Raw genomic sequence first — 72,089 nt, forward strand, 5'->3', positions numbered from 1 at the left:
CACTTCAAGGTATTTTTCAGTCAAATCATGGGTTCCACTGTTATATGAGGATTTTTCCAGTGAAATCAAGCTTCCCTACCTTCCCTCCCTTCGTCTCTATGTGTAGTACCTAAGACTTAGAGTGGATGGCTGGCAAGGCCACCATGTTGCATAACTCCAAAAACACCAATCATGGCAGTATTAACACTTGCCTCTTGGTCAACATTTGTCCATGTTAATGTCCACCAATATTGAGCAAATGAATGAGTTTTTCCTGTCAATATTTAGCAATAGAAGTCTACCCCCCTCCCACTGAGGTCTTTTGAAGGTAGGGATTGCATAATCATCTCCACACAAATCGGCCTGTGTATTCCCCTCTGACCAAAAGTCTTCTTCAGGTCAAAGTTAGATAACTCTCTTTACTTACTTCTGTGCAATTCTAAGGGCATGTGAAGAGGTGTGTGCTGGTTATCTACTGTGGTAGAGCAAACCACCCAAAATTTAATGGCTTACAACAACAATCATTTACTATGTTTATGACCTGTGGGTCAGATCTTCAAGGGCTGGGCTGGTTGTTTCTTCTGCCTCCCCTGGGGTCACTCAGTGGTATTTGGCTGGTGGCTAGACTGGTTTGGAAGTCCAAGACAGTTTCACTCACATGCCTGTTGTCTTGGTGGGGAGGGATGGCAGGCTGGGCTTAGCTGGGCCCCTCTTCCTATCCAAGCAGTCTAAAGACTTCTCTAGGTAAGCTCTCCAGCAGGGTGGTCAGACTTCTTCCTTGCAGCTAGCTTTCCCCTGAGGGAACATTCTAAGAGTCAAGTGAAAGTTACAAAACTTCTTGTCACCTAGCCTTGCAAGTCATAGAAGCTCACTTCTCTTGCATCACATTGGTCAGCCAGGCCACTAGACCAGCCCACATTAAGGGGAAGGGTATTAGTCTCTGCCTCTCAATGGGAAGTGGCAAAGAATTCGTGGCCATTTTCAATCTGGGTGGGAGAGGGAAATAGCAAGATTTTTCCAAGACACTGGGGGTCATAAACTCAATGAAGTTAACTCAAATTCTCATTGCCTTGACATAGCACATCATGTCATGCTAAACCGTCATTCCTACTCAACTGGTGTCATACTTCCCCAGGGTATGACGAAATCCCACCTGGGAAACAAGGCACAAGTCCTCACTGCTCTTGGAGCCCCAAATTAATTGTGGATTGTATCACCACCTCTTCAGGGCTCAGCTTTGGAGTAGGCTGCAGGGCAGGGAACTTCTTTTAGGAACCAACACCCGCAATTATTCCATTTCCGTCTTCCCTAGCTCTTTTGTTCCACCCAAGCCCAGAGGAGCTTCATCTTTACCTAGCAACCAGGACAAACAGGGCTGGATTGAACAAATTTTCTTGCTTGCCTAGTATTTATGCCAGGGCTTTAGAATTCAAACCCCAAAGGCTGTTAATAAACTTCTTTTTTTTTCCTCTCTGGTCTACTGAAGGCTCCCTTCTCTGAGTCATGGAGACCAAGATATACATCAAAGAGGCAAATAGAACTACAGGTAAAAGAGGTTGCAGGAGAAAAAATCACCTAAGTAATTGCTTCAAAATAATTTTTCTGACACTTATAAATGGGGCTTCTGGCTCCTACAGCAGTCATTCGTGAGTTTGTTCAATTCCTTCTCTCAGAGACTGTGAACTAATTAAATCTAGGAGCACTGGTAAAAGTGAATCACTGGACCTGCAGAGTTACAAACACAACTCTTCACTTCATTGAATTCTAGCAAGGGCACTCTCTGGGGCTCTACTTCATAATAATAGTAATTAAAAGCTACCTTTTATTTAATTGGTACCTAACACTATACTAAGTGCTTTATGCATATTACTTTATCTAAATACAATAAAATCCCTATGAGATAGGTCATGTTATTTCCATTTTACAGATGAAGAAACTGAGGCACAGAGAGATTAAGCAATTTGCAAAAGGTCACACAGTGACAAAGGTAATGTAACCTAGGTAAGCTGGCTTTAGAGTTCACGCTTTTAACCACCAGGCTATTGACTCTTTAATGTTTGTTTTAAAACTGCAACAAAATATAATTCTATAGTTGCAACTACTTTCTGACAAAACTTTATTGTTATTATATTAAATTTTGGTTATAGTCATGTATGTTGAGTGAGGTTCTATTTTAAATATGCATTTGCCAAAAGTCTCTTGCAGCATACCAACTAGGAATTTTAATGAATCAGTTATACAGATATGAAGGTTAAACATAGCTAAAAAAAAAGTTTAATAATAGTATATATAGAAAATATAATAGAGTATCAGTTTTACTTGTTTGACTACAAACCTCAAAAAAAATTGTTTTAAATAAATCAAAGCAGGTGAATATTTTTTGAAAAAAAAACCTATGGATTGACTATTATTACTTTGCTTTTTATTGACATAAAAAGAGCTCTTTAAAATGACTGTGCTAAGAAATCTCTTTCTTTACATCCTTCTTGCATCTGGTGACAGTGAAGGTTAACTTGCTAATCCCCAGTTGCAGACTATAAAAACAAAGTATTAGACTTCAAGAGAGTAGAGCCATAATAATAAAGTAACAGTGAATCACGCACCCCAATCACAGCTGCTCCAATAAATAAAATATGGTGCCCCAGAAAACCCAGAGAAAAGCCTCAGTTGGAATCAACCTTCACAAAAACAATGTTAGCCTTAAAGCACTGTGCCTTGACTCCAAATAGTCTTATAAAGGCAGAAAAGAGATCTTGAAATGCAGTCATTTAATTTTTCAATTGAGAAAAGCCTTCTCTTTTAAATGCAATTTAAACAATCCTTTTTTATAATGCAAAGAAAATCATATATAGGCAAAACCTATATAGATACCAAGAGCTAGAAGAAAGCAAGCTGGAATAAGAAGAAATAAGGCCAAATGGACTCCCCAAAACTTGAACATAACTTCAGCAGTGGTACTGGTTTTTGGTTCTGTTTTCATTTTTCCAAGAACTCTCTTTATCACCAACACCATCTGACACCTCTCAATCCCAGGTTGTCCTTCCTGGATACCCAGATTTTTAAACTGTGTTAAACTGATTAATTCCACACTCACTACTCAGGACAGTAACCTTGAAGATGGCAATCTGTGTTCCAATCAGTCTTGGGACTGACCACCTATTTTTTGACACAAGGAGGGGAAAAATATACAATATATAGACACACAAAGATATGCATACATACATTTGTACATTATTCCTAAACACATCATTACACCTAAACACTTGAACTTGCAGTCAAAGTTTCTCTGATCAATCACAAAGAAAATATGTTTCCACAATCAGAATTAAAGATTTAAAACAAGACAGTCACTGATCTGTGTTATTAAATGAGATAATATAAATGGATATACTTAATATATAGTTGATATTTTGTAAATGTTAGTTCCCTTTCCCTTTCAGTTGTGCAGACACTATAAACATTAAAGAACTGGGAGTATGTGAAGGGGGATTGTGAAAAATCTTTCATGCAACACCAAGGATGTACCTTTCATGAGGTCATGAAATTTATTTTGTTCATTGATGGATCCTTAGCGCCTAGACCAGTGCCTGGCCATAATAGAATTCAATAAATATATGTTGACCGTATGAATAAATGATTGTGTGATAAGAAGGAGGGAAGGGAAGAAAAAAAGAAGGAAAGAAGGAAGTCAGTCAGTGGAGCTAATAAACTGTGGCTTGTGCTGTAATGTTCTTTCACAAGACCGGTGATTCTGACCCAAAAGCTAAGAAATCACTTATTCCCTTAAAATATCTAAAAATACAACAGGAAAGTGGTTAAGTTCATGGGCTGGGGAGTCAGACTGGAGCTCAGTTCAAATCCCATTCTATCACTTGGACTTGTGTGATCTTGTTCAAGTTTCTCAACCTCTCTAAGCCTCAGTTTTCTCATCTGTAAAATAGTTACCGTAAGTAATGAAGAGCATTTAGTATCTGTTATGGACTGAATTGTGTCCCCCTAAAAGTCTTATGTTGAAGCCTTATTTCTCAATGTGACTGCATTTGCAGTTACAGCCTTTAAAGAAATAATTAAGGTTAAATGAGGTTATAAGTGTGGGGCTCTAATCCAATAGGACTGGTGTCCTTATAAGAAGAGGAAGAGACACCAGGTGGGCACACATACAGAAGAAAGGCCATGTGAGGTCACAGTGAAAAGCCAGTCATCTACAAGCCAGGAAGAGAAGTCCCAAGAAAAATCAACCCTGCCAGCACCTTGAAATTAGATTTACAGCCTCCAGAACTGTGAGAAAATTAATTTCTATTGTTTGAGACATCTAGTGGTATTTTGTTATGGCAGCTTGAGCTGACTAATACAGTATCTCAAAGGACTGTTTTGAGCATTGGACTAGAAAATAAATATAACAAGATTAGTACCTAACACACAAGTAATGCCTAATATGTTAGCTAACATTATTGGGAAACAACTCTCCATAAGCTCCCATGTTTCTGCACCTCTCCTTAGCGGAAACTCTGAAAGCTTTGGATTAGAACTATCTTTTCAAAGATGTTTGTATAACAAACAGCCTTAGAAGATAGAGAGGGATAGTGTTTTCCTATGGAGCAGAGGGAAGGTTTGTTTATTGCCCAGTGTAATAAAGACAATGTATCCTTCCAAGGCAAAGGTTGGTCAGGTTTGCTGTAGCCTATTATAAAAGATTCAGGTTCCCTAAGCTCAGAGTCAGCTGTGATGCAAACCCACTGTGTGTGCAACATCCACCTTGGCTGCTCCATTTTGCCTCCATAGAACTTGGGAGAAAGGATAACTGACACAAACATAAAGCTCACATCTCTTGCAGTGCCACTAATAATAAAGTCCTTTGTCTCTGACCCAGGAGTCTCCTGTCTTCTGACAGCATTTCTGAAACTATGTCAGGCTAACATCTTAGCTTATAAGTAGGTAAAACTCAGATCTTTCACAGTTCTTGACAATTATAAGTATTATTACCCTTATTCCTGGTCGTTAGGAAAGAAGAGCATGAAAAGAATAATGTAAAAATATAAGCTTGGAAAGGGTAGCTACTTTTGAATTAGGTGCTTACTAGTAAGGCAATTACTAAGGAGAAAATGTATGTCTTCCTAAAACTAATCCTTCCAACTATGATCTCATACTTTCTATTCTACCCCTTATCTCTTATCTCTTATCCATCCAAAACTTCATCCTACAACCATCTTATATCTCTCTCCCATTCACAGTCAAGCCTCTTTTAAGATTCATATTCAAATCTGTCTTCCTTTCTTCACTGTATCCTTGTTCTTCAATCTACTTCAATATGGCTTGCCTCACCATCTCTACTGAAACAGTTTGGGAAGGGTTACCATGACCTTCTCTTTGTCAGTAAATGCAATGGCATTTGTCATTCTGCTCTTATTTGACGCTTCTGCAGCATTTAACATTGCTATTCGATCCCTCCTTCTTTAAAGCTCTATCTCTTTGGTGTCTGTGACATCACACTTTTCTGGGTATCTCTCCATTCTCAGTCTCTTTGCCTGCTCAGTCTCCTCTAGTCAGACTTGAAAAGGTTCTTTTCTTCAAGGCTCGGTCCCAAGTCCCCTTCTCTTCTGAGTCTACTGTCTTTCCCTAAGTGATTTCATTTGTGCTTACAGATTCAATCATCAACAGTCAATCACAAATTTACTCTCCAAACTAGAGCTCTTCTGTGAGGTCCAAACTCCTGGATCTAATTCAAATTCCTTCTTGACTTTCTTAAAAGCACCTCAAATTAAATATGTACAAATCCAAGTTTTTGATTGCCTCTCCTACTTCTCACACTAACACCTGACTTTCCTAAAGAAACAGATAGATAGACAGGTAGATATATACACACACATACATACGTAGATGACATAGACATAGATAAATAGATATACAGATATAGATAAATGGTACTACCATTCATTTAGTTCTGCAAACAAGAAACCCAGGAGATATCCTTCACTCTGTCTTCTCTCTTTCACCCCTCATACCATACCAGACCAAGTCCTATCTATTTTGCCTCCTAAACATTGCATACATCTGCTCACTTATCTCTCTGCCATCATATCTCACCCACTACCATCATATCTCACCTAGAAACTCTTGTGATAACCTCCTAATTAGTCTTTTCATATTGACTTTTGGCCTCAAGTTCATTCTCTGCACAGAGACTAGATTTATGTTTACAAATTGTCAATCTGATTATGTGCCATAATCCCCACGTAATCCCTTAAATCCTTTAGTGGTAATCCATTGCTCTTACAAATTCTTATCATAGCTGATAAGGCCATATGTGCACTGGCTCCGTTTTCCATTTCAGCCCCATTTCACATCACTCTTGCCCTAGCTTTCTGCATTATAGTCACATTGTCTACTTTCATTTCCTCAAACACCCACTCCCCTCAATGCCATGCTGTCTTCCACCTCAGGGTCACCTCCTGGAATGCATCTCTCCCCTTCACCACCACTTTACTACTCTACTCTACTCCCTTCATCCTTTAATTCTTAATTCAAGCATCTCTTCCTCAGGGAAAATTATCCTGACTTCCCTTCCCTAATATTCATGTACCCTTATGGCACCCTACACTTTCCCTTTACCATTCACAATACGGTTCATAACTATAAACACATGCAGACATGTACACCTATATTTTTTTACTTATTCCATCATATCTGTCTCTTCTTATAAATTGTCACCTCCACAAAAGCAAGATCATGTATGCTTTACACACCATGATTGATGTATGTAAGTTATTTTGTAGAGACTAACAGAAGTTATACAAAGCCCTAGGAATAGAAGCTAGTTCTATCTAAATCCGTCTATCCAGGATACAACAGAGTATATGGATAACTGGCAAGTATTTCTTGTAACAAATATAGAAATAATTGCATGTTATTTGAATGAATCAATAAATGCTAATGCAGGAGACTGTTACTTTGGTGGCCCCCAATACACCATGCTTCCCAGTACTACACCCTCATGTTATCCTCTCCCCTTGAACCTGGGATGGTCTTATGGCTTGCTCTAACCAAAAGAATGCTGCAAAAGTGATGCTGTGCCAGTTCTGGGCCTAAGCATCAAGAAGGCCTGGAAACTTTTACTCCTGCATTCTTGGGTACCCTGATGTACATAAGAAGTTCCACGACTAGAGAGGTCACATGGAAGGACCATGTGAAAAGGGAGAGGCCCTGAAACTGCATGGCAGGAGTCATGCAGTCATCCCACCATCCCTATGAACCTAGCCTAGTCCACTGCTGGCCCATCAGCTGAATACAACCACATGAGTGACCACCAGCAGACCAGGAAAATAACTGCCTGCTGAGCACAGTCCAGGTTTAAGAATCATGAGAAATAGTGAAAATGGTTATTTTTTAAGCTATTAAGTTCTAGGGTAGTTTGAAAGCAGTTATAATGGAACAGCTAAGAACTAAGAATAACTAGGTATCGATTTAAAAGAATTTCCATATAAGTTCACTGATGCATCTGAATTTTTTAATATCAATATTTTATTTTTTCTGCTTAAAATAAGAAGCAAACTATCCTAAACTGAGAATTTTGAGACACTGGAAGATTATCATTTAGTAGTAGAAGTGTATGTGATTCACCACTCATAAACAATAACACATTCTGCCAGTTTGGATATATTCACTTGAGAACTTCAATCCTCTTTTTATACCAATATTTATCTAGTATTATTTTTTAAAGTTTATGACGTGTTATTTGCACTCAGAAATAAAAACCACAAAATCAAATCATTCCTCTCACAAGGTTAACAAATCTACTTTTCTTATAAAGTATTATTTTTGTCAGTCACAACCTTTTCTCCTGAGATTAGGCCATCAAAGTTGTTTGATTACAAAGTTCTTAAAGATTGATAAAGTTATTTTACAGTGAAAGATGAAAAGAAAACATTTAGATCTTGAACTGAAGTTCTCAGAATATTTCAGAGAAGTTAAGGAGATACAAGTATCATTGTCCTTAATTTATAAACAATCTTCTGAGTTCTGAAGGATACCATTATTTACCAAAGGCCAATGGGAAAATCCATTCTATCAGACAGATCTCCTTCAACAAAAGTTATAATAACTAAAACGCTCACATCCCAGATTATGACCCACTTACTATCATCAAACGTAAATTCCTGTACAATCAACTTCTTTGAATGATCACGTGGGTTTAGCTTCTCGAACTCTAGTTTTAAAGTGGTTGATCAAGTGACAGAAATCAACACAATAACAGCAGTTATTCAGCAAAGTTTCTTTAGAGAAATATGGAATCCAGCCCAATCATTTTGGAAAGAAATGGTCTTACATAACTCTTCTTCAATCTAAAGGCAGTTTAGCCTCCTCCCAGAAGGAGCTATTTCTGCTGAAGAGACATTTTCACTCTTTTACATTAATTGTTTGGATAGCGCTGACCGCATAACACCCCAGCTCTTCAAAGAGAAGAACACATCAGAAGAGTCAGGACAACAAGCGCCGTGGGAGGCTGTGCTGACTACAATTTAGATTTTATGCTTATTCTTGATTTTGTTTTTAATTAATGATAAATTAACAAAGGCAAAAATGTAACAAAAACAAACAGTTATGTTAAAGTAAAATACTAAAATGTTAACCTAGAAACACTTAAAACTTCTTGAGGGCTTTACTCATTTCCAAAGGAGTTTTTAATTATTTTGAAATAGCGAGGTTTTTTAATATATTTTTCAATAAAGTTACCAGAAGAGAAGTTCTGAAGAAAAAACAACCCTTATTCCTGAACACTGCAGTCTTGGTAAAAACGGGATAACATTATGTCTTTTGCAATGGGAAAATTTATTTTAATGTTACATTTCTCATTCCTGAACTACCCATATCCTGAGTGAGTGAATCATTCTAGATCCTAGAAGAGGCACTCTGACCACTGATATAACTCACTCTTGTTTTGGCACAAAAAACAGTGTGGAGCATTCATTTCAATTCTGGTTGATGTAAGAACAAGTGTAGCTGGGAACTTCTTTCAATATTACAAAAATATTCCTTGATCTTTGGCTATAATGACATTTGACTAAAGAGAAGAAATTCAGGTCAATAGTAGAGAAGAAAATGTTAGACTAAATGAGTAAGATAGCACAAGAAAAGGTCTCAGCCTCTATTATATTTACAAAATTTTCCTTGAGGAGTTTTCCAAAATCACTTGGCAGCCTAAAGTGAACGGAGGCTTAGAAAGCAATGGAATGGTAAACATCATCCATTAGAAGGAGGTAGGCTTTGGCACAGGCTCTGGAAGATGTCTGATGAAACCCTTGGTTCTGGCATGAACAGGGTTTAAAGTTTGTTCTATTTCCACCTATTTTCATGGAGAAAGTAGTGATGACCTGGGGGATGCTAAAAGGTAGAAGTTTGTCATAGAGAAAAGAAAAGTAGAATGTAGAAAAGGAAAGCAGATATGACTGAGAATAGATCGTAAGTGTAAGAACAAATTAAGACTATGTATTTTTTGGAAAGTGGGGACAAATTCATCCCCCCATTTTCCAATAGTGACATCATAACCCTTCCCCATCTCAGGCAGTCTTGGGGCATGGCCCTCCCCCACCACAGTGATTGGTTCAATGGGGTCATGTGACTTACATGAGTCCAGTGAGATTCAATCCTGAGACTTTTATTAAAACTATTAGAACAGAGAAGCTGTCATTCCATTGAGGATGCTGAAGTAACAGGATATAAACTTTATGGCAAAATATATAAGTTGGTGGCAAGGTTATGTGCGTGGAGTCTGCTTAAATGATGCCAGTTCAGAGAAGAACTGAGTTGTGTGATAGAGAAATGGTCCCAATGATATCTCTGAAGTCTTGGATCCGGACCTACCCCCCGAGCTTTTCAATGATCTGATACATTTAAGTTGGATTTCATCACTTGCAACCAGTATCTCCAACAAAATCCATGCCTGAAACAATACACAGTAACATGTCAAAGAGACAAAGTAACTGAAAATTGTACGGAAAAAATACACACCCCAATCAAATGAGACCATAATAATCCTATCAAACCATTCTCTGCTGTGAGACCAACTGTGACCTCTCAGAATGAGGACCCCAAATCCTTTTGTGTTGAGCCCCTACAACATTGCCCACTCTGTCCTTGGCACTATGAAGGCCAGTGTAAAATCAAGATTGCAGTTCAGCTGTGGAGATATTAATAATTGAAGCAGTTGCATAATACTTTAAGTGATTATGTGCCAAAAACAAACCAAGTTACACAGACAGCAAAGGTTGGAGACATGCTGCGGTGAGCTGACATAGTGTGGGGAGAGGGGAACTCCCTTAGTCAATCAACTGTTTAATAAATTCCCTCTAATCATTCTCTTGTTAGCTCTGTTCAAGGCTGGTTTTTCACAAACAGGATTTATAACCAACTGTTTCTAACTTTGTCATCTATAAAAAAGAACCACTTTCACATTTTAGTGATTCATGCACAAAATGGCTCAGTAGGATACATGAATTTAAATTGCTTCAATTAAAGCAGTTTTAAGCAATTGCAATATAAAGTTTAGAAACATTAAGACGTAATGAAATATGGTGGGAAATACTTTAAAATAGCAGCAGATATTAAGCAACATTTTGGTTATCATGATGGTTCTCTTAAGAACCATCAAGATGGTTCTCTCTAATTATTGTCTCTTAAGACAATAATTTAGTTGCTAACAGAGGTGAAAGCAGGTTATACTAAGCCTTTTGAGTCAATGAATAATCCTACTTTCTTGTAACTTTAAATCCTTTAAGTGTCTGGTCAATTCTTGGATTACCAAGACGATCAGCAATAATTTTCCTGGCACTGATGTCTTTCCTTAGTCTAACATGATGGTCAAAAATACTGCAGTTCCATTCCTTAGGCTCACGTGTTGGTAAACCCAAACTTGGGAAGCCACATCAAAGGTGAGCTCTTGATACACCACCAGAGATACGATGCTATCTCAGAGCCTGTGCTTTGAACCGCTGTCAGGCACTGCCTCCTTCTACAGATACGTTTCCAACAAGAAAGACTACAGATGTTTTCAACCACTTGTGTGCTAAATTGGGTAAAGCAGGTTATTTCACAAAGGTCCAGAAAGCATAATTATTACTAAGCATTTTCATAGCAGTCGGCATGGTACTAACTGTTCATGACACATGAAGAAGCCTTAGACTCAGCCCATGGAATAGAAAAGGTGAACTGGAACCTGCTCTGTGGAGCTAATATGTTTTCAAGTTTCTCTCCAAGAAATTAAAAGTGCCAGTGCAGAGAGTGAGATAGAACAAATAAAATTATTTAAAAGGTCTTCAGAGACTGAGAAGAAGAAACATGAAAATTTAATGAACACTTACAAATCAAAATAGTGAACACGTGCAAATGCAGCAGCAGCCGTCCACTAATAGAAAACATTACTGATACTTGGAGGGGAGGGGTATTAAATAATTCCAATTATTCCTTAATCCTTGGAGGAGAGGATTTCTGAAACTCAGCTAAAAAATCAGAACCCATATAAATACCTTAAAGCAAAATCTCATGAGAATAAAGTTAGTAACAAACATGTAAACTCGTCCATATCAGATGTAGCTATATAGTCTTAAAGGAGAATGGCAGAGAGAGGCCCTGGATACACACATACAGACACACACACACACACATTCCAAGAACAAGTCACACACCCGTGATCCACTTGTATCATTCATTCCAACACATATTCGCTAAATCTACTATATACTAAGTATTTTGCTAAGCAGTTGAGGATCTATAATACCCTTCTAATGTTAAAACTTTAATGTTTATTATTTTTCTTAGGTTCCAAGGGCCACTGAATAGAGAGACATAGATCTTAAACCAGTGGTTCCCAAATTTAAGATTTTATGGAACAATAAAATTTTCACTTAAAAAAAATACTTTGAGATCAGTATAGGAGTGCCAGCATTTTAATTTGCAAATTAAAGACATTACAAAATAATTGCCATCTACCATAACTAACATTTCTTTTTTTTTTTTTCAAAGGGAAATTTTAACAACATAAAATAGGAAGGTCAGCCTCTCAGAAGAAAAGGCAATTTCCCAAGGAACAAATATTGTGGTCTTCAAATACTTTTTCTGGTCCATTTACTCTCTCTTCTACTTTCTGCTAATCCAATTATATAATTATATAGTATATGCATATAATTGCTGTACTTAACAGTGTTGCTGTACTTAACGGTGTCTCATAATTCTTTGAGGTTCTGTTTATTTTTCTTCATTATTTTTTCTCTCTGTTCTTGAGATTGCATAATCTATCAATATATCTTTACTGATTCTTTCTACTGCCTAGTCAAGTCTTCTGTTGAAACCCTTTGGTAAATTTTTCATTTAGGTTATTTTACACTTCAGAATTTCTATTTTGTTCTTTTTTATAATTTCTATCTCTTTTTTAACATTCTCTATTTGATGAGATACTGTCATCATACCTTCCTTTACTTTTTAAAGCATGATTTCCTTCAATTCTTGGAACATATTTATAGTAGTTTTTTTGTGTGTGTGTGTGAGGAAGATCAGCCCTGAGCTATCATCTGTGCTAATCCTCCTCTTTTTGTTGAGGAAGACCGGCTCTGAGCTAACATCTATTGCCAATCCTCCTCCTTTTTTTTCCCCAAAGCCCCAGTAGATAGTTGTATGTCATAGTTGCACATCCTTCTAGTTGCTGTATGTGGGACACGACCTCAGTGTGCTGGAGAAGCGGTGCGTTGGTGCATACCCAGGATCCGAACCCAAACCGCCAGTAGCAGAGCGCGTGCACTTAACCGCTAAGCCAGGGGGCCGGCCCTATAGGAGTTGTTTTGACGTCTTTGTCTGCTAAGTCTGACATCTTGGTCCTCTCAAATGCAATTTCTCTTGTCTCCTTTTTTTCTCGTGTATGGGTCACACTTTCCTGTTTCTTTGCATGCCTCATAATTTTTTTGTTGAAAATTGAACATTTTAGATGATATATTTCAGCAACTCTGGACACTGATTCCTACACTCTGGGGCTTGTCATTGTTGTTTGTTTAATTGTTTAGTAATTTGGCTGGACTATTTCAGTGAAGTCTAGTTCCCCTGCAGTTTGCAACCTCTGATGTCACTCTTCAGAGGGCACAGCCTTGGGCATACTCACAATCACCCTGAGATGACAGTGATTTTAGCATGGCTCTCTTTGACTGCTTCTTTCCCTGATCTCTGTTAAGAAGTTGTGTGCCTCTGTCGGTAAGATACTTGGCTATTAGCTTCTGCAGATTGCTGGCTGACTGCTCTGTTGTTCTGAGCAATGCCCTGGGAGATAAGTTGCCCCACAGTCTAATCCAGTTAAATTTGGGCCCCTTCCAAGGGTAGTATTTGAGACTAGGTTTTGAGACTTGTCACAACTCCAGGACTCTTCTTAGCTGTCTCTTTCTCTGGTACTTTCTGTTAAACTTCTAGCTGGCCTACAATTCATCTTTTTGTTATCATGGAACTAGCAGCCTCTTCTTTATTACTAAAATCTCCATTTTTTTCAACAGCACTCTCAGGCTTGAACGTCCTCACATTCTGTTCTAAATCAGGGTAGTTCCTTTGGGGAGAGCAGTGGAGTTCTCTGCTTATAGCTGGCCTCTGCCCCAGGGAAATATCTCTGCAGCACTGCTCTGTATCTGGAGGAAAGGATAGTGGCCTGTTTCTCTCAGAGTAGCCCCTGCTTTACAAGCAGGGTGCTGACCAGGGACCGTAGCCTCTGGTCGTCTAGGCTTGCCTCCTCTGGTGTGGAACCTCTGTCCTATGAGCAAGCTGGGGTGAGGGTGATTGGAGCCCATTATCCTTGGTCTGCCATGCTTAAGGTAAAGCTTTTACCCTACAAGATAGGGATGGGAGCCCCAGACCTCTAAGTCCTCTTGCCTGGAACAGAGTTCTACAACACAGAGCTGGGGAGAAGGATTAGAAATGCTGTTGGCCTTGCCCTCCATGGGAGATACTGTAGCCCTAGATGGAAGCTTGGGGGAGAGTGAGCTCCATGTTTTTGACTGCAACCACCTGGAGTGCAAGTTCTGTTATGATGGGCTGGTGTGGCAGAGGGAGAGGGAATAGGTCATGGCTTAAACGCCATAAGCTCTGGCTGTTGTAACCTCAGTTTTGTAGATTTTCTTGAATAAATGCTTCTCCATTTTCTGTATGCCCTTGGGACAATGTCCAGAGACTTAAATGGTTACGTGAAAATAATCTTCACCAGTTATGGTTATTTCACCGAGGAGCCAGTCCACAGAGCTGCTCATGCTGCTATTTCAGAAGCTGATCACTAGTTTTTCCCCCCATTGTGCTATAGACTGGTGAAAATTTTACATAGCCTGGCATCAGTCTATAGACTGACATTCATGGACCAAAGCCTAATAAGTTCCATTATATTTTCCAAAGAAAGGCAACTCCTTAAAGAAAACTCTAAACCGGAATTCTCACATTTTAGTGTGCAGGACAATCACCAGGAGAGATTTTTTAAAGTTCAGAATCCAATCTCCAGCCCACAAATTCAGATTTATGAGTTCTGGGGTAAAGCCAGAGAAACTGCACCATTAAAGAGCACACCAGCAGTGCTTCTCAAAATTTAATGTACAAATGAATCATCTAATCCCCTGGGATAATTTTTAATGTGATTTTTATTTTGGAATAATTTTAAATAGACATAACAATTACAAAGATAGTATCAAAGATTTTCATATACCCTTCACCCAGCTTCCCCTAATATTAACATCTTACATAACCATGGTATGTTGCCAAAACTGAGAAATTAACATCAGTATAATGCTATTAACTAGTTAAGACTTAACTGGTTAAAATTAATAGACTTAACTATTAAATCCAGACTTTCCTAGGATTTCATCAGTTTTGCCACTAATATCATTTTTCTATTTCAGGATACCACATTGCACTTAGTCTAGGATCTTCTTAAAATGCAGATTCTGCTTTTTATATAATGCTATCTTCTACATTATTATGATTAATTACAGGTATACTGAAACTTCCCAAAGTTCTTTGAAACAGAGAACTTTTTTCCTCCATGAACTTCTGGTTAATTATGCAACCTCTACTTGGGGATGTAAACAGTCTCTCTTCTTTAAACTATAAGCCAGAATGACAGCCTTGATCCTTCTCCTCATCTCTTATTCTAAACTCAATGATAAGTAGTCATCACATACTCTCTGAGCATTAGCATTGCAAAAGCCTCTGGGAGGTCATCTCGTCCAGCACTCTTGGGTCACAGAAGGTGAAACTGAAGCCCAGAGAGAGACGTGACCTTGATCAAAGTCATAAAGCTATTAGTCTCCAGTCCACTGTGAGTCTGATCTCACCACATCATCTCTGACTCTCCCAATATTTTCACACTTAGAGAAAGCAGACGCCTCCTTTATATGTTGTTATTACGAACTATTTCAATGCAATAGAAAAATATAAAAAACAACATACTACTGTGCCCTTAGCCTATAAACCTTAACAGTTTATTGTACTTCTCCTTCTTTTTAAGGAATAAATTAATTCATCTCCACTCAAATATGGCGAATTTATTTTTGTCAAAGATGGAAAAGCAATTCAATGCAGGAAGTATAGTCTCTTCAATATATGGTGCTGGGGCAATCCATATGAATTTCCATAGGCCAAAAAAACAAAAAAAGAAACTTTACCTAAACCTTACCATTGATTAAAAATTAACTCAAAATAAATGGTAGACTTAAACGTAAAATATAAAACCAAAAAACTTTTAGAAGATAACAGGAGAAAATCTTCAGGACTTAGGACTTAGTGAAGTACAGAATGACATCAAAAGCATGATTCAGAAAAGAAAAATATCAATAAATTGTAATTCATCAAAATTAAAAACTTTTACTCTGTGAATGACCCTGTTAAGAGGATGAAAAGACAAGCTATAGATGACAGAAAATATCTGCGAACTAAATATTAGACAGAAGACTCCCATCTACAATTTACAAAATACGAAAAAAAACCTCTCAAAACTCACTAGTAATAAAGCAATCCAATTAGAAAATGGTCAAAAGATATAGACACTTCACTGAAGAGGATATATGGATGGCAAATAAGCACATGAAAAGATGTTCAACATTAGTATCGTCCCCCTAAAGATGCCCACATCTAATCCCCAGAACCTGTGAATATGTTACATTACATGCCAAAGGAGAATTAAGGTTGCAGATGGAATTAAGGTTGCTAGTCAGCTGACCTTAAGAAAGAGTAACTTTCCTGGATTATCTGGGTGGGCCCGATGTAATCTCAAGGGTTCTTAAAAGTGGAAACCCAGGCAGAAGAAGTCTGAATGATATGATATGAGGGGGACTCATCCCACAGTTGCTAGATTTGAAGATAGACGAAGGGAGCCACAAGCCAAGGAATATAGAAGCCGGAAAAGGCAAGGAAATGGATCCTCCCCTAGAGCCTCCAGAAAGAAATATGCCCTGCCAATACCTCAATTTCAGCCCAATGACACCTGTGTCAGATTTCTGATCTATAGAACTATAAGATAACAAGCATGTATTGCTTTAAGGCACTAAGTTTGTGATCACTTATTAGAGCAGCAATAGAAAACTAATACATTCTCCAATAGAGAAATGCAAAGTAAAAATATGATGAGATATCACTACCCACCTATTAGAGCAGCTAAAATTAAAAATAGTGGCAATGCCAAATGCTTGCAAAGATGGAGAAAAAACTGTATCTCTCAGACATTGTTGGGGGGATATACAATAAATACAGCCACTCTGGAAATAGTTTGGAAGTTTCTTAAAGAACTAAACATGCACTTACCATATGACCCAGTAACGCACTCTGGAGCACTTATCCCAGAGAAATAGAAATTTATGTCTGCAAAAAAACCGATCTGCAACTTTTCATAGTAGCTTTATTTATAATAGTCAAAAATTGAAAAGACCAAAATGTCCCTCAAGAGTTGAATGGTTAAAAAACTGTGGCACATCCATACCATAGAATACTATTAAGCAAGGAAAGGAATGAACTATTGATACACACAACAATTTAGATAGATCTCAAGGACGTTATGCTCAGTAAAAAAAAAAAAAAGCCAATTTCAAAAGGTCATATACTATATGGTTCAAGTTATATAACATTCTCAAAACAATAAAATTTTATAGAAATGGAAAACAAATTAGGTGGTTGCCAGGGGTTAGGGACTGTAGGGGAAAGGGAGTGAGTGTAACCAAAACAAACATAGCACAAGGATCTTTGAAGAGCTGGAGCTGCTCTGAACCTTGATCCAGGAAACTATGTACACACATTGGATCCATCTCACACTCCTGGTTTTGATATGGTACTATAGTTATGTAAGGTTTAATCACTGGAGGAAATTGGGTGAAGGGTAACAGGACACTTCTGTATTATCTTTGCTTCCTCCTGTGAATCTTTAATTATTATCAAATGAAGAGTTGGAAAAAAAAAAAAAAAAACCATTTCAGACGGATTTGAAGTCCCAGTGTATCCCTCTCTCCCTGATCCCATTTCTCTCCTTCCTGTCCTCCCTTCGCAGAAGTATCCTAAAATTAGTGTTTAGAATTTCCATTCTCCTTTAATTATTTTACTACCTATGAATATATTCTTTGAAAGTACAGAATATTGTTTTGCGTGTTCTAAAACTTTATATAAATATATCACATTAATCCTTCTGCAACTTGTTTTTTTGTTGTTGCTGAAATCTATCCGTGTTAATACATCTCATAGAGTTATGCATTTTATCTGCTGTAGTATAGTCCACTATATGAATATACCACTTTTTATTTGTACTTTCTTCTATTGATGGATGCACAGAATTTTTTCCAGTATTATGCCATTACAAAACAATGACAAAATAAACATCTAGTGCATGTCTCCTGGTGAATACATATAAGCATGATTCTATGATATATGGCTAGAAGTGGAATTTCTCCTTCAGGATATGTACATTTTTAACTTTACTAAATAATGTCAAACTGCTTTCTCAGTTGGCTGTACCAATTTATTCTTCCACATCATTGCCAATATTTGGTATTTTCAGAGTTTAGTTTTTACTAAACTGTTGAGTATGAGATGGAATTTTTATTTGTTTAATTTGCACTTACCTGATTACTAGTTAGGTAGCAAGTATTTACATTTTATCAGCTTTTCTTATTTCCTCTTCTGTAAATTGTTTGTTCATATTTATTACCTATTTTTTTCTTGGGTTGAATGTTTTTATATTTATTTATATGACTCTGTATAAAGTATATACTAATTGTTGTTGGTTATATGCATTATAAATATCTTTATCTAGTCTAAAATATCTTTTTTGGGGGCTGGCTCTGTGGCTTAGCAGTTAAGTGTGCGCGCTCTGCTGCTGGTAGCCCGGGTTCGGATCCTGGGCGCGCACCGACACACCGCTTGTCCGGCCATGCTGAGGCAGCATCCCACATACAGCAACTAGAAGGATGTGCAACTATGACATACAACTATCTACTGGAGCTTTGGGGAGAAAAAGGGAAAAAAAAAGGAGGAGGATTGGCAATAGATGTTAGCTCAGGGCCGGTCTTCCTCAGCAAAAAGAGGAGGATTGGCATGGATGTTAGCTCAGGGCTGAACTTCCTCACAAATAAAATAAAATAAATAAAACATCTTTTTTCATATTGCTAGTGTCTTGCTGTACAGAATTTTTTGCTTTAATATACTCAATCTATTATTATTTTTCTTTATAGTTTGCATTTTAATGTCTTGTTTAAGAAATCCTTCCCTACTCAGTGGCCATAAAGATATTCTCATACAGTTTCTTCTAAAAGAGTAAATTCTTTTCTTTTTACATTTATACCTACAGTCCACCTGGGATTTAATTTGTATATGGTGTGAGGAAGGGATCTTACTATGTTTATTCTCCCATACGAATAACTACTTCTCCATTTATTGGATCCTTTCCACACAGATTTGTAATACATCCTCAGTTGTACACGGACCTGTTTCTGAATTTGGTATATTTATTTATTGATGCTCCGATATCCCAATGTCTTAATTATTATACCTTTAAAATAACTCTTGATATGTGGTAGGGTTAGTCTCCCCAACTTCTTCTTCAAAATTGTATTGCTACACTTTAGAATCAGCTTGTTAAATTCCCCCAAACAAACAAAACCACCCTTGTCTGGGCTTTTATTAGAATTTACAAACTATATAGGACGAATTAAATCTTTATGATATTGAGTCATCCTACTTTAAGCATGGTATATCTCTCCATTTACTTACATTTTCTTTGAGTCTTAATTACAAATTTTATCATTTTATCCATAAATTACTTGAACACCTTTTGTTAGATTTATTCCTACATGTTTCTAGCTTTTGTTGATAACATTCATGGTATCTGCTTTTAAACTGAATTTTTGAATTGTTTACTGACAGTATATACAAAGGTGGTTTATTTTATATCTAGCAATCTTCCTAAACTTTTGTATTATTTCTAATAGTTTTTCTGTAAAGTCTCTTTCTTATTTTGATAATCATATTATCTCCAGTTAATGACAATTTCATTTCTCGTTTTTCTTTCCTTCTACCTTTTATTTCTTTCCTTTACTTATTGCACTGGCTAGGACACAAGTTAAAAATAAACAGAGGGAGAGTCATTCTTCTCTTATTCCAGATGTAAAGGGGTTATTTCTAACATATGACCACTAGCTATAATGTTTCTGGCATTGTTTTAACGACATTTTTTTTCTTGCTCAAACCTGCAAGGTTACCCTATTTATTTGTTTTTTCAGAGGACCAGCTTTTGATTTTGTTAATATTTTATTAATATCTGCTTTTTACTTATTATTTCTTTTATTACACTTTCTTTATGTTTGCTTTTTAAGTTCTTGAACTGGGTGCTGAGCTTATTAATTTTCAGCCTTAATTACTAATTTTGTTGCTTCCCGTAAGTTTTGTTATGTATTACTTTAATTTATATTAACATTCAGTTTTAAATATCTTTTAATTTTTCTTATGTTTTTGCTTTGACACATAAGTTGTTTAGAAGTGCATTTATTGGGGCTGGCAGAGTGGTGTAGTGGTTAATTTTGCATACTCTGCTTCGGCAGCCCAGAGTTCATGGGCTCGGATCCAGGGTGGGGACCTACACACTGCTCATCAAGCCATGCTATGGCAGTGTCCCACATACAAAATAGAGGAGGATTGGCACAGGTGTTAGCTCAGGGCCAATCCTTCTCACCAAAAAATAAAAATAAAATAAATTTGTAAAAAGGAAGTGTTTTTATTAATTTTCAAATCCACTTGGGATTTTTTGTTATCTTTTTGCTTAAATTCTTAATTTAATTGCATGACAGTTATTGTCTCTTCCCAATTCCCCCATTCTCTCCTTCTAGAATGCCTATTAAACACTCACCGAATTTTCTCATTCTCTCCAATACGTCTCTTAAATTCTCTTTCATATTTTCTACCTGTTTCTCTTCAGTGCATTCTGGTTGATGTCTTCAAATTACATTACAGTTGGCTAATTCTCTCTTGAGCTGTGTCAAATTTGTTGTTTAAGCCATTTGACAAATTCTTATTTCAATTACTATATTTTTCACTTGTAGAATTTCTACTTGGTTTTTTTGAAAACCTAATTTTTCTTATACTTGTAACTTATTTTTGTCTTAATCACTTTCAATATTCTTATTTTAAACTCTCTATGTGATAGTTTCATCATTTAAAGGTATTAGATTCTAATCCTGCTCTTTGTTGTGTTTTGTAACCCTCACTTATGGGGGATTTTTTTCTTATGTTTTATAATTTTAGGTTATGAGTTAATCTTTAAAAGGAATTTATCTATAGGAAATCTGTACGGCTTGCTTTAATGCCAAACTCCTTTCCAAGAAGTTTGCAACTGATTCTGGCAGAAATTCCAGAGTTATCAGTGGCCTGGGACCTTTGGGGTTTATTTCTCAAGTTATGATTCTTTTTCACACTACACAAGTAGTACAGAGTCAAATTCCAAACCCAAATGAGGTGCAAATCCACCAGGATATGTCTTTGGAGGAAACATTATTTTCTAAGAGACAGCTTTCTTATCTCTTCTGTGCTGATGGTAGATTTTTTTTCTAGATCCTTCCATCCAAAGGTCACAACTTTCTGCTGAAGATCTCCATTCCAACCCACAGAGACTCAAATTTTCATTTCATATCTCCACATCATTGTTAAAAGACAAGCCCTTGGTTTAGGAGGACTAATTTCATCCTCCCAAGGGCAGCCACAGCATCAGTTCACATGTTTATCCCTGAGGTTTTCAATCTCATCTTTATTTCTGACCCATGGTGATGCCCTTATCTCCTTTCAAGATCAGCTATACATGAAAGAAGTTGTTTATTTTTTCTAGTATTTCTAAGTGTTTATACAAGTCATGATATTAAGATTATCAGCCATGTTCCTAGAACTGAAAGTAAAAAAATAACTTCTTTTCTAGAAAAATCAACTTATATCTACAGTTGGCAAGGTGAATCCTTGTAACTTACCAACTGTGAAACTTTTTCAGTTCAGATGTATTTTAACCCTCTTAGTCCTAGTTTCAGGAAACCATGTGGAAAAATATATAATTAAACTCCATACAGAGCCCAGAGCTCCAATTAGATAGAATATTTACACTGTACTTCACATGGATCCAAATAAGTCCTCCCATATTCTGGACTCTGTCTGAAGCTCCTCCAATCACATTTTTCTAGAATCTCTAAGCACGGATCACTTTTCATATAAGTTTTCTCTGCTCACTATCACAAATTTCACCAGATTTTCTTCTTTCTTTCCGTTCATTCAATACAGCTTTTCTAAATATGTGTTATATTCTAAACACTGGGGATGTTGCCGAAAACAGAACTAAGCCCTGGAGTCACAGAGTTTAAATCCTAGTACAGGGGAAAGCGTAAAAATAATAAACAAACTGATAAATATATTTTAGGTTGGAATAAAAATAATAAATTAATAAATATATTTTAAGTTGAACCATATGAAATGGCCAATATTTGACTGTTCCTGACCCACTAAAAGACAATTTCATATGATTCAACTTAATAGAACATGGCATGTGGTGATAAGTGCTATAAAGAAGAAGGCAGGGTAAGTGGATAGACAGTGATGGAGAGGGTGTGGGTATGCTATTTTAGACAGCATGGCCACAAAAGCCTCTCTTAGAAAGTGCTGTCTGAATAGAGATGGGAATGAAGAGAAGATGTGAGTAATGTGGATATCTGAAGGAAGAACATTCCAATGAGGGGGATACATATACGAAAAGCTTCTGACAAGGGAGTGTGTATGGCATAATCAAGGAACAGGAAGGAAAGCAGAGGGGCCTTAGTGGAGTGAATGAGAATAAGAGTGGTGCAAGATGAGGGTGGAGAAGAGGCAAGGGGCAGGCTCAAGAACGCCATGTCAGCCACGGTAAAAACTTTCGATCTCACTCTTAGTGAGATGAGAAGCCCGTAGAAAGTTTAGACAGAGGAGAGGCAGAACCTGAGTTGTATCTTCAATTGTATGAAGGCCAGCCTCCAGGGGGCAGGATGGACGTAGGGAGCTTTGTTAGGAGGCGATTGCATTAGCCCAGAGATGAGATCGTAGTAACTTGGACTCAGGTGGTAGCAAAGGAAATAGTGAGGAGAGGATGGATACTCACAATTCTTTCATGACTCTTCTAATCTTTCTTTTTTAAAGCATGTTTGTCTCATCAATGTCTTATCTCCAAACAAGTATATTTTTAAGCTTTCACATCCTGATTTTGATCCTGGTGTCAAAATCATCCTGCCTGCCTGCTGTCTGATTTCAAAAAGAAACATCTAGATCGTTCTAAACTCAGCACCCCCAAAATCTACATTTGCTTGTACCATAGCCTGACACATCTGCATTACCACTTTTGTCTCTAATCACTCTCAAGACAATGGCACCATACCTGATCAAGGAGAAACTGGCATTCACTACGCAAGGAGCATCAGCAAAGAATGAGCATGTGGCTCCAAAGGCCACCACTGAGCTTCCGTCTCTTCCTAAAGATTGTAACTGATAAGTGGGCTGGGCATGAGTCACAGCAGCAAAGGGCCATTCATGGCCCACTGTGATGCAAGGTAGCTCCTCTGAGCAAGAAAACTCCTAGCCCTATCCTTGCAGCAGGGCCCTTTCCTCAGAAGTTTCTGTGCTTTGCAACTCCCCAATGAGGAAGTTGTCTAAGGGGGTTGCAACCCTTTAGGGAGAAGCTGACCACAGTTTAATGGGAAGTGAATGCAACTTCTGCTACTTCTGGCCCCATTTCCGCCTCATACCCACATAGGGCTAGGTGTATTCTATTAAACATTTAGGGCAAAATAATAAGTAACTGGCTGAGCAAGGTCAATACCAGGTCACCATGGCATGACAGAAACCCCGTTTTCTGTCTTTCAGTGCAATGTGTCATTCAAGAGGAAAGCATAAAAATGTTTATAAAATATAGTTAGTCCAAGAGGACAAGTCACGTCAAAATCATTTATCAACATATGTTAAAAAAAAATCCTAAAATATATCTTGCATGCAATACGCAAACAGCCTGCTAAGGAAAGGATATGACATTAAAATGTCACTAAAATTACTGCTCAGCTATAGGACTCATACCCTTGAGATTTAACAGCACGTGGCCTATATATAGGGTCACAAGTAATAGTATTAAAATGAATATTCAAAACTTATTTTCTGAAAAGGCATTTTGCAAAGATACAACTAGGTGTACGTTTTTCTGAAGGAAAAAAACCAACTTCGTTTGCATTATGAAATGGAGCAAGAAAACAGAAATCATCACGCTGGTCCCTCCTCTAATTATAAATAAAGCAGAAACTACACGCCTGAGCATTTGAGAAGATTAAGCTAGATCTGAAGTGATGATATGGAAGACCACCAAGGCCAAAAATTATAGCCTGAATTCAATCTGCTATCAAAAGCATTTATGATGCCAGATAACGTAAAAGAAAATTTGAAATAACTATCAAAAAGTTCACTGACATGACCTTTCTTTGAATTTCATTGCTCAAAATTCTCTTTTGTGAAAATTTTAAGGTTTCTTACAGTGCTTCTACATAAACTCTCTGACCCCACTAACTGAAAACCTACCTTTTGTGTAGACACCGACCCTACCATCAGACACATTGATTCTGCTGAAAACTGGAGTCGACTTTAAGAATTCTTCACAGCGTGGATATTTTTTCACTTATAAATTATCACTCATTTTTCCTAATACTATGCAAATGATACAACAACAACATTGAAGAAAAAAAATTTTTTTTTCTTCAGTTTGAAAGTTCATTGCACATACAAGCGTGGTCTTCTGATGTGCCTGTGTCGGGTCCCCAGTCCCTGAGCAGTGAGGATAAGCATCTCTAGAGGCAGGCTAGGAAGTGTCACCAGCGGGCAATAGTCTGGGTCGGGCTTGGCTCAAGGAAGCAAAGGTTTGTGCAGAAGGGACCCTGTGTCTAATCTAATGACTTTTATTATATTCAAATATTGAGATTAGATGGATATCAAGCTAAAAATGTATGGGGGTATGGAGAATATGACATTTAGACACTTTGTAAACCAAAAGATATATACTTTTCTCATTTATGGATGAAATATCTTCTTTTTCAAAAATCCCACTCCAATTTGCACAGTCAATATCCACAAGTCCACAGCTCAATTTTTTAATGTATATATGCATTTTTTGTCAAACATCAGCTATAGACTCCAGCTTATTTAGTTAGAGTCTTTCTAATGATGTTGTGAAATAGTTGAAGTTCTACTAAAAGAGGAGAGCAGTGGGGCCGGCCCAGTGGCTTAGCGGTTAAGTGCGCGCGCTCCGCTGCTGGCGGCCCGGGTTCTGACCCCGGGCACGCACCGACGCACCACTTCTCCGGCCATGCTGAGGCCACGTCCCACATACAGTAACTAGAAGGATGTGCAACTATGACATACAACTATCTACCGGGGCTTTGGGGGGAAAATAAATAAATAAAATCTTTAAAAAAAAAAAAAAAAGAGGAGAGCCTTTGAAAAGTATGGTAAACTAGAGTCATTAGGCTTTGAGGAGAGTTGAAAGACCTTTGAAAATATGGTAGTGGTAATGGCAGGGGAATGGACTGATAATGAGACATACAGAAATGAAGGCCACAGTAATCAAAGTTTTAGTTTTTAAGATTTTACTCCTATGGAAGGACTGGAGAGTTGGAGCAATATCTAAGAGAGCAGGAACCAACTGGAAGAAAAGTAGTAGATCCAATCCCTCTGACTTTCCCCTTGTCCTCCTCATGGATCCTGTCTATCAGTGAACTTTAAATAGTGCTTATACCACTCCTAGACTTTATTTTCCATCCATGCGACATTTCAGGGGAAAAGCTATAGGAAAAATAGATGTGAACTTGAGTGGGATTTTGATTCCTACCACTTGGAGCTTGACTAGAGTGTTGAATAGACTAGATAGCATTTTGGTGACTGTACACATTGGTGGATTAAGTCAATGCTTTGAAAGGCCAGTAATCACTGGACTGTGAAGAAACAACTCACCAGCAAATGGGTCATTGTGAGTTGTGGACAGCAACTACAGGACCAAGGGACACTAGCACCCCAAGCCAATTTATTGAAACTACTCAGATGGCACAGTTAACCAGAAAGTGCCCACGGTTCTGTTGATAGCAGCTGCTCTGCAGGTTTCAACCATTTAATTTTTAATCTGGGCTCCTATAGCACAGGCTCTTTGCACCTTGCCCCAGAGATTCTGAGTAAATGCATTTTATTTTTAGATGTTTTCTCTCTTGACACAGGGTTCCACAAATATGAAAGAATAAGTCATCCCCCAGGCATGCCAGGGGTTGTTGCTGTTTTTTTTCTTTTATTCTGTGGTCTCCTGCAAGCATTTATAATAGCAATAGGCCGAGAAATGTTTTCCTGCAGAACAAGACACTTCCCTCGGCCCTAAAATGGGTATGCCTTAAAAAGATTTAGTCTGCTTTGGATCATTAGGTTGGCCCTTTTTGATAAAGGGAAGGTGCTTCAGAGCTGAGAGGCCATCTCAATTTTACAGTAAAGAGCTTATCCTATAAGAAAGGAAGAAAAATCTCAGGTGGCATTTTTATTGAAAACATTATTATTACCATTCTAGCAAAAGAATTGATTGTGAGGAGAAAAGACACAACCATCATAATTAATATTATTCACTTCTGTTTACAGATGCTCAGATAATACCACACCTGACATGCCTGGAATTAGTACTGAAGTCAAGAGTATTAAATCAAAAAGGGCCAAATGTCTTGATAGTTTCCAAAATAATAATTCAAAATGGGTTTGTCAATATTTCAGAAACTATATGTCCCAGATTAACCTGTATTAATGGGACAGAGTAAAAAGGAACCTGACTCAATGATAAATTACTCACAGAACTATGTGGTGTGATAAACTGCTAATTCAACAAAGCCATCAACATATTATACCTTAAGAATCTTTATGCTTCTGAAAAAATCACCAATCAACCTCTATTCTTGGAAGAGTTTATCTTAGATATATCTCTTCTTTCTATAGCCTTCTGAAATTACTTTTTTAGCCAGGGATAATAAGCAAAAGATAACCTACCATTGTCAAAGCAAAAACTGATGTTTCTCAAAGGAGGGACATTGCTATATGGGAAACTAGATATGATCCCTTTGTTCTGGTGTAACATCCTTTGATGACTGGAGTCTAGGGTTCAACCAGAAATGTCAACATTACACTAAGAGGCAGAAAAGATTTCTTCCCATCATGCCTTCATTACACCATTAAGATGCCCAGGTCATGGTCATTCACACATATGTCAGTATCTCCAATTCCCCAGAGAATATAAACGGAAATGTATTATTCGGAGGATATTCAGTCAAAGATTCTGTCTTGTCCAGCCCCTCTCTTCAGGCAAGTGAAGCATTATTCATTCCACTTTACAGATGAAGGAAGTGATTCCCAGAGTATCTCTGCTGTCAGAACTCATCTGTCCTTCCAGCTAAACCAAAAATAATGGTAATTAATAACACTACACAGGGTTTCTATGGAGTCCTTCAGTATAATCTTGCAGCCATAATTTAATTGGGCCTTCAAAATCATCTAGGTAAACCACGTGCACAATCATGTGTAAAAGTATGTAGAATGCTTAAAGTGCAAATAGCAGGAGGGAGTTGGGGCCAGCCCAGTGGCGTAGCGGTTAAGTTCGCGCACTCCAACTTGGGGGCCCAGGGTTTGCAGGTTCAGATCCGGGGTGCAGACCTACGCACCGCTTATCAAGCCATGCTGTGGCAGGCATCCCACATATAAAGTAGAGGAAGATGGGCACGTATGTTAGCTGAGGGCCAATCTTCCTCAGCAAAAAGAGGAGGACTGGCGATGGATGTTAGCTCAGGGCTAATCTGCCTCACCAAAAAAAATGCAGGAGGTAGTTGTTGATATGTCGTCATGATGTTTAGACATAATCTGATTCAGCCAGTAATGAGATATGCAGTCTTGGAAAAGTCATTTAACCTTTTTTGCCTCAGGTTCCTAATCTGTGAAATGAGAATATTAATGGTATCTACATCGTAAGGTCATTGAAAAGATTAAATGAGAAAATATATATTAAGCAGTTAATGCAGTACCTGGTATCTAGTAAATGCTCAATTAGTACAGCTATTAATATACAATGAATATTTATTAGCAGGCATCATCCCTTTCACAGAAAATCTACTGAAAAATCGCAGCATGGTTCCAACACTTCCTAAAAGAAGAGGACTGCTACCTCAATTTATGCTTTGTTTTTCCAGCTCCAAACAGTGCCATATTCGCCCTTTCTCCTTTCTGCAAGTCTAGTAATCACCCCTTCATATCAGACCACGTCAACCAGCTGAGATAAGAAAGGGCACATGTTACCAACGGTAACTCATTGAAACAACTCAGAATGCAAAAGGAATCCCTCCTTTATATGTCATGATAACTCTTCATGACTAATTTTCTATTTGCTGAAAAACTTTCCAGTATCTCAAGATGTTGGTCTTTGGAGTCAACAAGAAGTGGGTTCAAATCCTAACTCTGTTGCTTACTAGCTGGATGAACTGAGCAACTCACTTCTTCTCTATGAGCCTCAATTTCCTCCTTTATAAGTGAACATACTTATACCATAGGACGTTGTTATAAGGATTAAACAATTTAAGTTCACAATTAATCGCTCTTTATCAACATTATTGTCATCAAGTTCTCAAGAGTAAGCTTGCTTTTGGCCATGATTTACTCCTGGGTTGAGACAGAACCCTATACAACATATTTTCCAACCTGACCACAGCAAGTGATTCCTCAAACATTGCTTCTGTACTTCTTTTTACATTTCTACAAATTGATGGTGTCATTTTGCATTATAATCCTGATATCTAACAAGCTCATCATCTGTCTAGACACATTCATTATCAAAGAAAGAGATCACAATTTTGGTATTACATTTGGAATCTTAGAATTTAATTTTAGTGGATAAAAATCAGAGCAGTTCTTCCATGGATCTTTATCAAGACTAACTTCATGGAATCTCCAGAAAGTTAAAGCCACCAGATTCTACTGTCACTCCAGTTGGCCAAAATAGTACTCTCTATTCTAAACTTTTGCCAGAACCGACTCCACATGTAGAATTCCAAAATCGCATAATCATCACACCCCAAGGATATTATTTCAAACATCACCATCAGCTAGCTCATTACTTTTATAGTTTAAATATTTTTAACATGGCTTCTTCAGAGATTTGAAAGCATCTTTAAAATAAAAGTTTTTTAAAACCACTTATTTAAAGATTAAGAGACAGACAAAAAAATCAGAATCTATTTCATATACGCTTACATTGTGATTTTATTTAAAATACGAAATCAGTAACCCTAAACACACCGTGTCCCCCAGCTACCTAGAAATGTGTTCACCATTTGAATCTCATGAATATTTCAGAATAAAAGATAATCAGACAAGTATATTTATTTGGATACATAGTACATGAAAAACTTTCTAGTCAACACATTGGAAAATATAAAGGAAATAGAATTGGTTTTCCCATTAAGGAAATAATAATTTACACACATAACCAAGGGGATTTATAAAGCAACATTTTGAACATGTGAGCTGACATGGTGTGGATGAGACAGAATGTGACGGAGGTAACTGAGGAGGTGGATGCCTGAAGAAGTAAAGCCCACAGTGGCAGAGACAGGAGTGGGTTTTCTTCTTGGGGAAGAAACATACCAGGGTGGAAACAAGAAAGTTGATTTTTAAATTAATTAACAATAATATTGAGTCTAAAATTCACACAGAAAATATGGCCAAAGAGAATTTGGATTTAATCCTACATGAAACTAGGAGGTGTTATAGAATCTTAAGAAAAAAAAATAGATAAAAACAGTATTCAGGAAAGACTCTTCTATCCTCAAATCATTTCCACCTATTCTTAACTGTTCCACATAAAACCTTTGCTATTAAAGCGAAAGAGATTTTGTTTTCTTTGCGATAGGACAATTTTTGTGTCATTAGCAATACCTGAACTATTTCTGAGTGTTTCATGCAAGACGAAAAATTAGTATTAAAAAAATACGACCAGTGTGTTTTGATGTAGTTTTGAAAGTTTCTGTCTTGTTTTAAAAGGAGTCCTTACTTTCCCGTGTGTGTCTACAGGCATTCAGCATTTAGCTCCCTAAGGAAATGACAAAAGGACTGAAATAGATGGCAGAGATCTGACATTAACTTCTGTCACATCCAGTGGTTTGGGGAGTGAAGCCATGCTAGAGAAAGCCCACTGCCAGCAGATGCTGACAGAACTCAACAGCTCCCCAAACAAAACGGACATTTCTCTGTCAATATGGGCTCCTCGCCTCCACAGCGTGTCTTAAGCAATCCCCGCGGCAGAGGGATGTGGGTTGCCAAATACAGACACAATCTGTCTCCCCTCCTAAAATGAGGTTGATTCTCATTATTCTTAAGGAGTCACCACAAGCTGTTGGCAATTTGCTCAAGCGAAGAGCAAACCATATTGAGTAGTTGCAACACTTCAGAATTCAGAGAGCCTCATATACCGACTGTGCCCACACTCCCGATTTACCAGCAATTTCTGGACCTAATAATAGCTGAATCTATAATACAAACCTGGATCTAATAGTAGCTGAAACAAAGCGAAGAATGAAGCCTGTCACCCACACCTCACTTGCCAGGCCTGGCTTTTGCAATGCTGAACTGACGGAAAGAGGGGACCGTTTGGTAACCCACTCCCTCCTAATTGCCGTGTTACACAACAGTCCACAGACCGGCCTGCTCTGCTGCCCACGCTGATGGCGGCATCGCCCTGCTTCACACGCTTTCCTTGGGCATCAGCTAAAGCAATGGTGTGTGAACACACCTGCAGGAAATAGCACGCTTTATGGAATGAAGCGTTCATTCAATTCAATAAGAAAAATAAATGGAAAGACGTGAATGGGCAATACACAAAAGAACAAAAATGATTTAAAAAATACATGAGAAAAGGTTTGACCTCACTAATAAGACCACAAAATGAAACAAAATAAGGAACCATTTTCCCATTAAAATTAGTCAATATTTTAAAAAGCAAAAAATATTCCTTGCTGGTGGGTTGCAATGAATTTGGAATGTTCATACATTGTTAGAAATAGCAAATATTGACACAAACTTTCAAAAAGTAGTTTGCCAATAGGTATATTATGTTCTGAAGATATTCAAAAGGACAAACAGGAAAATATTCATGTCCAAAATGTTTACTACAGCCCTTTTATATGGCAAAATAGATAAAACTAAAATGAGGAGAAAGTCTAATAAGAAATATGACAACAAAAGAATAAATGCTTAAGAAAGCCATGCAGGAACAATTTAAAAATTCTGTTTGTGAAAACTACATCACCTGGGACTTCCATGATTTTTTAAAATTTTATTGTGAAATATTTCTTACATACAAAATAGTACATATAGTGATTATAAACACTTTATGTAATTTCAAGTGAAAAAATCAGGACACAAAACGGTATATACAATATGATTACAACTATATATAAAAATTCCCTTTGCACAAAATATGTCTAGAGGAAAATAATCTGAAGTCTTAACAGTGGTTATTCTTCAGCAGTGAAATGATAGGTAATTTTTTTCCTATTTTTCCCTACTTTCAAAACTTCATTTAACTTTTGCTAAATATAAGCTTGTCATATTTACTATCTTTAACTTCTGATGTTAAATTGGAAAAATGTCAGAACCACCATATCCATCTGTTCACTTTTTCAGCAAATATTTATTGAGCTCTACCTATGATCACAAAACACTAGGTATCAAAGGAGAGAGAAATACATATGAGACAAGCCCTCTGGAAGCTTATAAGAAATACAACAGGGTAATGGAATAGCAAAGTAGACAAATAAACTTATCATAAATTTAATGAATTAAATTCATAAGTATACAGTGGCATTGTACAAGATGGAACATGAAGTAAATTTCATGGGGTCTTGTCCCTTCCTAATGTATTGGTAATCTGGACCAATTCCCCCAATTAACAATTCCACATTCTCAGGCAGAATCTGAACTCAAGGTGATTGGGAAATTTGTTCAGATAAAGGAAAGGAGCTAGTAAGAACTGCCTGCAAAGCTGTACTCTGCCCTTCTCTAATCTACCTGTGGCGATCTGTGAGTAATTTTATTCTCATATTATATTTATAACCATAAGAAATTCTCATAAATTCCTGATCTTAGATATCATCTTGACTACAAATTCTACCCATTTCAAAAATCCACTCTATGATAACATTTTCTGTGATAAGCAGCTCAAAAATTTTCAAGGCCATGCCTTCCATTTATGGACAGTTTGATGCAATTCAACACATCTATTAAATATCTTCTGGATGTCAAGCAGCTAGACTAGACCCTCTTTACACAAGATGAATAAGAAAAGGCCCCTGCCCTCAAAGAGCTCACACAAAAGGGAAGCCATGGAATGATAGACTATTACCTATAATTGATCTATAGAGCCCTGGGTGCTCTCCTGGTGGTTTTACTACATTTCTGGGATGGGCACTAAGGAGAAAGTGGGTGGCACTAAAGTAGCATTTAAAGAAAAAAAAAGGAACCATAGTTGGATAACTTGAGGAAACTTCTCTTGAAGATTTGATGATTTACAATGTACTTTTTTTTTAAGGCTCCAGGCTTTCAGTAAAGAAATCTGTTTAGGTTCATTTAATTTATGTCCCTACCATCATGTCCACCACCTATTTTAAAATGGGACTGTTTTTCATGCTATATCTGTTAACATCTCGTGGAAAACTCACCGGGAAAAGCTGCTGTAATCTGGCCACACATTTAACAGTGATACACTGAGACTCAGAGACACTTAGTAAATCATCCGCCTAAAGTCATACCAGTAGCTGCGGCAGAAATAGGGTTGGAGCCCAGGACTCTAAGTCATTCCAGTGCTAATCTTATGTCCTATAGATCACAGACACCAAAAGTCACATTTTTTTTATATCACATATTTTGGATATTAGCTAACAGAACCAGCAGGATTTTAGCACAGAGCAGGGAAATACTAGCAATGCATAGAGTTGGCAAAAAAATGTGAAAGTCTAACATGAACATAAGTCAACAACACAACATGAATTTAAAATAGAAAAGCCTGTACTCTCAATCCTGAGGAGTGAAGACTTAGACTAGTCACAAGGAAGGGTTTGGACTAGCTGTTCTCTAGGGTAGTCATGTTCTCTAACTGTCTGTCAATCTGTTCAAATGCCATAGACAATAACTTTACATGGATGCAACTCTGTCTCTATCAAGTTGATCATCCCAGTGGAGGGATGAACAACAAAAATAGACAATAACAGAATCCTTCTCTGAAAACCATCTAACTTCACAATGAGTTCCTCAGGGAGCTGGTGTCCTCTACACTGGAAGTTTCATTAAACTATAGGCTAGATTATCATCTACTGGGAAAGATACAAGAACAGTCCTGCCTAAAAAGGAAAAAAAGATAGACTTGATAAAACTTCAAAGTCATTGCCAACCTTTTGAGACAGCCTGTGAGTCAGAGGCTGGCCATTCTGTCTGTATGCTATCCAGAGACTGCCTCACATTCTACATCTTTCCCTCACCTTTTGACCATTTTATTGTCTATCGGCATCTCTGTCTACCCTATGGGGAGACATGAAAATGAAAGAAGACTAGAAGCAAATTATTATATTGAATTCCTTCCTAGAGAGATTTATTTATTTTTTTTACTGTGGGATACAATACTAGAAGGTAAAAATTATGACTAAAATATGATTTGGATTATATGTGCATTTTTGTATCCCATCTCTAAATCAAATATAAACAACCCTGATTGCTGGGATGTTAATCATTGACCAAGCTACATTAGAGAGGAGTTGCTCTAGTTAATGTCCCAAACTTAGATTTTCAGAACCAATTTTTTTACTTCAGATCAGAATCCATGAGAGTTTGAATCAACTTTCTCCCATGTGTCCTCCCTTTATGTCTCTTTTTATAATCTACTGCTAAAAGGAAATGATTCAAGAAGGATTTAGAGGCGTTTTGCCATGTAACTAAATTGACTACTTTTCTATTCAAGTTAACTTTAAATTAAAACAATATAAAAACAACCACAACACTAAAATCCCTCTCATTTAAAATAAGAATATGTATGCTTTTGGCTTATCCAAATTAATTAGCACTGATGGTCTCTAGATTAATTTTGCTCATCATGAAACAAGGGGGTAGCTGTTTAGCACTTACAACCTAAGGATAACGCCTAAGGTTTTAAGATTTTAATGATTTTTTAAAAATCAATTTGCATCGATCAAGCTTAAATCCTCCCATAAGCACTACCCAAAAGAACAGCCTCTTAAATTAAGTACATAATAAGAAAGAAGAAATTGACAACTTCCTGGGCTCCACTGTGCATAAAACCAATAAAAACAACGTTTCCGCATTTTGTTATTCCTTTGAATTCCCATCAACCCTGTATCCCACATCACACGTTCACCAGAAAAAATGAAGTTTCCCTTGTGTCCTCTTGGTGCTAATCATGTCTTATAACTAGGTGATTGACAGAACTTCAGCTCAGTCTGTGTAATTCTGGCACAAAGAACATCTCCCCATGGCTCTCCAGCCTCCTCACCAATCTACCACCTCAGAGTAAGAAATAAAGGGGGAAAATAAACATGCTACAGTCCATCTGATCTACCACCACTACCCACAAAGCTTATGGTCACCTGGATTTAGCAATAACACCAATTGCATTATGGCCCTGCAACACACTACATGAAATAACACAACTGTAGAACGGTTAGCCAACTACACATGAGTTGGTCCTGTCCCTCAAACACTGGGAAGATCGCCTGGTCTGATAACTAATTTAGATTATTTATAAGGGAGCTAAAAGACTTTGGACAAAAATAAAGCAAAAGGACAGCACAACTTAGCAGTGAAGAGCACAGGCTTTTAGAATCTGGCAAATACATGTACAAATCCTGATACTTACTCACACTGTGACCTTGAGCAAGTGACCCCAGAGCCTCAGTTTCTTCCTGTAAAGTTGCGATCACATGTAAGTAGTAGTTCCTCACCTGTAAGTGCTCATTAAATCGTAGCTACTATTTTTATCTTCATAGCAGAAGATTCCCTGGACCACAGAAAGCAGTCTTTATTTCAAATTCAATATCTTGCAGACAGGGGAGGGTTTCCTTGATTCATGACTTAATTTTAAAATATAATGATTTAACAAAAATATGCAATGAGACTAAGATCACCTCCAGTTTTCAGCAGAGTAGAATTAAAGTCACATCATAGAAACCAGAAATCAATCACCTTCTAAAATGCATTGACATTATACACTTATTTTTCAACAGAACTGTCTAGCTTTGTCAGCTAAACCTTAGAGAGCATCCGTCTGACATGAAAGGTATCGTTTCACACTAACAGTGATATGGGGGCAAGGCTGGGAGAAGGGAAAATCTCACATCTCCTTCCGAAAGATAACCCGGGGGAAGAATGGAACATGGAGAAAAAAAATGGAGTTGGAATCAAAATAAGATGTGCCTTGACTCTATAATTTTTTGTACTTTGGGACAACTTATTTGTTATTTGTGCAAGAGGGAGATGGGGGTGGGGAAGAGCAGTAGAGGAGAAATCACTACAAATTAGAAATAAAAACTCAGGCTTTGCGACTGACAGTTTCTCTTGGGACTTCCCGAGGGAGGCAATTAGTGCTGGTTGCTGAGGTGAGTTTATGCATATAAACCTCTGTGCTGACGCCCACCTGCGCTACACCTACCTCCGATGAAGCGACAAAGCCTCTGTTAATGAGGTTTAGGACCAGTCATCCCACAGAGAGAGTCTCGCTAAGGACTCTAAAGCAGATGTCTTAGTGTAACCAGCAGAGAAACACCCTTAAATTCTACTGCCTCATTGGAAAGGGAGACATTTTAAGATAATGACTTAGTTCATTCTTTCTGCTCCTCTTTTCCTTTGCTCCTTATCACCTGAGGCAACAGTGACCACATGCTCTGGGTAAGTTCTAATTCATCGCTCCTCCAACTGCTGGGCCTGGCTGTTTTCATAAGTGGGAGAAGTGATGTTGTAAGGAGCAGATTATACATTCAGGCAAAGAAGAAATGACAAGAATTAGTAGTATCTCTAGAGTCGTCTCCAGTAGCAGTGGGAGACACAGTTACCACGAGCCCTACAAAACAGTTAAAGCAGAGTTTAGCAACATCTGGGAGGCTGCCCAGCCAAATTGCTCTTGCAATAAAATTCTTCATGGTGTTTCCACTGATTCAATAAACAGAGCTCAGGATGCCATGTGAATCCATTTAGTGTGACCTCAGATAAACTGACACCAGTTTCGCTGTCTTGTCTCCTGATGAACAACACTCATCCTCGTGGAGGCACACGTACTTGGTTCCTGCTACTGAACAATCAAGCAGCAAATGTTCACAAAGGCCTATTATGAGCTGAGCACTGACTAAGGCACTCTGGAAAGAAAAGAAAATGCCTCAGAGTTCTTGGCTTTGAAAAGCAAAAACAAAAGTAACACATTGGGCGATAAGACATGTGAAAAATAATAAACAAAAAAATCTTGGGGAGTTCTGAAAAGGAAACAAAGAGATGAATGCAGGAAAGTCTCCCAGAGGAGATCAGATGTGAGTTTAATTTTTTAAAAGGTGAGACTTAGGTTGGAGGGATGGGTAAATATATGGAAGCAAAGCTTTAGAAGTGGGAATGCACAAAATGTCAAGCCCTAAACTATCAGACCCAATGATCTAAAAGATATTCAGATTCCCCTCAAGCTCAGATCTTCATGAAAACAATTAAAGGGAAATGAAAGGTAGATTTCTATAAGTTTTGTATAGACCAAATTCTCCCTGACAACATTCCGTCTTCGCAGCTGAGACAAGTGGCTGCTGATTAATTTGACCTCAGTACAAACAGAATAGGATGGTACCTTGGCCTAGTGATAGCTACAGAAATCACAAATACACTGGACTGAAGGGTCTCCCCCCACACCCCATCCTCCCTCTGTTGTGGGCAGCAGCTTTCTCCATGAACAAATTAGAATTGGAGAGGATAGCCCAGACAAAACAAAATCAAGAGAGACAGGCACCAAATTCCCTTCAAGTTCATTAGGCAAATAGACCAAGATGTCTCAGAAGGCATGAAGAATAGTTGGTTGCCAAATTCAGAAACATTTGGCAAGGTTTGCTCAAAAAAAGTACATCAGTCTGACACTGAACTGTGAACTGGTGATGTGGATTATGTCTTCAGGATCTGTTCTTCCCTTTTGCTTCCCTGAGACACCTCTAAGTTTGGAAGAAAGTGGAAAAGTTAAGGGGTAACTGTGCACTCTGTTCACACACCTTGCTCCATCCCAAATCATGGAGTAATAAAACTTTACAGCTGAAAAGAGAGAACATGTTGTGTAATCCTTGCCCAGGAAGAGCCCTTGGAATTTGCCCATTCATTTATTCAATAGATATGTACCAAGTATGCACTAAGTGCCAGGCATCACTGTGCTAGACACCATAGAAAAACTGGATGCAGTGTGTTTTTATCACCTCCTCTTCACCCTCATGAGGGAGGGATTCCCACCCTAGTGATATGGGGAGGGTTGAACATGACCTCTGAACCTGGACAGATGAGATTCACAATAGTTCATTGGTCACATATACTCACAGCCCAGGGGAAGACACTGCATGCCACACGGGGCCATGTGAGGGTTGCCCTCTGGAACAGAGTAAACAAGCAGAAGCTATGGGAGGCAGATTTTGTAGTAACAAAAGGATGAGGTGACCCTAGTTGCCATGAGAGGATGTGGTTGGCTTGTTTTGAATAATTCCACAGGCTCACAGGGAACTAAAGCCCATTACTCAAGGTGAAGCAGACATGGTTCATGGTGCATGGTTCATGAGGTAAGGAGGGCTGATTGGCTAGAATGCCTTATCCACAGGAGTACAATGGGGAGGGGAGCTTGCGGGTAGGCCATTTGAGACCCTCCTAGTTATACCAGAGGTCAAGGCAGCACATAATATTGACCCTTATCACAGAGTGGGAGCACATAAAACAGTTCAAGGGCTAACCCTGGGATTACTTATGATCCAACCAGAGAGCCTTAGTTGGTGGGACTCTAGAACCAAAGAAACTCCTTTTTCTCTTTCACTCCTCCTGCTCTCTAGCTCAGGCACACAAGGGGTCCCAGGAGTCCCCCACTTGCGTCGCAGGATCAACACCAATACCTGCTCCCCAGAAAACACTGCACCCATTCCAAGATGCCACACCTCCTGCCCAAGCTGAGTGCTGGGCAGGGCACATGAGGGCAAAGGGCTTTTTGAAGCAGCATCTCTGCAATTGTATTCAATACAAGCTAGTAAAGACATAAGGCCCCACTTATGTCAGTGAACATAAGGTCACTAGAACAGAACCAAAGTCACAGAAGTGCAGAGAACATCAGTCCCTCCCGAGAGGGCAGACAGCTTGGTAGAAGAAGCAGCTGTACACAGACAAAGGAGGAAGGGTGCTTCACCTAACAGGGCTTGCTGAGAGGTGTCAGAAGGCAGGAAGCGGGAAGCTAGGTACAACAGGAAGAACGGGCAAATGTTCACAAAGGTTGAGCCCATTGTTGTCACTCACACAGGAGGACATGTTCCTGCCCTAAACACAATCTTAATATTAGTGAATGTAAGGGAGAAAGAGAAACTGTTTAGAAATGTTAAGTCTCTTGCAAAGAGTGCCATTTGCTTCCCCACAGCAGGCAACTGGAAAGCCCCATGAAAGCAGAGTCTGGAGAAGCAGAGAAAGTAGAATCGAAGTACCGTTTTATGGGATTGTATAAAGAAGGAAACCCTGAAGTTCCAGAGTCTAGCAATCTAAAAGTTTTGTAGAAGAAAAAGGTCAGCTTCCAAATAGAAAAGTGCCACCTGATGTCTTTCCTTTTTATCAAGGTCATATTGGCTTGTAACATTGTGTAAATTTCATTATTGTATTTCAGTTTCTGTATAGACTGCACTGTGTTCACCACCAATAATCTAGCTTTTATCCATCACCATACATGTGTACCCCCTTATCCCCTATGCCTTACCCCCACCTCCTCCTTCTCTGGTCTGTTTTCTTTATCTATGTGTTTATCTTCCACATATGAGTGAAATCATACAGTATTTGTCTTTTTCTGTCTGACTTATTTTGCTTAACATAATACCCTCAAGGTTGAAGCAACCCAAGTGCTCATCAATAGACGAATGGATAAAGAAGATGTGGTATATATATACAATGAATACTACTCAGCCATAAAAAAGACAAAATTGTGCCATTTGCGACAACATGGCTAGTGTCTTTCTAATTTGCTTCCCCTGCACCTACACCATCAGCAGCTCCCCTGTGCTGGTGCAGATTCACCCTTGGGCAGCATGTGCATGGGAGGAAGCTTGTGAGTAATGGGTAATGTGGGAGGGGCAGGAGACTGGCAACCTCCAGACTTGTGATTCCTGAATTCTGACAGTGTCTGCACGTGGGTGTATGCACTATGTGCAACAGTCTTCACTGTCTTACCCCGGCCCAATTCTACGTGGATAGACTACCTAACTCAATGAACTCACAAAATCCATTTCTAAGAGGGTGGAAGGAAGACATCTGAAAGTCACACCCATCTGATTGTCTTCTTAGGGCTACCAGTGAAGTGGAAATAGAAACCCAGCAGATACATTTCTCTTGCATGTCGTGCTCAGACGAAAATCATAACTCTGTTCTCCTATGCTACAAACCAAATGATAATGTCCCAACCATTTTCCTTTAGAGAGGACTGAAGAAAAGCATATGGGTGTCATCAGGATCCCCTGTGGCTTCTGCCCAGACCACTCAGGAGCTGCTTTACTCTTTCCACACACAGAGCTTATTAAAACGACAACTGAAGAAGAGCACTAAGTTAGGTGACAGAATGAAGCACTGTGCAAAAGCAATTAATTAAGGAGTGAAAACCGTATATACATTTTGGTTATAATTACATTAGAAATACGCTTAGAGGGAAAGGACTGGAAAAGAAATACAGCAGTATATTAACAAAGAGACAGAGAGAAGAGGAAATCTTTATCAGGGACGGTTACTATACATCTGGCTCTACAAGGGGTTGTGGTTAGGGTAGAACTGTATGTGCGTGTGCATGTGTTTCTATATTTCCTAATTTTTATTAAGGAGATTATAGTACATAAATAAAAATATTTAAAACCTATGTACACATAAAAGATAATTAGAACACTCCAAAACAATATTGTATCGTATGCGCTATTTATTAAACAGGAGAAAGTTTGAGCTGTAAGCAGACACACCCAGCTTAGTTTCTTACTAACTGTATGTCCGTGGGCAAAACACTCACCCTTTGGGCCTCAGTTTCCTCATCTATAAAAATAAAGATAACACCAGCTATCTCACAGCATTTCCTCAGGAGTAAATGTTATAACATCCGGGAAAGTACCTCGTCCAGTACTGGTACTTAGAAGTACTCAAAAATGTTCATTTCCTTACCTTTTACACAACTCCTCTGTTCAACGCAGGGATTCCATCCTCTATTTTGATTCAAGGCTCTCTGCAGAGATTAGATTTTGGAGGGCTTAACAACTTGCAAAAAATTATCAGACAGCTGTTTCTAGATCCGTGTTTGCAGCTTTATTGCACCAAAGGAAACACTCCTCCTGTATCTGTAAAATCTGCTGTCTGTGGCAAGATTTATCAGGGCCCTGCAGGGCTTTCTGACAAAGTAAGGGCATCTCTCCTTCATTCCCAGTTGAAAGGCTGGCTTTAGTGTGTGTGTTGCTCTTGTTGGTGCTGTTTTTTCCTCACTTACTGCCTAACTTAAGCTGTGGAATTACAGAATCACCTAAAGCCAGGGAAAGGGAGGTTTTTCTAGCTCCGCACTTGGCAGGCCGTTCAGGCCCCAGGCAGGGAGCTGCTTTGGCGCCCAGCACAAGGAGCGATCGGAGCACCAGAGAGAGGCCTCCGTCCTGCCCTGCCATCATCATCGCCGTCAAGGTCGTGTAAAGAAAACTGCCAAACAATGAAAGAAAACAAACATTCTCAAACCGAAAGTCTCTATCACCCCTGCGCACAATAAAATCATAAAGTACGAAGGAAAAAGTTCAAGAAAGTAATAGCTACCAAATGCAGTGCTGTCAGACACACCTTATGTTTGCTCACTTCTAGGAATCATCAATGACTTAGAAACTGTTCCTCTTGGCCTCTCTAATGAAACCTTGTTTTCACATGAAGGAGGAGTGGGAAACCACTCCAACGAACAACAGCAGCAGCAACCACCACAAAGTCCCTCTGCAGAGATAAAGGGGAACCTCCTCAGATGTGGTCTGGTGCCTCACAGGCTTAGCAACTCACAGAGCATCCACAAGTACCATATGACTGGAGGGATGCTTGCGGTGTGATCCCAAATCTCCTGGACAGCCCAGTTTCAGGGCAAAAGCTAGAAATCCAAGAGCTAGTCTTGGCTCTTCTTCCAATCCCCTGAGGGAGAGTAGGCAAATCTCTTAGGTCATCATTATCTCCTAAATGAGAAAGTTGTACTGTTAAAATATTCTTAATTTGAGGTCTAAAATCCTGCCAAAATCATATGCCAGATTTTTTGTCTATGGGCAGATATTCATTTTTCAGAGAAAATTGCCATCTCATTCATCAGATCCTCAAAGAGGCCTATGGTCCAAAAATATATTAAGAACAACTAAACTAAATAATTCATAAGTTCCTTTCCAGATCCCAATTGTTAGAGTAAGGTTTTCTGATTATAAAAACAAATCACACTCTTTGTAGATTGTTTGAAAAATGTAGCCAAAAAGAAAACTCTCCTGTAATTAGAACACCCAGAGATAACCACTGGTAACATCTGGTATACATACATATTTCTCATAGTTTGTATTTACAGTGGTATATTTAATATTACACTCTGCTACATTTCACATTTTCACACATTAAAAATTCTCCAAAAATAGCACCTTTAATGGTGGAATATTTCATCAGAATGTTCTAATTATGTTTTGTTTAATGATTCCCTTGTTGTTGAACATCTATGTTGATTCTAATATTTTGGCCTTATCAACAATGCTGCTGTGAACATTCTTGAGTCAAATTTTGCTTATTATATTGTTGGAGGTAATGGGGAGCCACTAAAAGCTTTTAAGCAAGAAAAGAGCAAAATCAATATTTGTCTTACGGCAGTACAGGAGGTGAATTGAAGTGGGAGCAACTAAAGGCTTGGTGATAAGGTAGAAGGTTATTATCTGAGAACCTGAACTGAGGAAGAGACAGTGAGACTAGACACGAGGTCCAGATGTACAACACATGCCAAAAGAAATTACTGTGAGTCAGTGGTTCAGAGGGAGAGAGGAGAGTCCCAGATTAAACAGAGGTTTCTAGCTTTCATGACTAGAAGATCAAGTATACCATTAACCAAGATAGGGAAGGAAGACTGAGAAGCTCGTCTGGAGATAGCAAAATGAGGAGTCGCAGTTCCAGCAGGTTGCTGCAAGAACGGTAACCACAGAGGTAATTATTAAGCTATTTCTTTTCTCATAAAATACTAAAAAATAGTGACAGAAAATTTAGGACACTCATTTATAATAACATAAAGAGGAAAGCAGGAGCCGAGGGAACTCACTGATATACCATCTCTTAGCTCTTGAATGTTCAAATTCAAGCAATTATGTTAGTAATAAACATAATTTAAAGCATAAAAGCTGAACAGTTGGTAGTATTCAGACCAGAATAATTTTTTGTAATCATGACTATGTTACCAGATTAGTTTTTAAGATTATACCACATTTTTCATCTTTGTCTATATTCTTTTATTTTACTTTTTCTTTCAATAAATTAAATCATTTATTAAATGAGGTGAGTGCTAGGGGAAAAAAAAAAAGAGCAGAAATCAATGTCACTAACATGTCATCAGCCCAGAGCTCTATTTCCAGGAGAAGGTCACCTAGGAGTCTAATGCAGTGAAGATTTTTTGAGCTTTCTCATGATGTAGTAAAGCCATTAGGAACGAGAAGTAGAAATTTTCTCAATGGGGTCTCTGCTTTTCATTCAGGTCCCTTCATACAGCTCTGAAACAGTAACTCTGGACTTGGATTTAAAATGTCATCTTCTATTTAAATATTTACCATGTAAAAATTTCTACAACATTCTTCATTACTGGGATATATTCTTTCCAAAAACTTCAGCTTGCCAAGCAAGGATATAGATGCATTTCTCATAAGATTCTCTGAAAACACCATTTTTACTGATTTCAGAATACCAAAGAGAATCAAAGATATAGATACTGACCAATTGGCAGGAAGACTACTGATGTCATCTCCATTTTAGTATGAGGTTACATTATTTTTATAGCCACCCTCCTTAGTGTGATAAATCTTTTCAATGAGTATTTATTGAAAGCATTTTTCATGTGCCAGGCACTGGTACTTGGTGCTGATGGTGTTAAGCTGACAAAAACTGAGATCAAGATCAGAGAAATGTAATTGATCCAGGTCTTTCCTTGTAACTGGGAATTAAAGGAACAAAGACGCTAAGCAGTTTCTTCTAACCTCTAGATCTCCAATTTCCGCTTCTCATTCTTTCCTTCATAGTCCAGTACTGGGTGAGAGGAAAATTGACTAGTTACATGAGAGTCAGAGAGGCATAATCCCCACAAAAGAAAGCGCCCTATATAATAATTCTGAAAGCCAGAGAAAATCCAGGAGAATGTTCTAATAACCCCAAGTCTTGCCTGTGCTCACCTGGTTTTCAGATAAGTCAGTGGGAAATATCATACAAACAGCTCACTGTGTCATTTCAAATGAAGCACGGCACTTACATGGCCTCAAACTGAGTTAGATGCTGCACATACTTTTATATATAAAGTAAAAGATACAAGTTCTCCTCTCAAGAAACATGAAATAATCTGAGAGAATGGCACACAGTATTAACAATGGCAAAGCACCTAAAGACTGAGATCTACACCCTAATTGCAGGAGAAGATGAAACTTGAGCTGAACCCTCTAAAACAAGATTTAGATAAGCAGAGGAGATGTGGAATGAAGAAACGTAACATAAACATATGTAACATAAACATACGTAACATAATGTAACATAAATTCGAGAGCAATTCCTGGGTGAAAGTGCATAAGGAAAGGCACAGAAGCAAGAATAAGCATACCTAGTTCCAAAATGGGAAGTAGTAGCCCAGAAAGACCCCACTGGTACTCGGTGTGCCAGGCTCCCTCTACAGGAGAAACACTGACATTAATTTGCACTGCAGTGTGGTCTAGAAAGGGACCATCAACCCTCTACATGGAAGTCAGCATCAAAACTGTGCTCTCAGATTGCTAAAGAAGATGACCTGATACAATAGAAATTAGGAGAAGATGTTGTGAAATCCAGATGGTCTTTAGGGTGCAGAATTCTGGGAACACTGACAAAAGGCCCTGGAGATGCTAGACTGAAATATTTGTCACCAATTCATACACTTATTCCTTCACTACTAAACTCTGGGTTATGTTACAAAATTTTCCTAGGCAAATATGCACGCAGGAAATAAACTGCAATCTTTTAAACCTGGCATTTCCTTCAAAGTTTGGAATTATAGCTCCCTGGAAAAGGGTTCCCACAGATCTGCAGATCTTTTAAAATGGCGTGGCTTCATCACTCACCGAAGAAGAGTGCCAGCTCCATAAACTGAAGGAGTTTTATTCTTCTCTGACCCACTGGTGATCAAGTGTATATTGGGCAATTTGCCACACACAACCCAGGAACTGAAGTAGAAAAAAAGTTGAGAACTCGGAATATAGAACTGTGTCAGTTAAACAAGAATTCCCATCTGGTTCTGGAAGGAAATGGAATCTAGAAAAAAAAAAAAAAAAACTGCTGCAACTATATACAGAATTTAATTATTAACTAAGGTCCTTTAAAAATTATGATAGCGTGGAAGAAGAAAATATGTCCTCCAACCTAATTAGAATATTACTTCTCTACTTACTTGAGATCCTCTTTTTTCAGATACCCTTCTATAAGGAGTTGAGAACTGTGATAAACAGAGAAGCCACTACTTAAAACGCGATTTGTATATTTCTAACAGTGCCACCTATTTCAAAACCTCTCTCTCACTGATTTGCCATGGTAAGTTCCTTTCTTCAAACTACTGGGAATTTTGTTTATTAATTTTTTTCTTCCCAGAAAGCCACACCATTCAGAGCCCGGAGCCCTCGGGCCACTTCGTTTCTCAACAACTGAGAGTCAGTGCCCATTGTCTAGGGCATCTGAGAGCATGAAATCCACAGTGACATCTTCGATGTGGGAGTGGAACTCCACAGCATTGTTGATTCATGCTTACTGAGCATAGATTATAATATAGACACTGGGCTTGATGCTAAGGACACCGTGGTGAACAAAATAATCTCTACCCTCATGGAGCTGTTGAGGAAGATAAACCAGCAAAGAGGGAGTTGAAGTTCAGTGTGATAACACTGGGGATCATAAAACGGTATGTAACTCAGCCTTAAGAGGGGTGGGATCAAGGAAGATGAAGGGACCTGTTCAGAGGTAGTATCTTAGCAAAAAGGAGAGTAAGGCTCAGGCACACGGGAAAATGGAAAGATCCTCTAAGTAAAGGCATCACCTATTCAAAGGCTTTATACCTACAGAGAAAATGGTGCATATGGAAAAATGCATCTAGTTTAAGGTGGAGAGAATTCCTGCAAATGTGAGCAAGCACTGAACCATTAATAATTTTTAAGTCCTATTAAGAAGTTTAGACTTAATTCTGAGAGCAATGGAGAATCACTGGAGAGTTTTAAAGATGAGCAAGGGGCAAGAATAAACACTCTGGATGCCATACGGAAAATGGATAAGAGAAGGCCAGCCTGAAGGCAGAGAAATGAGTTAGGACACTGCAATTTAAGAGAGGATGAAGATCTGAACCAGAGCAGTGGCAGTAAAATGGGGAAAAATACATGGATTCAAGAGCGGTAGAATCCACAGACCTTAACAATAAGTTCCATTTGGAGTCTAAGAAAGGGAAAAATGTCAAGCATAACTCCCAAGTTGTTTATCATTGAGATAGAGAATGCAGGAGGAGACAGAGATATGGTAGGCAAGAGTTCTATTTTGGGCACACTGAGTTTGAGGCAACTTTGAGAAATCTAAGGAAAGATGTCGACTAAATGACAGGTCAGAGAGAGATCTGAACTGGCCATGTAGAGTTGAAGTTATCTGCACAGGGGTGTTTCTTGATAACATTGAGATAGGTGAACATGTCCAGTCAGAACGTGTGAAATGAGAAGAGATGTTCTAAAGACATTGGTCTCAGGGCATTGTCTCAGAAGATGGTTACAGGATCAATGTTACTTTAAAGGGGAGGGGTCTACCCCTCTCTCAATACACTGTAATGATTAGTTCATCCCAGTAGCTAATTTCTGGTTGGGAAGGAAGAGCAAAACTTTGAAAGATAGTGAGTAGGCAAATGTTGATGGGTAGAAAGATAAAAGATGAAGATAGAAACCAGGGTGTTCAACATTGGTTCTAGAAAATAAGGGATAAAACCATCACAACTGGGATTCTTAGGAAACTGAGGAGCAACTTAAAGTCAATGACCATCACGTTAAACAGAATGAGGAGTATGTATTCAGTGACTTCACAACCTCAGGTACAAAACGCTAGGAAAGATCATTCAGATTTCACGGGCTATTGGCAGTCTCACATAGAGCTATCTAGATTGGTTGTTCTCAACTTTGGTTGCATTCTTACTTGGGAAGTCTTAAAAGTAAAATGTCCAGATGTCTTATACACTCTTGTTATTCAAATTGTGGTCAACCACCAGCATCATTAGGATCCCGTGGAAGTTTGCTAATAATAATCTCAGGCCCCATATCAGACCATGAATCAAAAATCTGTATTTTTGTAAGATTCTCCAGGAGATTTATATGCCCATTAAAATTTGAGACACACTGTCACAGAATCACTTGAAGGGCTTGTTAAAACACAAACTGCTAAGTCAGGAGTGGGGCTTGTGTGTTTCTAACAAGTTCCCAGTTGATGCTGCTGCTGCTGTAGGTCTGAGACCAAATTCTGAGAACTTCTGCCATAGACCAATTAAATCAGAATCTCCTAGGAGGGACCCAGGCATCAGTATATTTTAAAGCTCTCTAAATGATTCTAAATTGCAGCCAATGTTGACAACAACTGGTAATGTTATTTTTCTGCTCCTAATTATATAAACAAGGAAATGAACATGAGAAGCAACTTAGCTATCCTCTATACACCAACTTAAACTCATGACTAAAGTGTTCTTTAATATAAGATGAATCTTGATTAATCAAAGAAGAAAGAAAAATGCTGCTTCATCTTTAGTGACTCATTTCCAGAAAAATATTTGGTTACAGTTGAAAAAAAAAGGTCACTATAACTAAGCATTATCTTAATCATCACAGTAACCATCAACTCAATTTATTAACTTTATTGTCTTATGATTCTTATTTAATTGGGTATTGGCATTTTGAAGGCCACAATATATACTTTTAATCATATTTTTCTAACAGAAGCAATGCAGAATAAATCATTGTTTCCAAACAGCCTGCTAAACCAATTCTTTCCTTCTTTCTTCTTGCTTTAGGTTTAGTTTTACCTTCTTTTTCTAGGATCTTGAGGTGGGAGTTTAGATTACTGACTTGAGTCATTTCCTCCTTTGTAATGTATGCATTTAGTGCTATAAATTTCCCTCTCAGAACTTTAGCTGTGTCTCACAAATTATATGTTGCATTTTTACTTTTATTCAGTTGAATATATTTTTTTATTTCCCTTGAGATTTTCTCTTTGACCCATAGATTATTTACAGGTGTGTTGTTTAGTTTCCAAGCTTTATTGTTTGTTATTGATTTCCAGTTTAATTCCATTGAAGTCAGAGAACCACATCTTTATGATTTCAATTATTTTTAAATTGGCTGAAGTTTTTTTTTTGTCTTAGGGTATGGCCTATATTGGTACTAATTCTGTAGACACTTGAAAAAATGTGTATTTTGCTGTTGTTTGGTGGAACGTTCTCTAAATGTTGATTAGATCCTGTTGGTTGATGGTAGTGTTGAGTTTTTCTATATCCTTGACGATTTTCTAACTAGTTGTTCTATCAATTATTGAGAGAGATGTTGAAGTCTTCAACTATAACTGTGGATTTATCTATTTCTCCTTTTAGTTCTATGAGTTTTTGTTTCCGTATTTTCAGCTCTGTCATTTGCTTCATAGGCATTTAGAAATGTCTTCTTTGTGGAGTGACTGTTTTACCATTACATAATGACTTTCTCTGTCTCTGGTAATTTTCTTTGCTCTGAAGTCCACTTTATCTGATATTAATATAACCACTCCTGCTTTCCTTTGATTAATGTTTATGTGATACATATTTTTTACCTCTTTATATTCAACCTGCCTATATCACTGTATTTGAAATGAGTTTCTCCTAGACAGCATATAGGTAGGTCATATTTTTTATGCCACAATGTCAACATCTGTTTTTTTATTGCTGCACTTGGACTTTACATCTAATGTAGCAATTAATATGCTAGGACTTAAGTCTGCCATTTCATTATTTGTTTTCTGTTTGTTTTCTCTATTCTGTTTTCCTGTGGGTTACTTGAACATTTTTTAGAATTCCATTTTGATTTATCCATAGTGCTTCTGAGTATATCTTTTTGTACAGCTGTTTTAGTAGTTGCTCTAGAATTACATTATATGTACATAACTTGTCATAGCCTACTGGTGTTGTCATTTTATCAGTTCAAGTGAATTACAGAAATCTTATCTCCTTAATAGCCCTTTACCCTCCCGCATTTATAATTGTCTTAAATATTTCCTCTACATATGTTTAGAACCACATCAGAAAATGTTATAAATTTTGTTTGACTATCAAACATAATTTAGAAAATTCAAGAGGAAAAGGAAAGTCTATTGTATTTATACATATTTTTGCTTATTATGTTCTTTTTCCTTCCTGATGTTCCAAGGTTCCATTATTTCCTTTCTGCTTAGAGAACTTCCTTCAGTCACTTTTAGGGTAGGTCTGCTGGTGACAAATCCCTTCGTTCTTGTCTAAGAATGTCTTGATTTCCTCTTCATTCCTGAAGAGGGTGTTTTCACTGGGTATAGGATTCTGAGTTGACAATTCTTTTCCTCCAGCGTATTAAAAAAAGTGTGGAATTTCCTTACGGCCTCCACAGTTTCTGATGAGAAATCTAATGCCATTCAAATTAATTTGCCCTTATAAGTAAGGTGTCATTTTTCTCTGGCTGCTTTCAAAATGTTCTTTTTGTCTTTAGTTTCCAGAAGTTAATTGTAGATTTCTTTGGGGTTATTCTGTTTGAGGTCCACTTAGCTTCTTGTAAATGCAGGTTTACATCTTTTGCCAAATTTGGGAAGTTTTGAGCCATCATTTCTTCAAGTACTTTTTCAGTCTGTCTCTTTCTCTCTTCCCTTTCTGGCCTCTGATGATACGAACATTAGATCTTTTGTTATAATCACATAGGTCCCTGAGACTCTCTTCTTTTCTTTTTTTTTCCATTGTATGTTCTCTCTGAGTCCAGACTGGGTAATTTCTATTGTTCTATCTTCCAGTTAACTGATTTTTTTTGATCTCCTCTATTCTGCCTATCCACTGGGCTTTTTGTTTCAATTACTGTATTCTTCAGTTCTAAATTTTCCATTTAGCTCATCTTTATATCTTTTATGTTTTTGCTGAGACTTTTTATTTCTTTACTGAAGATTTCTATTTTTTCATTTGTTTCAAAAGTGTTCAGAATTGTTCATTGAAGCATTTTATCATGGCTACTTTAAGATCTTTGTCAGATAATTCTAACATCTCTATCATCTTGGTGTTTGTGTCTATTAATTGCCTTTTATTTTCAGTTTGAGATCTTCCTGGTGCTTGGTATGATGAGTGATTTTTGATTGAAACCTGTACATGTTTTTATTATGTTATGAGACTCAGTGTCTTATTTAAACCTTCTGTTTTAACTAGATTTCTCTGATACCATTCTGGTGCTGCCTCATGATTGCCATATGGAGGCAGAAGTCCAAGTTCTGCATTCAGCATCCTAGGGGAAGCTCCTCATTTCTGTTGGCAGGAGGTGGGAGCTTTGAGAGTTCCAACTCTCAACATGGTCACCACTGTGGTGGGTGTGGCCTTGTTATTGCCAGGCAATGGTGAAAGTCTTGACTGTTCACTAGGCTGCCTCCGATGGCAGCCTAGTGGGGAAGAGGAGGGAGGACCTTATTGCTGCTAGGTGGGTTTGGAAGTCCAAGCTTTCCATGTGATCTCCATTGACACTGGGGGGTGGGGGTGGCGGGCAGAGGGGTGGTGGAGGGACCAAAGTGGCAATAAAAGTCCTGGTCCCCCACTTGGCCTTTTCTGACATTATCCTAGTGGGGCTGTGGGGGTACCTCATTACAGTTTCACAAAGATGAAAACCTAGGCTTCCCACTTGGGCTTTGTTGGCATGGGTGTAAGTAGGTCCAGAGTTTTTTCTCTGTTCTTTGCCTAGAGTACAGCAGCTACTGTCTAAAAGTTTTCTGTCTTGCTAGACTGCTCCTTTCCTGGTCCTTTGGCTAGAGAGAGCAGACTTTTGTTAAGGAATTTTTTGTCTGTGCCTGTTTGGTATCTCTGGGTTGCTGACTTCTTCAGCTCTAAGTCTGGGATACATGAGGCAAAAAGAAAACCCAGGGAACTCACCACCATGTTGTTCTTTGGGTCTCAAGGTCCCTAACCAGTCTGCCTTCTCCTTTCCACCTTTCAGAGTATTCTTATTTTATATATATATATAATGTCCAGGATTTTTAGTTGTACTTAACAGAAGGAATAGGGAAAAGTACGTGTACTTCATCTTCCTGGAAGCAGAACTCTCAATTCTTTAATATGATGAATGAACTAAGGAATATGAGAAAGAGTTATCCCTTGGAGAATAGAAATTATCTGAAAACATTACCAAATCACTAACAATGGCCAAAATACAATAAGAAGGTGAGGAAGTTTTCAAGAAGCAAATTAGGAAAAGTGCAAAATGAAGTTGTAGATAGAATCCGAAGCAAGGAGAGCTATACTTCATGGCCTCAGGCTCACGTGACCAAGTGTCAGAGACTGTGGGAACCCCCAGCACTCAGTGCAGGAGAACAGGTTGCAACACAGGCCTAGGGAACTTACTTAACCCCTCCTCACTAAATAGCATCATTGTGAGAACTGAATGAGTTGATACATGTAAATAATTTATAACAGTGCCTGGCTCACATTAAGGGTTCTATAAATGTTAATTATTAATGTTATGAACTAAAAATATGTATATTACATAAAATAAGGGCTTCCTCAGATAACAGAAGTCTATCCAGTGTAATTCTTAGGCCACAAGTCTCCAAGGCTTGGAGGTCAGTATTGAAGAGGATATCGTGGTCATCATTACTGAACTTAACATGGGGTACACATTCTGCCAGTTATGAAGATTTTTAACCATTTCAGACACCTGCTTAAGTTTATAGGCAGCAATGTTAATCTAGTTTAGAAAGAAATATTGAAAAAGCGATACATACTGTGGGGGGGGGTGGCAGGGACCAAGTCTGTTTCAGGAGCAGACTTCCACCTGTCTGCTAGATACCACTCTTCCCCAAGCATACCACAAAGTACTTCAAAACCACCAAGTGCAATATCACACTTCTTGTTCTTCCTGTTGAAATCTGCTCTTCTTCCAGATTTTCCTATTTCATTGTTTCCCTAATGAACCATTAGACTCCAAGAAAACCAAGACAGAAATAGCATTCATCCTTTATCCATCATTCCTAAAACGTCACTAAATTTACTGATTCTATATGCCAAAATACTTTGACTTTGTTGCTCCTATCTCCCCACTGCCATAGCTCCCTATAGTATAGCTACCCCACAGTACAGCTCCCCACAGTATAGCTATCAGTCCCTGCCACCTGACTCAGTCTGTCTGTCCAGCCTCAACTTCTGCTTCCTCCCCTCCCAACACCTGGCTCAGGGCTGCAGGCAGATCAAATAGTTTGCTACTCCTCTATCATCCCAAAATCTCCCCCAACTCAACGCCTTTGCACATGTGGCTAGAATGCCCTCTCCTTCTTCCCTTTTTATCCCACCTGGCAAACTCCTATTCATTCCTGAAAACCAAGCTGAATAATGCTTTTCTCTTAATTTTCCCTAATAACTCTAGATCCTATGAACCAATATAGTTCTTTTTCTACTATTTCTATCTTCCTTTACTAGGCTGTAAGTTCCTCAAGGGCAGGGTTGTACATTATTCATCTTTATAGCCTTAGGGCTGTTGAAAAAAGTGGACTATGAACTCAGAGACTTGAATTCAAACTTTAGCTTTGTCATTTCTCAATTGTGTGACTTTGGATAGTTTACTTTATATCTTCTCAACGACTTGGACTGAGAATAGATTATAGTTTGCAGAGGTATTGATCCTGTCAACCCTCAGAATAGATGGGTGGGATGTGGAGCCACAAATGGCCCTAAGCTAGCAGCCTATGATTAATCTCCAGTGCCTTGCTAGTATGAATATCATTTCTGTGCGTGATAAGACCAGAACAGTTTTAGAAGCACTAAATTACTTAACTGATTGCTTTGTGCATATATAAATTATTGATGATAATACCTAATCCAGAGGATTATTAAAAGGATTTGTTTATGTTAAAGGGTCCAACTACCACAAAGTCTGGGACATGGTTGGCACTCAACAAATGTTAGTTCTATTCATCTTCTTTTTATTTTTTTCTCTTTAAAGCCTTTTCTCCACTTGTCTGTTTTCTTTCTGCTCTTCCTTTTTTCCTAAATATTCTTCATTTCTATTCTTCTTCTATTTTCTCTCTTTTCTATTTCTTTTACTTTTCTTTACCCTAGCCCATTCTTACCTTATATACTCATTCTATCCGCATTCAGACTCAAGAAGACACATTTCAAAGATCTGGCTTTCCTCCACTCACTACGCATGCACACCAACCCTGCACCATCACCCCCAAATGTACCAACTTTGAATGTTGAGAAAGCTTTACCCAGAATTATTTCTAATGACAAAAAATCTATGAGAAGAATTTATTTTCAAGGATATTAGATCTCATTAAGGACAGCTTTAACACAACCAAAAATCAGAAAAGATAAGTAAAAGAAAGGAAAAATAATAGAAAAAAGTTAATAGAAAAAAATAAAAAAAAAAATAATAGAAAAAAAACAAAAGAAAAGAGATTATGCTGCACTAGACATAACATTGTTTCAAACAATATCTCTCAAAATATGAAACAAAGAAGTCATTATTTCTGGAGTGACGAATCTAAACTGATTAAAATTCATGTGATATAGCAATGAATCTCTTAAAAGAGGGAGAGAGGAGAGACCTAAAAATATACATTTCTAAAAATGAGTCTTAAGAAACACTAGTCGCCCAAGATGATTTGGGAAAAAAGGATTGCATGGTGAAAAACACCTGGGATACACTATATTTGACCTCTGCTTTCCTGATGGAGATTGAGGATGGCATTAGCATATTATACGTTGTAAGTCCTACAGTAACTTGTTTAATCTGGTCTAATATGGAGCTTCCAAGGCTTCAGTGGCAATGGAACCATTCTTTTTCTTTAAAGTAGCATCTCATAGAAATTATGAGAAGCTCTGGTTTAGAAACCACATGGAACCAATCATTACAAAAAAATTTATACTCTTGATTCACTCATTACTGAATCAATATAGAATGCCCAATACATGCCATGAACTGGGATATTGTGACATTAATGGATAAAACAAGCAAAAATCCCTGCCCTCATGGAGCTCATATGCTAGCAGGCTAAGGGAAGACAGTACACTAAATAAATAACTAAATTGTGTATTACATTAGAATGTGGTAAGTACTGTGAAGAATAAATAGTGCAATGGGATCAGGATTGCAATTTTAAATAAGAGAGTTATGGTAGGCCCCAAAGAGAGGGCAACATTTGTGCAAAGCCTTGAAGATGATGGCAGAATGAGCCAAGTAGATATCTTAAGGGGAAAACTACCCCAGGCACACTTACAGTAAAAATGCCCTTGAATGGAAACATGGCTAACACGTTCTAAGATCAACAGGAAGGCTGGTGTGGCTGGATAGATTAAGGGGCTAGAGTAGTAGGATATGAGGTCAGGGAAGGAATGGAAGGCCAGATCATGTAGGATATTATGGGCTGAATTTGTGGCCCTCCAAAATTTGTATGTTGGAGCCCTTCCTAATCTCCAGGACCTCAGAATGTGACTGTATTTGAAAATAGGGCCTTTGAAGGGGTAGTTAAGTTAAAATGGGGTCATTACCATAGGCCCTAATCTAATATGACTGGTGTCCTTACAAGAAGAAGAGATCAGGTTACAGACAGAGACAGAGTGATGACCAAGTGAGGACATATGAGAAGACAGCCATATGCAAGCCAAGGAGAGAGGCCTCAGAAGAAACCAAACTTCCCAAAACCTTGATCTTGGACGTCTAAGCTTCTAGAATATATGTTTAAGCAACACAGTCTGTGGTATTTTGTTATGGCAGCCCATTCTCCTAATTTCACAACAAGAACAAGCTAAATAAGTTCCAAAACCACGTTTGTTTGTTTGTTTGTTTTAACCCGCAGAAAACTGAGAAGAGAAAAAACTTAAATGAATTAAATTTCAGAAAGGAAGGAATCTTTCCCAGCAAAGAAGAGACCCAGAGCTGCTTTTATCCCCAGTTTGACAGGAAAAAGAGCAAATCTGCTGTTAATAGGAGTAAGGAGAAAGCAGCTGAACTTGTAAAAATTTTAAACACTATGTGTGGGCTGGTGTGATGGATTAGATCCTACAAAACTCCATTCACAAAGGGAGGCTGCAGCCCTGACCCAGAGACACATAGGCCTTCCCTGAGAGAAAGGCAGGAGCTGTGTGAAGGCTGGGGACAGGGAAGAACAGCTGAGAAACAGTCAACTCTTTCATTATCCTTTATCATCTCCCTACTCTCCTTTTAATAACTGTTGAATCTGTAGCGATGTCAACTCTCTTATTCCTGATACTGGTAATTTGTGTCTTCTCTTTTTATTCCTGATCCATCCTGGCTAGAGGTTTATCAATACTATTGATCTTCTCAAAGAACCAATTTTTGTTTTCATTGATTTTCCCGTTGTTTTTCTGTTTTCTATGCATTGATTTCTGCTTTGATCTTTATTATTTCCTTTCTTGTGCATATTTTGCATTTTATATGCTCTTTTCTAGTTTCTTAAGGTAGAAGCTGAGGTCATTGATTTGAGACCTTTCTTCTTTTCTTTATAGGGTCTAGTGCTATAAATTTTTCCCTGAGTATTGCTTCATGAGCATCCAACAAATTTTGATATGTTGTATCATACTTTCATTTTGTTCAAAATACTTTCTACTTTCCCTTTACATTTACTCTTTAACCCATGGTGTATTCATTTCCTATGGTTACCACAAACTGGGTGGCTTAAAACAACAAAAATCTATTTTGTCACAGTTCTGGAGGCCAAGAGTCCAAAATCAGGGTCTTGGCAGGACCACACTCCCCCCGAAGGCTCTAGGGAAGGTTCCATTCCTTGCCTTTCCCAGCTTCTGATGGCTCCACACGTTATTTGGCTTATGGCTACCTAACTCCAATCTTTGCCTCTATCTTCACATGGCCTTCTCCTCTGTTCTATGTGTTCTCCTCTTTTTTTTTATAAGGACATATTTCATTGGGTTTAGGACCCACAGGGACAACCCAAGATCATCTCATCTCAAGATTCTTAACTTAATTACATCTGTGTAGATCCTTCTCCCAAATAAGGACACATTCATAGGTTACAGGGGTTAGGACATAGACACATCATTGTGGGGGCCAAAATCAATCCACTACACATGGATTATTCAGAATTATGCTACTTAGTGTCTAGATATTTGGAGACTTTCCAGACATCTTTCTATTATTTATTTTTCATTTAATTCCATTGTAGCTAGAGAATATACTCTGCAATCATTTTAAATGTATTGAGACTTATTTTTATGACACCAAATGTAATTTATCTTGGTAAATGTTCTGTGTGCACCTGAAAAGAATGTACATTCTGCTATTGTTGGGTGGAGTACTCTATAAATGTCAATAGCTCAAGTTAATTGATTGTATTTTTCAAGTCTTCTATATCTTTACTAATTTTCTATCTATTTATTCTATCAATTAATGAGAGAGGGGGCAGTAAAATTTCTGACTATAATTATGAGTAGTATATACTATACAGGCATACTTCAGAGATATTGCAGGTTTAGTTTCAGACCACCACAATAAAGCAAATAATGCAATAAAATGAATCACACAAATTTTTTGGTTTCCTACTGCATAAAAATGTTATGTTTATATTACACTGTAGTTTATTAAGTGTGCAATAGCATTATGTCTAAAAAAATGTACACACCTTAATTGAAAAATAATCTATTGCTAAAAAATGCTAACCATTATCTGAGCCTTCAGCAAGTCATAATCTTTTTGCTGGTGGAGGGTCTTGCCTCAATGTTGACGGCTGCTGACTGATCGGGGTGGTGGTTGCTGAAGGTTGAGGTGGCTGTGGCAATTTCTTAAAACAAGAGAACAACGAACTTTGCCACATCAATTGACTGTTTCTTTCACTAACAACTTTGTTAAGCATGCAATGCTGTTTGATAGCATTTTACCCACAGTAAAGCGTCTTTCAAAACTGGAGTCAATCCTCTCCAATCTTGCTGCAGCTTTATCAGCTAAGTTTATGTAATATTCTAAATCCTGTGTTGTCATTTCAACAGTCTTTACGGCATCTTTACCAGGAGTAGATTCCACCTCAAGAAACCACTCTCTTTGCTCATCCATAAGAAGCAACTCCTCATCCGTTATTTTGTCATGAGATTGTAGCAATTTAGTCACATCTTCAGGCTCCACTTCTAATTCTAGTTCTCTTGGTATTTCCACCACATCCATAGTTACTTCCTCCACTGAAGTCTTGAATCCCTCAAAGTCATCCATAAGGATTAGAGTCAACGTCTTCCAAACTCCTGTTAATGTTGATATTTTGATTTCTTCCCATGAATCACAATGTTCTTAATGGCATCTAGGATGGTGAATCCTTTCCAGAAGGTATTCAATATACTTTGCACAGATCCATCAGAGGAATCACTATCTATGGCAACTATAGCCTTATGAAATGTATTTTTTCGATAGTAAGATTTGAAAGTCAAAATTGCTACTTGATCCATGGGCTGCAGAATTGATGACGTGTTAGCAGGCATTAAAACAACATTCGCCTCATTGTACATCTCCATCACAGCTCTTGAGTGACCAGGTGCATTGTCAATGAGCAGTAATATTTGGAAAGGAATCTTTTTTTCTGAGCAGTAGGTCTCAACAGTGGGCTTAAAATATTCAATAAACATTGTTGTAAACAGATGTGCTGTCATCCAGGCTTTGTTGTTCCATTTATAGAGCACAGGCAGAATAGATTTAGCATAATTCTTAAGGGCTGTAGGATATTTGGAATGGTAAATGAACCTTGGTTTCAACTTAAAGTCACTAGCTACATTAACCCCTAACAAGAGAGTTAGCCTGTCCTTTGAAGCTTTGAAGCCAGGCATTGGCTTCTCCTCTTTAGCTATGAAAGTCCTAGATGACATCTTCTTCCAATACAAGGCTGTTTTGTCTACATTGAAAATCTGTTGTTTAGTGTAGCACCTTCATTAATTCTGTTAGCTGGATCTTCTGGAGAACTTGCTGCAGCTTCTACATCAGCACTTGCTGCTTCACCTTGCACTTTCACTTTATGGAGCCAGTGTCTTTCCTTAAACCTCATGAACCAGCCTCTGCTAGCTTCAAATTTTCTTCTGCAGCTTCCTCACCTCTTTCATTCTTCATAAAATTGAAGAAAGTTAGAGCCTTGCTCTGGATTAGGTTTTGGCTTAAGGGAATGCTGTGGCTGGTTTAATCTTCTATCCAGACCACTACAACCTTCTCCACATCAGCAATAAGGTTGTTTCATTTTCTTATCATTTGTGTGTTCACTGGAGCAGTACTTTTAATTTCCTTCAAGAAATTTTCCTTTGCATTCACAACTTGGCTGTTTGGTATAAGAGGCCAAGCTTTCAGCTTTTCTCAGCTTTCAACATGCCTTCTTAAGTTTAATCATTTCTGGCTTTTGATTTACAGTGAGAGACATGTGACTCTTCCTTTCACTTGAACACTTGAAGGCCACTACAGGGCTATTAGTTTTAATATTGTTATGTCTCAGAGAATAGGGAAGCCTGATAAGAGGGAGAGAGACGGGGAACAGCCAGTCGGTGGAGCAGCTGGAACACACACGACATTTATTGATTAAGTTTGCCGTCTTATATGGGTATGGTTAGTGTCACCCCAAAACAATTACAATAGTGACATCACAAATCACTGATCCCAAATCATCATAGTAAGTATAATAATCATGAAAAAGTTTGAAATATTGCAATAATTACCAAAATGTGACACAGAGACACAAAAGTGAGCAACTGCTGTTGGAAAAATGGTGCCAATAGACTTGCTCAATGCAGGGTTGCCACAAACCTTCAATTTCTAAAAATCACAATATCTGCAAAGTGCAAATAAAACGAGGTATGCCTGTATTACCATGTTTTCTAACATTATCTACATCTTGTACCAGTAGGTTCACTCATATCTATACAGGTAAATACTTCCTAACATACTCTCCTTCTTTTCTATTAGGAATCCTGTCTATCTCTTGTCCTACGTTAGTTATAGATATTTTTCCACAATTTTGGTTGATACATAGGAGATATTTGACTCTACGCAAAAATTTCAACTTCAGTTTTTACTCATACTTTGAAATTCAAAATATACTTTATTCTTATAAATGTTGTAAATTATGTTTATTGTCTTGGTTTCACGATCTGTCTGCTTCTGATCATTTGATATAATTCTCCATACAATCAAAGCTATTTACAAAGTTTGGTGAGAGGTACTAAGGGCTCTACTAAAAAGTTTTTGGTCTCAAATATTTAAATAGAAATGAGAAAACTGGTAACATTTTTTTTTTCAAATATCAGTTAGCAAATTCAAGAAGCAGATTATACTAATTATCATTACTGAGAAGTTAGACATCATGAACTCAGATTTCTCTGTATGAGGCTTAATGTAGCTTAACGCTTTACCTCATGGGAGTTACAATATGGAAAGAAGACATAAAAGACTTGGGTTGATTGGTTTGTATCACAGCAGGGCCTGCAAAATGCTCCAGGTCTCCCAGGGTGGCCACACTGTCTGAATAATTCACCTCTGGGCTGTTGTTATATTTGAATGAGGCAAATAAAGGTCCATGAGCAACCATCTGCAGAAAAGGAAAAGGCAGGCCAGGACTTCATGAATTTCACATGCACTGAGTCAAGCTCACTACTGGAAAAAAAATCTGTCTCGTATTTACCCAGTTCTGAAAACTCAGCTGAATGAATACAATGTGGTCACATCTCAATATTAAAATACACAGTCTCATCTATAATGGCTAGCACAATGAATAGAAAGATGAGACAAGATCCAACGAATTGATGTGATAAAACTGCAATTTGTCATGGGAGACAAATTTCTGTTATAATTGTTATGCAAAAGTAAAGAATATCCCAGTTTGGGAACTTGATCATTATTTCTACATTGGTTCAGCACCTACCCTGTTTCAGGTGCTATGCTAAGTAGAATAGGGAGCTATTAATGTGACTACTATCTGATCTGAAGGAAATTAAAAATTAGCTGATGATAAAAATGTATAATAATGAAAGACAAGGTAGCCTGTATTTATGTTATTATAAGGTCTCTCAATAATAGAGTTATCATCTAGGCAAGATGTCCCTGAAACAATCTCCTACCTAGGGTTGGGAACTCCCAAGAAATGGCACTTTTTAAGACACTTTCTTTGGTCACCTGACTGCTCCCTAAACTAGTCAATGTGTGTAGGCCTTAATTATAACATTAAAGTTTGAATTAAGATTACAAATGTGGCATATGAGAAATAAGTGTGTGATTTGCTTTCAGCTGAAGGTTTAGAATGACTGGTGGTTTACTTTGGCTGTATCATAAGGAGGAGGACTGACTGGCATTTCTCCAGGACAATCTAAGACAACATGACACCCTCTCCATCTGTGCCATTGCTCTTGGACCTGCAGAGGCCAACTGATGGAAAAACTGTTTCTTCTTGGTCCAGACCGACAGGTTTACCTGAGGATGCTTCTCTACCATTAGGATACCCAGAGTTGTGAGAATCTATAACACCTCACTCACCTTTCTTCCCCATATGTGAAGGGGAGAGCAGTTGGTGGCTTTTGATTTAGCCTCTTGTTAGAAGCCCTCCTGTCTGTCATGTTCAGAATAGGTAGTTGGACAGTTTATCAAATAAATATATTGAAGTCAAGGATTTTTAAAACAATACCTTAAAAAGATTTTTTATAAAAACATTTAAGTGCACATAGTTTGCTACTCTTTTGGTGTAGCTCCAAGGTCTTTGCTTTATGTACAGATCTTCTAGTTAGATTTCTACAACATCTTACATAAAGCATATCCATTATGCATCAGCTACAATTTTAAATTTTGTTTCTTTATAATAAAGTGAGAAAATTAAAGACATTTGAGAAGCAATCTGAGTTAAGAATCATTCTATGATTCCTAATCATTCACATTTTTTCCAATCTTTTATGATTGGTTCAGCCACCCCTAATTCAACAATACCTTTTTTTTTTAGGAAATGGCTAGCATTCTATTTTAGTTTTCATATAAACATTTTTCTTTACTTGTATATGTTATATATGTTTATATAATTAATTTTATTACATAATAAAATAGCAAGTACAACCATCATCAAAAGATTTGGGACTCTTGGTAAACGTACACCACCAGAAGGGGGGACCCAAAGTACCCAGATGTACGAAAGAATAGCCTTCTAGAATGTCATAGGATTAGTATGTAGACCTTATGGAGGAAATAGAGAGCGTCAGTTAATCCACTTAGCCGAGTAAAGGGAGAAGGGATAAGAGGGATTCTGCTGTTACTTCTTAAGCTTACGACTTTTTGTAAAGGCCTGCTTATTCAGAAAAGAATAAAAAAGGACCTGCCTAAAGTTCTCCTCTGCAAGTAGAAAATTACCTCAATCAAAATACGCAGATATAAACAAAAATTACAGAGAGAGGTACAATGAATTCTGTCTGGAGTTGAAAAATAAGAAAACTAAGTTTCAGAAAATCAGGACAGCCAAAGAGGAGTAACAGAGGAAGACTTCTATCTTACTGCTTCTCTTGAAGAAAAACTGTGTGAATGCAACGCTATGAAAGTGAAGACAAAGAGATACTACCTGACCGGCCCCAGTTCACTGCCACACAAGCTCACAGAGTGACGTGGTGCCCACAACTTCTCAATGCCATCAACAATGAGTTGCAATAAAAATGACCTTGAGAGTTCCTTTCAGGTCTATTTGAATAAACTTTGACAAGTGAATGGCATTTATAAATAAAGGCAAGCAGACCATCATAAGACTTGTTTGCATGTTTGTAAAACTGTTTAAATGCAATCACCAGATTCCAAGACTTGAAAAGCATTTCAAAATGTCTCAGAGAGAACATGTAAAAGGGACAGAGTGATTTCAAAGTCTCTAACCAAATATACAGCTTTGAAGAAATAGCCAGTGTCAATGAAGACATTTTGTTTGGACAACTTCAGGTAAACAGGATGCCACTTGCTCATTCCCTTCACCGTGAGTTCAGGCATGGATACAATCAATCTGTGTCACCACAATCCAGAAAACATGATAATTCTTAAAAGTACCATATGGAACTATTTAAGAAATAGAATTAGCCTGTTTCCATAGTGACAGAGATTTAAACACACCCTGGAAGAAGCTATACAGTTATATCATTTCCATGAAGTATGATGAGCAAATGTAGATATTTAAGTAACATTTTCCAAAGAAATAACAACGTTCTCAAAGACCACTTATGACGACAAGGAAACCAAATCATAGCTCTTTTTTCTCATATTTGATCTCCACAGACATTCAGACTCCAAAGATATACAGACACTTGTTTACAGAAAATAAAACATCATAAATTACCAACAAGGGTAAGATGTGTGTCAGAACACCTGCAAGTATCTTTATAGAAACCGTGGCATAATAGGACGCGGCCACTAAGTGATTCGTCATCAGTTATTTTTGAAATTCCAGTCCATTACACAGACTACCATTATAGTTATTTAAGCATGAAATGTTTGCCCTCATTTCTATTCATATACTTCATGGGCCATTTACTGTCAGCTATAAAATCATTTGAAAGGTAATTGAGTTTACAGCTGAGAAAAATAAGAAGCCTCCTAAACCACCTCAGAATGTTGACTTAGTGTCAGGTAAGCAGGGATGAACTTAAATTGAATGTGAAATTGGGGTAAAAGGTGACTTTTTAACAAGGACATTTTTAAAAAATAAATGAGCAGAACGGCTCACTGATGTTCAGCTTCCCCGCCCCTTAGTAAGAAAAAGCTTAGCCATAGAGGGATGAGAACTTAAAAATGCCTGCAAAATCTTCCGAGCTCAAAAATAATGACAAGGGTCAAGGGTGGCTTCAACACAACACTAGCTATCATTGGTCTCAGCCTCATGACACAGCTGTAAAAACTGTGAGAGGCTGGATCAGTGAGGGGGACAATGTATAGGCCACCTTATTTCATGACCATGCCTCCTACAAGACATGTTTTATTTTCCAGGAAATACATAACTTAATTACATCCCCCAAACTCTTACTACTGTGAGTACAAGGCACTGTTCTACTTACCACAAAGGAATACAAAGATGATAAAACCTAATTTTGCAGCCGCCAGGAACTTGAGGTCTAGAGGGAAGAGAAATACGTGAACAACTTTAGTTCAAAGCAGAGCATAAAAAGGGCTACAAACAAAGAAAATGCACCCTCTGCTGGACTGTGCAGCTCACCTAGGTGTCACCTGCTCTGAGAAGGAACCTCATGTATTTTGTTTCCCTCAAATCTCCAAGCTCTGTTTTCCTCTGATTCATCTTCCTCTTGGATAATATCACAGATGACATAGTTAGACAACTCTTCATCCATGTCTTATCTAGCATTAAATACTTAGAGTAAGACGTTAAATGATTATTTATCCCAAAATGGTGGTCAACTTCTACCTTTGATCTCCAAAATTCTGTTACACTTCTATGAGTTTTCTTTATAGAAGAAATTCCTGGATTCAAAATGCAAATATCTTTCCTCCCACCCCAAAAGTTTCAAGTCTCTTTTTTTGGTTCTTCTTGTCTCTACACATAGCAAAATAAAACAAAATGAGCGCATTGAATGCACAGCTTTTAGCACAGTGCTGGGCATATAAGAAAGACTGGCTAAAAATAGTTAATTGGTAAAACATATGCAAAAGAAGTTTTCTAACACTAAGGAATCTTGTATGTAACGGGATATTTCATTTCACAGATAAATTTCATGTAGTCAGAGATTTAAAAACTCAACACTCAGAAAAGTTTATTTTAAAAGTTTAAGAGTCATGCTGAGCAATCTATAGCTGGTGTTTTATGTGCTTTCATTTTCAAGTTTCTCATTTACAAGGAATCATTCATATTTTCTCCAGAGAACATAAAGCATTTTTGTTACTTTCAATCACATGTCACATTGGTTTTATTCTTGACGCTATGACCATTATTGCAACAGGCCCACTGAGGATCACAATTGATATGAGTATTTCACTGGAACATTTCATATTCACCAGATTATGCTGTGTATGTACCTTGTATTTCTGAGGATTCATTCTACAGAATCATCTTACAGATTGCTAATTTTCATAATAAACTTAAGCTGCTGATTCACCTAAGAGAAAACATAGAAGGAACATGTAAAATTATATGTGGATAAACAGCTGCTGTGCCCACTAAAATCTTCCCCATCTCACATTGAAGATACTATCACCATGTTTCTACAATTGAAAGAAGATTGTTCTAAATGCAGATAATCTAAGAATCAGTGTCATCTTACTTTCATATCTTTCCCCAGAGTAGTTTAAAAGAAAATGTTTCAGAAAATGTTTATAACGTTAAAATTCATCAGTTTCTGGGAACACTGAAAATGTCCAATATAAGCTCCTTCTAAAACTCCTTGAAGACCCAAAGAAACATAACAGAATGCAAGGTCCAGTATAACTGCATTAAATGGCTCTATGGGAGCTCAAAATAAGCATGCTATTTTGCCCTAACTGGTAAAAAATTCTGGCATAAATTTCAGACAATTTGGGTGATCCTAGAAATCATTATAAGCTCTCACCATCTGTCTCTTCTAATTTCTCCATTCCTAACTTCTGTTCTGGTTTTCTCATCACAGCCCCAAAGTAAAGAGCCTGCTTTGAAGGTTATCAACTCTTCCCCACCCCCACATAGGGCAGACTTTTCTACTGCTAAAATAGCAATAAGAAGTAACTCTTGCCTACCAATTACTGAGATGGTTAAGGAATCTCCTATTGGACCATCTTCTGGTTAAATGTTTAAAGCTCAATTAAAATGCAAATTAACAGTAGACAATGTGGCAATTATGGCTATAGTGTGACGAGAAAAAGTCAGTTTCATCCAAGAATGCAAATTTTTGGAACTGTAATTAAATGTGTAGTTATTTCCATTTTACAGAAATTTTTATGGCCTGGAAAGGAACCAGGAAACCCCAGCTAAAATAGTGCCGCATTAGAATTTCCAGTAGGGTCAAAAAAATATCACATTAGAGATATCACAATTTTGGCAGTACTTCTTTTAATTTCATGTCACTGAATTGATTTTTCCTGAATCATTAGATTGGGTGGGTTAATGTAGCAAAACTCTCCGAGTTCTTCTGGGAAAAATGAAGGTCACTTCATACAGTAATTCACTGTTGTGGAAGAAACATATCTCTAGACATGTTTAGAGATGATTGCTGAATCACAGAGACCAGTATTTGCCCATCTTATACGTGTGAGTAGGAGAGATGTCTATTAGTGGCTTTAGCAAAATGTATACATACATACAGAAATATGCGTATTTCATTCAGCCAGTCATTTCATCTGACAGTGGCTCATGGTAGGGGTGGGTGGGAGGAAGGGAAATTAAAACAATGAAGACCAACAGCAATAAGAGCAAAACAGAAGGCACAGGTCACCGAAGAGGGAATCATATGAGAAGCAGATGATTATAAATCATAACAGAATTGAGATTGATTCGTTTTCTGAAGATCTCCAGAAGATAAAAAGTATGAGGAAGGAAAAGAAATTAACAATTGGGGAAAATTAAGAAATGACACTCCTAATAAAAAATGACTGTGGAAGAGCAGAAAATTATGAATGATTTGTTAAAATAGAATAATCCATATTTGAAAAAAGCTATTCATTCCTATGGAAAAAAATACACACAGAATAACTAATAGGAGAATATGTAGACACAGATAAACAAAAGCATAATGATTTTTAAAAAAATGTTCTTTCCCCAATGTATTCATTGTTAAAAAAAAAAACAAAAACAAAACAGACCAATAATACAAATAGACAAATAGTAAGTGTTATAACAGAAGGAAAGTGGCCTGAATATTTTCTAAAGAACAAAATGTTCTACACTGTCTTGAAGGGACGTGAGGTAGCATCAGAAATTGTTAGGATCCTGTAGCTGGGTCTCCTGTTGGTCCAAACAGCAGCATCTTTAATGAGCAATGACCTGGGCACTGACTCAACATCTTGACATGGCCACAAACCATCCTGACATTGCCAACCTCCATTAGAGACTGATAATATTGGTTCCAGGATTGGATATTTTCAGGGAAGTGGAAAACAAGTTAACCATCTGCCTTCCTTTAGCCGTAGTTTTAAAGCAACAATATTCCAAAAATAAAAGCTAACTATACGGCACAGATTAAATAGCCAACTACTAACAATATCTACTATTCAGGTAATGTAAATGTAAGATTCCACTTGCAGGTAGAGTTCTTTGAACAAAATAATCAGTGCCAAAGGGCATCATTTGACTGCATTAAAAAATTTTTTTTACTTCTCTGAATTAAAAATCAGAGTGTGTGTGTTTAGGTCCATACCTACCCATACACATAGAAAACTACATGCTGAAATAACTATCTCTATAAAGACATAGTATCTTTTAATGAGAAAAACACATACTTGAAGGAATAAAATTTTCACTGTTTTTTCCAATAATGCTGTATACCCAGGACTAAATATCATCTTGGACTTAATAAATTTGGTCTACATTGACTGAGGATTATGAGAATCCAGACAGGGCATAGGCATGGCTAAGTAAAGCCTGTTTTCACCACATACAAACTAGTCATTTAAACAAAGTTGAAAACCAAACATTTTCAGGATATCAAATAACACTTATGACCGAGATACATTTGGTATGCTAAATACAAATCCCTCTTTTCTACTTAGCTATGCCAAGAATCTGCATTGATTAACTTGTAAACCTTAAGACAAAGCAGTATATATTTGAAACAACATAAAACACATTTCTTGCTGAGTCTATAAAGATTCTACAGTTCTTCCAAACAAGTCCAACTATAGTCAACACTTAATTCTGTCAAACATTCATAACCTTTTGCTGTCAAGGGTTATAAAGGCTATTTCTCCAGATAGTAGTTGTTAGATTTAATTTAATTTAGATTTAATTACAAAGAATATGCAAGATATTTTATTTATAAAATATAGATGTGGACCTAACTAGATGAATAGGTCCTATCCCCTGCTGCAACAAAAGATATTTCAAAGACTTGTACTGTCAATGAATTGATTTATATTATTTATCAATGCCAATAAAAGTGCAAAGGCTTTAATTTCTCTCAGTTCTATGACTATCTTCCATAATCATGTTGTCATTAGAACATATAAATAATTCTGAAATGTCTCCTCTCTATTATGACATGGTCCAAAATGATAATAGGTCCTTGTTTGATGACGTACGTTGAAGAACTCTAAAGTTTCCTGATGATTCAAGGGAATATTTTCTCTAGTTATTGTTTCTCCTTGGTTCATGTTCATTTGTAGATGTACAATTTCTTTTTTATTTTTCTTATCAGGAAAACTGATGAACTATTTCCTAAGCTATCTCTGTTGAAGAGTGATTAAAAAGATTCCTGAACATTGACTACCAGCTTACTTAAAATACTTTTTCTTGATATATTAAACAGACAAATGGAATTCCCACATATTTTTATTGCACAATTGTTTGACAATATGTTTATGTGATGCTTTGTAAAAAGTGAAAAAATCAAATCCAAATACAAGATAACAAGAGAAGAATTACCCAAGATAAAGGAGAAGAATTAATGATGTTAACATTTTGGAGGATTATTAAAATTAAAGAATATGACTTTAATTAAGTGATACTTGATTCTACCTCCTTTCTAAGGCAATTTCCAACTTTGAAAATATAACTGTGAGCAGTACTATTAAAATGGATCAAAGACAGATTTTCTAAGGCCATTCAAATAATTTTCAAAAAAAATCCTTTAGTTGTTTAGAAATATTGTAGTCTTAGTCTGCAGAATCTTATTTATCACATCTGCTAGTTAGTTTTCATTCTTTGATGCTACCTGCATTTCCTCGTGTTTATATTCACCCTAGACAACCTGTTTTAAACATTTGAAAGGTAAACTCAGAGCCAGGTGACCATTTCCACTTGATTAACAAAAACTCTGATCAGTAAGTGAACAATAGACACATTAATAAGTATGTTCTGAATTGTCAAAAATATTACATAATTTTGGGTTCTTAGACAAATAGGAATTTTAAAATGCTGTCAAAACATTTGCATTATTATTTAAAAGTTAAGGCAAATTCTCAAAAGCTGAAATTTGTTCACTCATAAATATTTTTGCAAGGAAACTTTGAAACAAACAAAGCAAAGAAGAATATACTTTTATAAAATGAGAAATATATTTCTACCTGATGTAACTATTATTAACCTTTTTAAATGCTCAGGTAAATTTACATTCAGGAAAAGGCATAAATCCTAACAGTACAATTTTGACATATAGATACACCTATCTAACCCAACACTCAGGATGATATCAAACATTTCCATCTCCCTAGAAAGTTCTCTCTTGTCTCTTTCTAGTCAATCTTTCTTCAGAGAGGCAATCCTCATTCTTTTTTTTTAAATCTTATATTAAAGTTTTTTCCTAGAAATGGAATCATACAAGATATATTCTTCATATTTTGGTTCTTTTGCTCAGCATTATGTCCATGAGAGTCATCCATGTTGTTGCATGCATCAGTAGTCCATTCATTTTTATTGCTGAGTAGTATTCCATTGCATAACTATACCAAAATTTGTTTATTCATTCTCCTGTTGATAAATATGTGAGTTGTTTCCACTTTGAGGCTATTATGAATAAAGTTGCTGTGAACATTCTCAGCAACCCTTTATAACTTGTATTTCTTCTGGGTAAATAACTGAAGTGGAATTGCTGGGTCAAAGGATAGGTGTATGTAACTTTTTTTTTTAAGTGCAAAATCTTTTTCCAAAGCACTTATAACATTTAATATTTCTATCAGCAATGTATGGAGTTCAGTGGCTCCAATCCTCACCAATATTTGGTGTTTTTAATATTTTTAATTTTGGCCATTCTAGTAGGTGTGTAGTAGTATCTCATTGTGGTTGTAAATACATTTCCCTAAGGACTAAAAATATGAGCACTCTACTTTGTTCACTGGCCATTCTTATATGTACCTTTGTAAAGTGTTCATTGAACTTTGCCCACTTTTATTAAGAATTTTTTTTTTTTTTTGCTGAAGAACATTTGCCCTGAGCTAACAACAGTTGTCAATCTTCCTCTTTTTGTATGTGAGCCACCGCCACAGCATGGCCACTGACAGACGAGTGGTGTAGGTCTGCACCCAGGAACCGAACCCAGGCCGACTAAGTGGAATGCACCAAACTTAATCACTAGACCACTGGGGCTGGCCCTTATTAAGATTTTTTTGTCTTTTTCTTATTGAATGTGAAGTTCTTTATATGATTGATTCAAGTTCTTTGTCAGATATATTTTACAAATATTTTCATTTTGTTGGTGGCTTGCTTACTCATTTACTTAATCATGTCTTTTGAATAGCATTCTAATTTATCATTTTTTATGGTTATTATTTTCTGCATCTTGTCAAAGAAATATTGGTCTACTACTCTCTTAGTCAATTCGGGCTGCTATAACAAAATGCCATAGACTAGGTGGCTTATAAACAACAGAAATTTGTTTCTTACAGTTCTGGAGGCTGGGAAGTCCAAGACCAAGGTGCTGGAAGATTTGATGTCTGGTAAGGGTCCATTTCCTGTTTCATAGGCAGCCATCTGTTGCTATGTCCTCACATGCCTGGAGGGGAGAATTCTGGTCTCTTGAACTCTTTAGAAGGGCACTAATCCCATTGAAGAGGGCTCCATCTTCATGACCTAATCACCTCCCAAAGGCCTCATCTCCTAATACCATCACATTGAGGGTTAGATTTTAACATATAAATTTTGGGAGGACAGAAATATTCAGTTCATCACAACCACCAATTTGAAAAATATTACCCTATATTTTCTTCCAGTAGTGTTAGAGTTTTAGCTTTTACTTTTATGTCTGTGAGCCATCATGAATTAATTTTTGTTATGGTGAAAAGTAGGAGTGGAGATTCATTTTTTTCCTTATGGGATATCAAGTTGTTCCAGCACCATTTGTTAATGACTCTCCATTTCCCCATTTAATTGCTTTGGTATCTTAAAAAAAATAATATACTGTATAAATGTGTCTATTTCTGGACTCTATTCTGTTCTCTTTATTTATTTGTCTACCCTTATGCCAAAATTTCACCATCTTGTTCACTGTATTTTTATAGGAAGTCTAGAGTCAGGTAGATTTGTTCTTCTTTTTCAAGATTATTTTGACTACTCTAGATTCGCTTTTTTATATAAATTTTAGAATAAGCTTGTCAATTCCTATGACATAAAAGCCTGCTGAGATGAAGATTAAGATTAATTTGAATCTATAGGTTAATTCAGGGAGAATTAACATCTTAACAATGCTGAGTCTTCCAATCCATGAACATGGTATATCTCGCTATTTATTTAAGTCTTCTTTAATTTCTCTCCGGTAATGTCTTGTCATTTTCTGTGTAAAGGTTCTGCCCATATTTTATTAAATTTACTACTAAATATTTTATATTTTCTGACCCTATTGTAAATGGAATTTTAAAATTTCACTCCCAGTTGTCCATTGCAAGTATTTATAAATTTAATTGAATTTGTACTGAGTTTGATACTAAGACCTTGTTCATATCACTTATTAGTTCAAATCACTTTTATTGAAATTATTCCTTATGATTACCTATGTACGTGTTCATGTCACCCATGAATAAAGACCACTTAACTACTTCTTTTTATTTTTATTGTGGTAACATTGGTTTATAACATTATATAAATTTCAGGTGTACATCATTATATTTCAATTGCTGTGTAGCTTACATCATGTTCACCACCCAAAGACTAATTACAATTCATCACTATACACATAGGCATAACCCTTTCGCCCTCCTTCCCCTCTGGTAACCACCAATCTAATCTCGGTCTATATGTGATTGTTTGTTGTTGTTTTTATCTTCTACTTATGAGTGAGATCATATGGTATTTGACTTTCTCCCTCTGACTTATTTCATTCAGCAAAATACCCTGTAGGTCCATCCATGTTGTCACAAGTGGCAAGATTTCATTGTTTCTTATGGCTGAGTAGTATTCCATTGTGTAACATACCACATCTTCTTTATCCATTCGTCCCTTGATGGACACTTAGGTTGCTTCCAAGTCTTGGCTATTGTGTATAATGCTGCAACGAACATAGAGGTACATGTATCTTTACACATTCGTGTTTTCATGTTCTTTGGAAAATACCCAGCAGTGGAATAGCTGGATTGTATGGCAGTTCTATTCTTAATTTTTTGAGGAACCTCCATACTGTTTTTCATATTGGCTGCACCAGTTTTCACTCCTAGCAGCAGTGTATGAGAGTTCCCTTCTCTCCACATCCTCTCCAACACTTGTTGTTTCCTGTCTTGTTAATTAAAGCCATTCTGATGGGAGTGAAGTGATATATCATTTTGATATATCACTTGATATAGTTTTGATTTGTGTTTCCCTGATAGTTAGTGATGTTGAACATCTTTTCATGTGCCTGTTGGCCATCTGTACATCTTCTTTGGAAAAATGTCTGTTCAGATCTTTTGCCCATTTTTTAATTGGGTTGTTAGTATTTTGTTGTTGAGATGCATGAGTTCTTTATATATTTTGGATATTAACCCCTTATCAGATATATGGTTTGCAAATACCTTCTCCCATTTGTTAGGTTGTCTTTTCATTTTGTTGATGGTTTACTTTGTTTTGCAGAAGCTTTTTAGTTTGATGTAGTCCCATTTGTTTATTTTTTCTATTCTTTTCCTTGTCAAGCAGACATGTTAATTGAAAATATGCTGCTAAGACTGATGTGAAAGAGCGTACTGCCTATGTTTTCTTCTAGAAGTTTCATGGTTTAAGGTCTTACATTCAAGTCTTTAATCCATTTTGAGTTAATTTTTGTGTATGGTGTAAGATAATGAAGACCACTTTACTTCTTCCTTTGTAAACTATGCCTTTAATTTTTTTTCCTGCATAATTGCACTGGTTAGGACCTCCAGTAAAATACTGAATGTAGATGTGACAAAAGTTATTATTGCCTTGTTCCCAATCTTAGGGGAAAAGCAGTCTTTCATCTTTAAGCATGATGTTAGCTATAGGATTGGGCATTTTAATTTTTTGGAGATGGCTTTTACCAAATATCCCTATGAATGATTCTTTGTTGGGGTAGGGGTGGGTGTTGTCCTGTGCATTGTAGGATGTTTAGCAATATCCTTGGCTTCTACCAACTAGACGGCAGTAGCACCCTTTCCCTAGTTGTCACAACAAAAAATATCTCCAGATATTTGCCCTGTGGTTAAACTTATGCCCCATTTGAGAAACACTGAGTTAAAGTGAGGCAGTAAGACACAGATACAGGAGATTCTAGTTAACTTCATCAGAGAGATCTCCAGGCAGCTCCTATAGTGGGGACTTATGTTTTCTGATCTTGCCTGACTTGCTTGCTTCCACTATCTACTTATACCCCTTATCCCATTAAAAGGATCTGACCCAGGGGCCAGCCCGGTGGGGTAGTGATTAAGTTCACGCACTCCACTTTGGCGGCCCAGTGTTCGCAGGTTCAGATCCCGGGCACAGACCTACACAGCGCTCATCAAGCCATGTTGTGGTGGCATCCCACGTACAAAATAGAGGAAAGTTGGCACAGATGTTAGCTCAGCAACAATCTTCCTCAAGCAAAAAGAGGAAGATTGGCAACACATGTTAGCTCAGGGCCAATCTTCCTCACCGAAAAAAAGAAAAAGGATCTGACCCGTTATTCTAGGTGTAGTACTTATATGGAATCAGAACAATCAGCCTCAGGCCTCTCAAGATATTGTGGTATCCCCCTGGGG

The sequence above is a fragment of the Ceratotherium simum genome, chromosome 18, assembly GCF_057802395.1.
Source record: "Ceratotherium simum simum isolate JZ-2026a chromosome 18, ASM5780239v1, whole genome shotgun sequence".
Lineage (NCBI taxonomy): Eukaryota > Metazoa > Chordata > Mammalia > Perissodactyla > Rhinocerotidae > Ceratotherium > Ceratotherium simum.